Below are 72,089 nucleotides of genomic sequence, written 5' to 3' on the forward strand. Positions count from 1 at the left end.
GTTACAAGTGGAGTAACACAGGGTTCAATCCTGGGACCTCCCCTGTTTGGTATCTACTTCTATGAAGTACAGGCTAACACAGAAGGCCTTTGGCTAATGAAGTTCGCAGATAACTGCAAACTAGGAGCCATAGTTGAATCCGCAAATGATGTGGACAACCTACAGAAGGGCCTCACTGAGACAGATGCCTGATGTCAGAGTCATGGCCTCAAGCTCAATGCCAAAAAGTGCATCGTCATCACCTTTGGTAAAAACTCTGTACCCATGAACTACCACATAGGCAGCAGTCTACTTAATGCTGAATGTGTGATAAGAGACCTGGGGACCCAGGTGGACAGTAGTCTCTCCTTTGATAATCACATCATCACAGTAGTCAGGAAATCCTTCTATGTGGCACACCTCATCACAAAAGGTTTCTCATCTAGGAAAAAAGAGGTCATTGTTCCCCTCTACTCGACACTCATTAGACCCATTATAGAGTGCAACGTCCCTTTTGGAATGTACCTCACAAGACATCTGCAGCAGCTGGGAAGGCCACAGAAGTACCTCACAAAGAGGATTACTGGCCTCAAACAGATGCTCTACACTGACCATCTCAAAAAACTCCAGCTTTACTCCGTAGCATATCGCCTACTCTGAGGTGATCTCTGCCTAACATATAAAGCTATGTCAAACCCAGAGCTGTTGGACATGCTACACCTAAAGAAATCTCAATTCCTCTGAGCTACACAATCTGGGGACCTAAACCTTGTCACCACAATAAACAGAACATACTGGAGGGATAGATTCCTGTCCCAGAGCCTTCCTATACTCTGGAACAAGCTATCCATCTATGTCAAGCAAAGTTCCTCATTAGCACTCTTCAAGAAAAATCCTGATAAGTGGATTGGAAATAGGAAATACACCCCGGAGATCACTTCTGTGGCTCTGCTCAACAGGGGCACAGGAAAATAACTTTCTTGGGTGGCGTAAGCCAGGGAACCTTGTTGGCTAGGCTTACTTAGGCCCTTGGGCTGATAGCCTAGTACCTACCTATGAATCTATGATGCAGCAATATAGAAGGAGAGTTCATGGAGGTTTGCTTTCCAATATGGTGAAATAACAGAGGGGGTCATACCAGGTAAAGTGGAACAAGCCACACATACAAATGTACACAGACTAAACAGTAATGTTCACATAGTGTTGCTATACAACAGCAGCACAGGTCATGAATAATGGAAATAAACCATTTGTTGTCCATATTGAATATCATACACAACAGAAGCATGTGATATAGATGTAAGAACATATACATATACTTAGCAAAGAACATCTCTATATGTATACAGAGGAGACATCACCACAGGAAGTCTCTCTGCATGGTACATCACTAAAGAGGACCACACAGGCAAATGGGTGCCATGCAGTAGGTGTGCGCAACAGAAGGTGTTGTACAGGTAGGATAGCCTCATACTGATAACCAGCATGGGAATGTAGCCATAAAATAGCCAGTACCATGAAAAATATAGGCCCATGCAGTGTATGGGAATGTACCAGCACAAACATAACCTAAAAACAGGGGCCGTACACTAACACCAATGACTCACACATAGCATTGTGTGATGTTTAACGGTGTAGTACAACACAGTAAACAGCATATATCAGCATGAGCAATAACAAACATCTCAAGGTCCATCCAAAAACTAAAAAACACAAACAATCCTCACATCCCTCGTTTGACATGGAAAGTTATACACAAGGCATTGCTTCAATGCACGGTTATTGCTGCAACATGACTCGGTTGTAGGTAATAGTATGTTCAAACATGCAGAGCATCAGTGAGAGTAACTATACAACATACGTGGAACATGCATCAATGTTTGAGATTCAGAAACATAGGTATATCTGTCTATATATATATATATATATATATATATATATATATATATATATATATATATATGTGTGTGTGTGTGTGTGTGTGTGCGTGTGTGTGTGTGTGTGTGTGTGTGTGTGTGTGTGTGTGTGTGTGTGTGTGTGTGTGTGCGTGAAATCAGGGAGATGATCTTCATGTAACACATACAGCTGGTGTGATACATGTTTGATACCCTGGGCATGTGCAGACAGATTAGAGCCATGACATTGCTGTGAACATTCATGTGCCTAGTAATAGTAAAAGGACACCCTCTGACACACACCCATGTACATCAGCTACTCTCCCACATGTAGTCAAATAGACAGTATTGGTCAGCTGTGAGGAAGAGTCACTATCAATATCAGACACTACCTCAGACAGCAGGTCACAATAATCATCATTTCCATCATCTGATGTCCCCAAATCAGAATGGCTGGGCACATAATTATCCCTGTTGGAGGCTACACCATGAGCCCGTGTCTGTCCTTTTTCAGGCCAGACAGTGAAACCAATTCTGTAGCCCATGTGCCATGTGCCATATCACAGTGAAACATATCACATCTCACATCAGGATCAGTGATTGGCCTACTGGAGGAGACAGGCTGTAGAAGTGCTACAAAAAAAGTCACAGATGGCACATGTCACATACCGTCACAGAAATCAAATAATGCAGTGCAGTACTGAAATCTGGGAGAACCATATAACTTCAATGATATTGATGATATGGACTTACCAGGTTGTCATGGCTGTGAGTGTTTCACAGACCCTATATAACAAGAGATATACCATATAATGTACATATCAAGCAAATATGACTGATAACATCAGTGCAACTATTAAAACTTACCTGACATGTCCTCCTTTGACTCCACTAATGGTGGTGAGGGTTGAAATGCCACTGTCATGTAAAAAGAAAAACGTACCTAACTCAGTAGTAAGCACATACAAGACATCATGTAACATTCCACCTGATGTGTAACACACAGCAAATAAGATATTCACATACCAGATGAACAATAATAACATTCAAATTGCAGGTGTCCTGTCCAGGTAAATAAGACCACATTAGTCATGAAAGGTACAGGTGTAATATCAATACTGAAATGTAGCAATCATATCGACTGCCTTACCAGTTATGTCCTCCCTGATTGGGGAATGTATCATCTGATGTTAAAAAGTGGAACCTGTATTATAACATGGCACACCAGCAACTTGTGAGTATACTCCATAGTCCTAACAGGAGGCAGGGGCACACAACAAATATAGATCACACTAACAGGATATGGAGACTTTTATATGACAAATGGTGCACACATCATGGAGATATGCCTGTGTAGAGAACAAGCCAACATTAATGTCATAGATCACAGGTGTGCTAAATGGTGATGCACTATAGCAACAACAGGAACAACTTTACCAGGGCTGTCTGTGCCCAATGCGTCATGACCCCATGACTCACGATGATGTAGCTGTACATTAAAATGGCACACAAACATCAACATGTGAGAATACTCCACAGTTATAACAGTAGACAGAGACACACAGCAGCTATGGATCACACTAACAGGATATGAAGACAGCTATGGGAAATGTGTTACCTCAGCTCTGATATACATGAGGCTATGCAACTGCAAAACACAACATAACACATGTTGCTCACAGTGTAGGTAAGATAATGTGTTATAACATGGAATTTGTGCATCCACATCAGGTGTTTTGTCATGGTCATGGCCTAATTCTGCTGCTTTAACACAGATATAATATTATGGTAAGAACTGTGAATTAATGTCCTTCAGTGAGTACTGGTGTATGATGCAGTGTTTGTGAATGTTGGCCATAACTGCACATCCTGGAACACCTGCCTAAATACCTCTCTGGGTGTCCAATAATCCTGGCAAGTATTAGGATAGGAGACTAGGAACACCGTTATCACATCTGGGAGGCAATGGTGGCCCACCTAAAGTGGCATTCCTTGCCCTCTCATAGCAGCAGAATGTTGTGGCTACATGGAGGATCACGTCAGATCAATCTCTTCAACAAGCCTCCCTGGATCTACTGTGTCCACCAGTGGCATTTATCAAGTGTGGACGATCAGTCCAGACTTGATTTCTCCACACATTATTGCCTGTCTGTCCAAGCAGGTTGCAGCCATGCTGGTGCAGAACCTCTGTTATTACTTCTTTTTATCTGTGTGAGGAATTGTTTCTCCTATTGTACTTTGACATCAGGAAGACAGGATGATATGCATATCTTATTGTTTATATAGGGGCTCACATATTGACATAACAGTATTAAAAGCATATATCCGCCACATAACCCACACACTCAGGTCACTCCACAACAAGTACAAATATGACTCTGTCATTGTCCAAGTTGGTATGAATGACCTGAGACGTACCTCCCTGGACTACATGAAAATAGACATGGAAGAGCTCTCAGATCTTGTAGCCTAGGCAGGTATGACCCTAGCCCTGAGTAGCATTCTGCCATCACCCAGAATGATACCGCAGTACAAGGAAAAAATTATTGACTTCAGCAATTGGCTAAGCTCCTGGTGTCATTCTAAGGGGAACCAGTATCTGTCTGCCTGGGATGACATTGTCGACAGACCACAATGCTTTGCCAGAGATGACCTACACCTGTCACCCCTGGGATTCCGGATACTAGCTAAGGTTCTTGCCACCCCTATAGTGCCTTTTTTAGGCAAGGTTCAAATGACAAATTCACCACCATAACAGGAACAGGCAAGCAAAAACTGAGGGTGATGCTACTCAATGCGAGAAGTCTAAATCTCAAAATGCACTCACTCGAGGCACTCCTTAAAATGGAGAACATCAATATCTGTGCAGTGACTGAGACCTGGTTCAAGTCTCCAGAGACCACCCTTGCACTACCAGGCTATAACTCATACCACACTTTTCAGCCATGTAACCTGGACCGGAACACCAAAGGTGGAGGTGTGTCCATATTCATTAAGGATATCCACACCTCCAGGTTAGTTGCTCAGCATAATGCAGCCAAGGTTATCCTCTACCCTGGGATCACTTCAGGAGCCCTGTTGACAGAGGCCCAGGTTACTAATCTAATGGGGAGGCGAAAGCCATCACTCTGTGACTAGGCTTATAAATGCTCATGGGCAGATAGCCTAGTACTTACCTATGAACCTATGAAGTGAAACTAACTCTGGGCAAAACTGCAATCCAAATTGTAGCTTGCTACAGATGCCCCACCATGCCCCAGGATTCCCACTCCTCTTTTCTTGATGTACTGGAAAATATTAGGGTTCAACCTAACACTCTAATAATGGGTGATTTCAACTACCCCACCATTAACTGGGAAAACTACTCATGTACCAACTCCTTTGCTCAATGTTTTCTGGAATTCATAAACTCCAGTGCCCTGGATCAACTTATCCACACACCCCTCAGGGGCAACAATATCCTAGATCTAGTCATTACCAACATGAGTGACCGGTGTTCCACACCTGAAGTCAACACCTCATTGGTCCGATCCGACCATAAGCTAATTACCCTAGATATCCGCATCCTGCCCCCACCCCCTATTAAGGAAACCATGGTAAAAAATTTCTCCAAAGTCAACTTCATGCTTCTTAAGACAGAAGTGGTGAACTTCATGACACCCATGCAGGTGGACAATACAGTCATGACTACTGAATCCTACACAATTGCACTTTATAAGCACTTACACGAGTGCATGAATCGTGCTATCCCAAACAGAACCAAGATGCTATCCTCCAAAAAAGGAAGCCAGTCTGGTGGTCCCCTGCCATAAACAAACTGTACAACAGAAGAAAGAAACTGTTGCAAAAGAGAGTAAAATCCCATGAGTGCAGGAGCTCCTGGTCAGCCTCAGTAAGAAGCTGTGATCCCTGATAAAATCCTCCAAAGCTAGTTACGAAAACAAAATTGCCACTGATTCTAAAGACAACCACAAAGCATTCTATAGCTATGTCAAGAATATCAATGGCAACACTCAGATGTGCTCTGAGTTACAGCTCAATGGCACTAAATATACAGACCCAACTGATATTGCCAACATCCTGGCAGATAGGTTCAATGCTAACTTTAGCCCCCTCTCACCCCCTAAAGAGCCCATCTCTGTACCAGAAGAATGCAAAGTTCCTGTAATCACGGCTGCACATAATCACGGCTGCACAGGTAAAAACCACACTCTCAAAAGCCAAGAACACAGCATCCATGGAACCAGACAACATACCAGGCTGCATTCTACATGAACTACAGAACAAACTGGCACCCCACCTAAGTACCATGTTCAATCATAGCCTCACCTCAGACTTTGTGCTCGCTGAATGGCGCACAGTGACAGTTATCCCACTCCACAAGGGGGGAGCCACCACAGACCCCGGTAACTACTGCCCCATTAGCCTGATGAGCCTGGTCTGCAAGGCTATGGAACATATCATAATGGAACTTATAAACAAAGACATTGTTAATCTCCAAACTCTGGACCCCACCCAGTTCAGGTTTGTAAAAGACAGATCATGTCTCCTAAACCTGATAGACTTCTTTGAAGCAGTCACCAAAGCCGTAGACGAGGGTAAGGTGGTTCACACAGCCTATCTAGATCTTACCAAGGCTTTTGACACCATCCCTGACTCTGTAATTATAGATAAACTCACTAAACTAGGTATAAATCCCCCATGTCACAAGATGGGTTGCCAACTATCTCACTGGCAGAACCCACACTGTGAAAGTAGCAGACTCCAAATCCGACTTCAGACCAGTGACAAGTGGAGTGCCACAGGGTTCAGTCCTGGGTCCTCTCCTGTTTGGAATCTACTTCTCTGAAGTACAGGCTAACACAGAAGGTCTATGGCTAATGAAGTTCACAGATGACTGCAAACTAAGAGCCATAATCGAAACTCCTAACAATGTGGACATCCTACAAAAGGGCCTCACTGACAGATGCCTGGTGTCAAAGCCATGGCCTCAAGCTCAATGTCAAAAAGTGCATTATCATCCCCTTTGGTAAAAATTCTGCACCCATGAACTACAACATAGGCGGTTTGTATCCTTAACACTGAAAGTGTGATAAGAGACCTTGGGACACAGGTGGACAGTAGTCTCTCCTTTGATAATCACATCGCCACAGTAGTCAGAAAATCCTTCTATGTGGCACACCTCATCACAAAAGGTTTCTCATCCAGGAAAAAGAGGTAATTGTTCCCCTCTACTCATCACTCATTAGACCCATTATAGAGTACAACACCCCTTTTGGTATGTACCTCACAAGACATCTACAACAACTGGAAAGGCTGCAGAAATACCTCACAAAGAGGATTACTGGCCTCAAACAGATGCCCTACACAGACCGTCTCAAAAAACTCCAGCTTTTCTCCGTCGCGTATCGCCTTCTCAGAGGTGATCTCTACCTAACAAACAAAGCTATGTCAAACCCAGAGCTGTTGGACATGCTCCACTTAAAGAAGTCCAAATCCCTCTGAGCTACATGCTCTAGGGACCTAAACCTTGTCACCACAATAAACAGAACATGCCGGAGGGATAGATTCCTGTCCCAGAGACTTCCCATACTCTGGAATAAACTACCTATCTATATCAAACAAAGCTCCTCATTAGTACTCTTCAAGAAAAATCTTGATGATTGGAAGTGAAACAGGAAATTCACCCTGGGGATCACTTCTGTGGCTCTGCTCGACAGTGGCACAGGAAAATAATTTTCTTGGGTGGCGTAAGCCAGGGTACCTTGTTGGCTGGGCTTGCTTAGGTCCTTGGGCTGATAGCCTAGTACCTACCTATGAACCTATGATGCAGCAATATAGAAGGAGAGTTCATGGAGGTTTGCTTTCCAATATGGTGAAATAACAGAGGGGGTCATACCAGGTAAAGTGGAACAAGCCACACATACAAATGTACACAGACTAAACAGTAATGTTGTTGCTATACAACAGCAGCACAGGTCATGAATAATGGAAATAAACCATTAGTTGTCCACATTGAATATCATACACAACAGAAGCATGTGATATAGATGTAAGAACATATACATATACTTAGCAAAGGACATCTCTATATGTATACAGAGGAGACATCACCACAGGAAGTCTCTCTGCATGGTACATCACTAAAGAGGACCACACAGGCAAATGGGTGTCATGCAGTAGGTGTGCGCAACAGAAGGTGTTGTACAGGTAGGATAGCCTCATACTGATAACCAGCATGGGAATGTAGCCATAAAATAGCCAGTACCACGAGAAATATAGGCCCATGCAGTGTATGGGAATGTACCAGCACAAACATAACCTAAAAACAGGGGCCGTACACTAACACTGATGACTCGCACATAGCATTGTGTGATGTTTAACGGTGTAGTACAACACAGTAAACAGCATACATCAGCATGAGCAATAACAAACATCTCAAGGTCCATCCAAAAACTAAAAAACACAAACAATCCTCACATCCCTCGTTTGACATGGAAAGTTATACACAAGGCATTGCTGCAATGCATGGTTATTGCTGCAACATGACTCGGTTGTAGGTAATAGTATGTTCAAACATGCAGAGCATCAGTGAGAGTAACTATACAACATACGTGAAACATGCATCAATGTTTGAGATTCAGAAACATAGGTATATTTGTATATATAAATATATATATATATAGATATATGTGTGTGTGTGTGTGTGTGCGTGCGTGTGTGTGTGTGTGTGTGTGTGTGTGTGTGTGTGTGTGTGTGTGTGTGTGTGTGTGTGCGTGAAATCAGGGAGATGATCTTCATGTAACACATACAGCTGGTGTGATACATGTTTGATACCCTGGGCATGTGCAGACAGATTAGAACCATGACATTGCTGTGAACATTCATGTGCCTAGTAATAGTAAAAGGACACCCTCTGACACACACCCATGTACATCAGCTACTCTCCCACATGTAGTCAAATAGACAGTATTGGTCAGCTGTGAGGAAGAGTCACTATCAATATCAGACACTACCTCAGACAGCAGGTCACAATAATCATCATTTCCATCATCTGATGTCCCCAAATCAGAATGGCTGGGCACATAATTATCCCTGTTGGAGGCTACACCATGAGCCTGTGTCTGTCCTTTTTCAGGCCAGACAGTGAAACCAATTCTGTAGCCCATGTGCCATGTGCCATATCACAGTGAAACATATCACATCTCACATCAGGATCAGTGATTGGCCTACTGGAGGAGACAGGCTGTAGAAGTGCTACAAAAAAAGTCACAGATGGCACATGTCACATACCATCACAGAAATCAAATAATGCAGTGCAGTACTGAAATCTGGGAGAACCATATAACTTCAATGATATTGATGATATGGACTTACCAGGTTGTCATGGCTGTGAGTGTTTCACAGACCCTATATAACAAGAGATATACCATATAATGTACATATCAAGCAAATATGACTGATAACATCAGTGCAACTATTAAAACTTACCTGACATGTCCTCCTTTGACTCCACTAATGGTGGTGAGGGTTGAAATGCCACTGTCATGTAAAAAGAAAAACGTACCTAACTCAGTAGTAAGCACATACAAGACATCATGTAACATTCCACCTGATGTGTAACACACAGCAAATAAGATATTCACATACCAGATGAACAATAATAACATTCAAATTGCAGGTGTCCTGTCCAGGTAAATAAGACCACATTAGTCATGAAAGGTACAGGTGTAATATCAATACTGAAATGTAGCAATCATATCGACTGCCTTACCAGTTATGTCCTCCCTGATTGGGGAATGTATCATCTGATGTTAAAAAGTGGAACCTGTATTATAACATGGCACACCAGCAACTTGTGAGTATACTCCATAGTCCTAACAGGAGGCAGGGGCACACAACAAATATAGATCACACTAACAGGATATGGAGACTTTTATATGACAAATGGTGCACACATCATGGAGATATGCCTGTGTAGAGAACAAGCCAACATTAATGTCATAGATCACAGGTGTGCTAAATGGTGATGCACTATAGCAACAACAGGAACAACTTTACCAGGGCTGTCTGTGCCCAATGCGTCATGACCCCATGACTCACGATGATGTAGCTGTACACTAAAATGGCACACAAACATCAACATGTGAGAATACTCCACAGTTATAACAGTAGACAGAGACACACAGCAGCTATGGATCACACTAACAGGATATGAAGACAGCTATGGGAAATGTGTTACCTCAGCTCTGATATACATGAGGCTATGCAACTGCAAAACACAACATAACACATGTTGCTCACAGTGTAGGTAAGATAATGTGTTATAACATGGAATTTGTGCATCCACATCAGGTGTTTTGTCATGGTCATGGCCTAATTCTGCTGCTTTAACACAGATATAATATTATGGTAAGAACTGTGAATTAATGTCCTTCAGTGAGTACTGGTGTATGATGCAGTGTTTGTGAATGTTGGCCATAACTGCACATCCTGGAACACCTGCCTAAATACCTCTCTGGGTGTCCAATAATCCTGGCAGGTATTAGGATAGGAGACTAGGAACACCGTTATCACATCTGGGGAGGCAATGGTGGCCCACCTAAAGTGGCATTCCTTGCCCTCTCATAGCAGCAGAATGTTGTGGCTACATGGAGGATCACGTCAGATCAATCTCTTCAACAAGCCTCCCTGGATCTACTGTGTCCACCAGTGGCATTTATCAAGTGTGGACGATCAGTCCAGACTTGATTTCTCCACACATTATTGCCTGTCTGTCCAAGCAGGTTGCAGCCATGCTGGTGCAGAACCTCTGTTATTACTTCTTTTTATCTGTGTGAGGAATTGTTTCTCCTATTGTACTTTGACATCAGGAAGACAGGATGATATGCATATCTTATTGTTTATATAGGGGCTCACATATTGACATAACAGTATTAAAAGCATATATCCGCCACATAACCCACACACTCAGGTCACTCCACAACAAGTACAAATATGACTCTGTCATTGTCCAAGTTGGTATGAATGACCTGAGACGTACCTCCCTGGACTACATGAAAATAGACATGGAAGAGCTCTCAGATCTTGTAGCCTAGGCAGGTATGACCCTAGCCCTGAGTAGCATTCTGCCATCACCCAGAATGATACCGCAGTACAAGGAAAAAATTATTGACTTCAGCAATTGGCTAAGCTCCTGGTGTCATTCTAAGGGGAACCAGTATCTGTCTGCCTGGGATGACATTGTCGACAGACCACAATGCTTTGCCAGAGATGACCTACACCTGTCACCCCTGGGATTCCGGATACTAGCTAAGGTTCTTGCCACCCCTATAGTGCCTTTTTTAGGCAAGGTTCAAATGACAAATTCACCACCATAACAGGAACAGGCAAGCAAAAACTGAGGGTGATGCTACTCAATGCGAGAAGTCTAAATCTCAAAATGCACTCACTCGAGGCACTCCTTAAAATGGAGAACATCAATATCTGTGCAGTGACTGAGACCTGGTTCAAGTCTCCAGAGACCACCCTTGCACTACCAGGCTATAACTCATACCACACTTTTCTGCCATGTAACCTGGACCGGAACACCAAAGGTGGAGGTGTGTCCATATTCATTAAGGATATCCACACCTCCAGGTTAGTTGCTCAGCATAATGCAGCCAAGGTTATCCTCTACCCTGGGATCACTTCAGGAGCCCTGTTGACAGAGGCCCAGGTTACTAATCTAATGGGGAGGCGAAAGCCATCACTCTGTGACTAGGCTTATAAATGCTCATGGGCAGATAGCCTAGTACTTACCTATGAACCTATGAAGTGAAACTAACTCTGGGCAAAACTGCAATCCAAATTGTAGCTTGCTACAGATGCCCCACCATGCCCCAGGATTCCCACTCCTCTTTTCTTGATGTACTGGAAAATATTAGGGTTCAACCTAACACTCTAATAATGGGTGATTTCAACTACCCCACCATTAACTGGGAAAACTACTCATGTACCAACTCCTTTGCTCAATGTTTTCTGGAATTCATAAACTCCAGTGCCCTGGATCAACTTATCCACACCCTCAGGGGCAACAATATCCTAGATCTAGTCATTACCAACATGAGGTGTTCCACACCTGAAGTCAACACCTCATTGGTCCGATCCGACCATAAGCTAATTACCCTAGATATCCACATCCTGCCCCCACCCCCTATTAAGGAAACCATGGTAAAAAATTTCTCCAAAGTCAACTTCATGCTTCTTAAGACAGAAGTGGTGAACTTCATGACACCCATGCAGGTGGACAATACAGTCATGACTACTGAATCCTACACAATTGCACTTTATAAGCACTTACACGAGTGCATGAATCGTGCTATCCCAAACAGAACCAAGATGCTATCCTCCAAAAAAGGAAGCCAGTCTGGTGGTCCCCTGCCATAAACAAACTGTACAACAGAAGAAAGAAACTGTTGCAAAAGAGAGTAAAATCCCATGAGTGCAGGAGCTCCTGGTCAGCCTCAGTAAGAAGCTGTGATCCCTGATAAAATCCTCCAAAGCTAGTTACGAAAACAAAATTGCCACTGATTCTAAAGACAACCACAAAGCATTCTATAGCTATGTCAAGAATATCAATGGCAACAATCAGATCTGCTCTGAGTTACAGCACAATGGCACCTAATATACAGACCCAACTGATATTGCCAACATCCTGGCAGATAGGTTCAATGCTAACTTTAGCCCCCTCTCACCCCCTAAAGAGCCCATCTCTGTACCAGAAGAATGCAAAGTTCCTGTAATCACGGCTGCACATAATCACGGCTGCACAGGTAAAAACCACACTCTCAAAAGCCAAGAACACAGCATCCATGGAACCAGACAACATACCAGGCTGCATTCTACATGAACTACAGAACAAACTGGCACCCCACCTAAGTACCATGTTCAATCATAGCCTCACCTCAGACTTTGTGCTCGCTGAATGGCGCACAGTGACAGTTATCCCACTCCACAAGGGGGGAGCCACCACAGACCCCAGTAACTACTGCCCCATTAGCCTGATGAGCCTGGTCTGCAAGGCTATGGAACATATCATAATGGAACTTATAAACAAAGACATTGTTAATCTCCAAACTCTGGACCCCACCCAGTTCAGGTTTGTAAAAGACAGATCATGTCTCCTAAACCTGATAGACTTCTTTGAAGCAGTCACCAAAGCCGTAGACGAGGGTAAGGTGGTTCACACAGCCTATCTAGATCTTGCCAAGGCTTTTGACACCATCCCTGACTCTGTAATTATAGATAAACTCACTAAACTAGGTATAAATCCCCCATGTCACAAGATGGGTTGCCAACTATCTCACTGGCAGAACCCACACTGTGAAAGTAGCAGACTCCAAATCCGACTTCAGACCAGTGACAAGTGGAGTGCCACAGGGTTCAGTCCTGGGTCCTCTCCTGTTTGGAATCTACTTCTCTGAAGTACAGGCTAGCACAAAAGGTCTTTGGCTAATGAAGTTCGCAGATGACTGCAAACTAGGAGCCATAATCGAAACTCCTAATGATGTGGACATCCTACAAAAGGGCCTCACTGACAGATGCCTGGTGTCAAAGCCATGGCCTCAAGCTCAATGTCAAAAAGTGCATTATTATCCCCTTTGGTAAAAATTCTGCACCCATGAACTACAACATAGGCGGTTTGTATCCTTAACACTGAAAGTGTGATAAGAGACCTTGGGACACAGGTGGACAGTAGTCTCTCCTTTGATAATCACATCGCCACAGTAGTCAGAAAATCCTTCTATATGGCACACCTCATCACAAAAGGTTTCTCATCCAGAAAAAAAAGAGGTAATTGTTCCCCTCTACTCATCACTCATTAGACCCATTATAGAGTACAACACCCCTTTTGGTATGTACCTCACAAGACATCTACAACAACTGGAAAGGCTGCAGAAATACCTCACAAAGAGGATTACTGGCCTCAAACAGATGCCCTACACAGACCGTCTCAAAACACTCCAGCTTTTCTCCGTCGCGTATCGCCTTCTCAGAGGTGATCTCTACCTAACAAACAAAGCTATGTCAAACCCAGAGCTGTTGGACATGCTCCACTTAAAGAAGTCCAAATCCCTCTGAGCTACATGCTCTAGGGACCTAAACCTTGTCGCCACAATAAACAGAACATGCCAGAGGGATAGATTCCTGTCCCAGAGACTTCCCATACTCTGGAATAAACTACCTATCTATATCAAACAAAGCTCCTCATTAGTACTCTTCAAGAAAAATCTTGATGATTGGAAGTGAAACAGGAAATTCACCCCGGGGATCACTTCTGTGGCTCTGCTCGACAGTGGCACAGGAAAATAATTTTCTTGGGTGGCAAAAGCCAGGGTACCTTTTTGGCTGGGCTTGCATAGGTCCTAGGGCCGATAGCCTAGTACCTACCTATGAATCTATGAACCTATAATGTGAACACTGGGCATAGGTATGTGACAACAGCACTGTCTTCCACCACAGCAATGCAAGCAGGTGAGACCTTACCTTTGGAAGCTAGCTCTCCTTCAGCTATATCCCAGAGTGAGATTAGCAACACACACAGACAGCTTTTAAGTGCCATTTACACCATGGATAATTAATGAGGTTGATTAGCATTCAGTGTTTTAGAATCCATTTAGCTAATATCTGGGTAAGTTCTTGAATCTCAGCACATTAGCCAATAGCTTGGCATATATGTACAGTGCTCAGCACAACTGCCCGATAGGTATCAATAAACAGGAATATCTGTAATACATGCCTGATGCTTTTCAATAATCTGCTGCCATCCTACATGCGCCTATTTTCAAATGTAATATTGATACATATTCCTATCATTGCTGCCTGTGAACTGAGTGGTACCTCAGTTAGCATTTTTTGGAAGGTGTTTAAAAGAAGACTTTGAGAACCATACTGTGGATGCTGAGAGGAGGCTTCAGTGAGTCCGGGGAGTGAACTGGACGGAGGAGGAAAAGATGATGCAAATGCTCACTCTCTACACTGGACATAAGCAGAGGATGTGAGCACACCCCAGGAACTTTGCAATGATTGATCTCTGGAACCAGATTGAGAGGAAGCACCATGTACAACTGGGATCTACTGGACTGGAATGCAAGTCCACCACTGCTATGATGACACACACTGGAGGGATGCAGAAGATCTTCACAGGAGAGTTGCAAAAGTCCGATGTCAGCCACCTGACGCCTACAGGAAGTTTCAAACTCCACACCTTATCACCTACAGTATTATATGTATGAAGTAAGCATATGTGTTGAGTCTGTATTATGTGATCGAACTTTTAAAAGTTCGAACATCATATTGTTGACACCATATAATCGAACTTTTAAAAGTTAGAATATTTCAACAGAGATCTCCGTACAGTGCGGAATGGGAAGATTTCCCTTTCCCGCACTGTAGTGCAATCTCGGAGTTGGCATACCTGCTTAAAATGTTCAGGTAGGTTTTTTTTCTATGGTTTATTTTTTTTAATTAGATTTTCAAAATTTTAAAAGTTCAATCATATGGTGTTGACCATATGACATTCAAACTTTTAAAAGTTTGACCATCTAATATAGACACTATGTCTTTAAGTGATGCTTTGAGTTTCAAGTATATTCCATGATTACCTGTATTAATACTAGTAATTTACATGGATGAGTAATGTGTTCTAATCATTAAAGTTAACAATCATGTGTCGAAACATTCTGAAATTATCCGCAACTATACTTGGCCAGTGTAAACATTATGCAGGACTGCCTGTTATACCTGTATATTAATATAGCCACCAAACATACTATTATTACTGCTATTCCATATCTGCTTTTAAAACATATAGTAACCTGGGACTTTTGATATCCCTTACTGTAGCTGGTTTGGAAGTTTGACAAAGTTACTGTTGCTTGCCTATGTATGGGTTCAAATTCCAGAATATTCAGTTTTTGAAAAAGTATTGGCAATAATTGTGGAAGGCTACAATGCCTCCCACACTTTCAGACCACAAAATGAATGTGTAAGAACCAAAGGAGGAGGACTATCTATCTTCATCAAAGATAAATACTCTGCTAGACTGGTTAGACAGAAAAATTTCATGGAGTTAATCAAAGTTCAACTAACTGTGGGTAAGACTCCCATTCAATTCATCATTAGCTATAGACCCCCTTCAATGAACCAAGATACCCATGCTATTTATTTGGACCTACTTGAGTCAATCAGATTACAACCAAACACTCTAGTCATGGGCAATTTTGATTATTCCTCCATTGACTGGGAAACTTATACAAGTACCAACATGTCCGCACACAGGTTCCTGGACTTTGTTAACACTAATGCCCTGGAACAAATAGTATGCAACCCACAAGGGGCTCAAATATTCTTGACCTGGTCCTCACCAACATGGGTGACTGTCGTACCACCACAAGTATAGGACCCTCGCTGGTTAAATCTGATCACAAATCAGTCACATTTGAAGTAGCTATAACACCTGAACCCTTCTTAGGTGAAATCAGGTTAAAAAATTTCACCTAAGCTAATTATATCCTCCTAAGGGATGGCATAAATAATTTCCAAGCCCATGTTCCCACAGGTGGCATTCACAGCTATACTAGGGTATATACAAATGCCCTGTACAAATGTTTATACAAATGTATCGACACAGCTGTACCTGATAGGATCAAAACAAGATCATCAAGGTAAAAAAAAGCCTTTCTGGTGAACATCTAGCACTAATAAGTTATACAACAAGAAGAAAATGTTGCTATCTAATAAAAAAGAGAGGTCCCAGCACTGGAAGAACACTCTCCTCTGCTTGAGCAAACAAATAAGACAACTTATAAAATCCTCTAAGGGCAACTTTGAAAAGAATTTAGCAACCATTGCTAAGGATAACCATAAGGCATTCTTCAGCCATATCCATAACCTAAGGTACGACCCAGACGTGTGCTGAACTAGCACTGGATGGCATCACACACACACTGATCCTGTGAAAATAACTAACCTATTAGCTAACAGTTTTGGTGAAAATTTCATCCCCCCCGTCCCCGTCCCCACCAAACGTTCCACAAAGCATTCCCTCTACATCTCCCCCCCACCTTGCATCTCCAAAGAGAAAGTCATTAATGCTCTCTCCAAGGCCAAAAACATAGCCTCTATGGGACCGGATGACATCCCAGGTTAAATGGGTCTTTACTTCAACCAGCAGATCTGTTACCAGTGGAGTTCCACAGGGGTCAGTGCTGGGCCCCCTATTGTTTGGATTATACTTCTCAGAAGTTCAGGCCAAAACAGAGAGGCTGTGGATAACTAAATTTGCTGACAACTATAAATTAGGTACAATTACTGAATCCCCAAACAGTGTCAATATACTTCAAGAGAGACTTACACAAACCAGTGATTGGTGCCAAAGCCATGGACTCAAACAGTGCAAAAAAATACATTATCATCCCTTTTGGTAAAAACAATATCCCTGCAGACAATCATATAAATAATAATACCCTAAGTAACAATGCAAGTTGACTGTAGCCTAAATTTTGACCACCATGTTTCTACTGTAATAAGGAAGGTATTCTAAATTGCACACCTCATTAGCAAAGCATTGCCTCAAGAGCAAAAGAGGTCACCCATGTACTCAACCCTCATCAGGGCAATAATTGAGTATAGTTCTCCCTTTGGTATGTACCTTACCAGGCACCTGCAGCAACTTGAGAGACCTCAGAGATTTCTAACCAAGAAAATTTGGGGTCTCCAGCACATGTCATACATTGACATACTGAAGTCACTGTCAGTGTACTCAGTAGCATACCAACTACTTAGAAGAAAGTTGTGCCTAACCTACTGCGCAATCTCACATGCAAGTCAAATGGAACAAGGGTCACCCACTCCAGGGACCTTAACCAGGCCTGTGACATAAAATAGGACCTGGTGGAGAGACAGCTATGTTTATCAGAGCTTGTCACTTCTCTGGAATAGGCTACCAGTTCACATCAAACAAAGACCCTCTATGACCCTGTTTAAGAATAGCCCAGATGATTGGATGGAAAACAATAAATTCCTCCCAGGGATTTCCCCTATGACCCTGCTAGATATGGGCAGTCAATCCTAAATAAGATCTCACGCTTAGGCGAGATCCTTTATATTGGGTTTCTCTAGTATTATATTGGGTACACATGGCTAGGATTATAAAGGCCTTCATGTCAATAGCCCAGTAAACACCTATGAACCTATTTAATGTTGCACATCATATATGGAAGATCTTTATTTGTTTGTTAACTTATACAGTACAGATTTTTACACATCTAGTATGGTCATGGTGCATTGACTCCTATAGCGCTTAGGTCCCAAATAACTACGCATTTTTCCATTATCTGCAAAGCTTCCAGAAACATCATACAGTGTACTTCCACATCTGTGAATACTGAGTAATACATACATTAGCAAACTCTAAAGTTTAAAATTCATAACAGTCTTTTCTAATCCATTTCTTCTTTCATCAGTTTAATGAATGTAAGATCAATAAAGGATAATGAATGTAAGATCAATACAGGACATCCCGGTTGACATATGTTTTAGTCTTGTAAACACAATTCAAGTACAAGAAGTGTGGGTCTGTAATCTTTATACTATTCTATAGCTGTAGGTTTAGCACTGTACGTGGAGACATTGACCGCCTTCTTACCTAATTTACATGTGAAGGGTTCAATCCCACTGTTGTACACTAATTCCTTTAATGACTATCAATTTGTTCCAAGTACATATAAATGTTTTTTTGTAAACTATGAAAGTTAAACTCAGGTTGCTGACACATTAGTTTTATAACACTGATAAATGTGTTTCATCTTTATACAGACTTTTACAACATCCAAAAAATGTGATGTTCATAAGCCCAAATGGTTAAGCAATAGGCCCATGTAAATGCTGTTTGCCTATAAGTGGGTTCAAATATCTGTGTAGCCTATTTTGGATGAAATCTTCTCAGTTATTTATTTGCTATTGCACATCACATATGGGAAAATTATAGCTGCTTGATAAGTTAAATGTTAAGCGATTTTATACACCTAGGATGGCCGTGGTACATTGACGCATACAGCAGTTAAGCAGTGCATAACTACACATATAGGTTCATAGGTTCATAGGTTCATAGGTTTATACTAGGCTATCTGCCCTAAGGCATTTATAAGCCTAGCCCAAAGTTTTGTGGCTTACGCCACCCCTTATGTTAAAAAATATTGTGCCCATTAGTTTGTTGTGCCTCTGTCCAGCAGTGACACAGAGATGATTCCCGGGGTAAACCTACGATCTCCCATCCACCGGTCAAGATTTCTCTTGAACAGAGCCAGCGAGGTGCTCTGCCTCACATGGACCGGGATTTTATTCCACAGCATAGGGAGTCTCTGAGTGACAAATCTATCCCTCCAGCATGTCTTATTTATATCCGTGCTAAGGTTTAAGTTGCTTGCTCTAGTGGATCTGGTAGATATGGATTTTTTGAGGTGGAGCATGTCCATTAATTGCGGGTTGGACATGGCCTTGTATGTCAGGCACAGGTCACCTCTGAGCAGATGGTATGCAACTGAATAGAGCTGGAGTTTCTTCAGTCTGGCAGCATATGACAGATTTTGGAATCCCTTTATCCTTTTGGTGAGGAACTTTTGGGGTCTCTCCAATTGCTGCAGGTGTCGGGTGAGATACATCCCGAATGGGGCATTGTACTCGATCATTGGTCTGATAAGTGAAGAGTACAGGGGAACAATGACCTCACTTGATCTGGATGTGAATCCCTTGATGATCAGGTGGGCAATGTAGAAGGTCTTTCTAACCACTTTAGCAATGTGAGTGTCAAAAGAAAGGCCACTGTCAACCTGGGTCCCCAGGTCCCTGATAACCTCTTCTGTGCTTATTGGATTGCCACCTATATGGTAGCTTGGGGTTACCTTGTTTTTCCCGAAGGGTATGACTATACATTTTTTGGCATTTAACTTCAGGCCATTGCTCTGGCACCAGCTATCAGTTTCCGTGAGACCCCTCTGAAGGATATCTGTGTCCGATGTACTTTCTACTATGGCGCCCAGTTTGCAGTCATCTGCAAACTTTGTCAGCCATAGTCCTCCTATGTTTGCCTGTACTTCTGAGAAGTAGATGCCGAACAACAGGGGGCCAAGGACTGAGACCTGTGGGACACCACTTGTGACCGGCTTGGAGTCTGACATGGTGCCAGCAACTCTAACCCTGTGGGTTCTGTCCTTTAGCCAGTTTGCAACCCATCTTGTGACATATGGGTTTACATTTAAGCTGGTAAGTTTCTCTATAATACCTGAGTGGGGTATTGTGTTGAAAGCTTTTGCAAGGTCAAGGTAGGCTGTATGGACTGCCTTTCCCTCATCAATGGCCTTGGTGACTGTTTTGAAGAAGTCGACCAAGTTCAAAAGGCATGATCTGCCCTTGACAAAGCCAAACTGGGTCGGGTCCAATGTCTGCAAGTCCCCTATGTCTTTGTTTATGAGTTCCATTATGATCCTCTCCATAGCTTTGCAGACCAGGCTTGTTAAGCTTATGGGGTGGTAATTACCAGGGTCCGTAGAGGCACTGCCTTTGTGGAGTGGGACCACAGTTGCCGTACGCCACTCCTTGGGCACGTATCCTGTGGTAAGGCTAAGATTAAACAGCTGCCTTATGTGCGGGTTTAGTTCCTCATTGAGTTCGTGTAGCACACAGCCGGGGACACCATCCGGTCCCATTGATGCTGTGTTTTTAGCTTTAGAGAGAGCAGCTTTTACCTGCGCATTTGAGATGTCTGGGAGGCTACACTCCTCTGGGATAGTTATCTCTCCTTTTGGGGGGGAGGGGGGAAGTTTGCACTGAACCTGTCTGCCAGTATGTTGGCAATGTCTGTGGGATCAGTGATTTTGTATCATTTTGGACTAATTCTGAGCATATCTGGGAGATTCCACCCAGGTTTCTAACATAGCTGAAGAAGGCCTTATGATTGTCTTTTGAATCTATGGCAATTTTTCTCTCAAAGTTGGCCTTGGATGATTTTATGAGTGCTCGTATTTTTTACTAATAATGATCAAGGGTGTCTTCTCTTTTATGGATTTTGCTCTATCATGTAACAGCTTTCTCTTCTTATTGTAAAGTTTGTTTATGGTTGGGGTCCACCAGACTGGACGTTTGCCCTTGGTGGAAAGAGTCTTGGTTTTATTAGGGATTGCCTGATCCATGCAGTCCTGGAGGTGTTCGTAGAAGGCATTTGTAAGGGCTTCCGCAGCTTGGGTTGTGGTTTCCACTGGCTCAGGGGCCTTGAAGGATACCACACCAGTCTTGAGTAGTGTGAAGTTTGCTTTAGAGAAGTTCTTCACTGTGGTCTTTTTTGTTTGGGGTGGGGGCGGGATGTGGATTTCCAGAGAGATTAGTTTATGATCTGATCTCACCAATGAGGGATATACTTCCGGTGTGGAGCATTTTGTCCCCATGTTTGTGATGATGAGATCTAGTATATTTTCTCCTCTTGTGGGAACGGTGACTAGTTGTTCCATGGCATTTGAATTTATGAACTCCAGAAACCTTTGGGCTAAAAAGTTGGGGCTTGAGTAATGTTCCCAGTCTATATTCGGGTAGTTGAAGTCACCCAATATAATGGTGTTTGGAGATACATTTATACCCTCCAGTGTCTTCAGGAAGGCTGTGTGGGGTTCCTGAGTTTGAGAGGGTGGCCTGTAGCATGCTACAAATTGTAGAGCAGTTTTGCCTATGGTTAATTGCACCTGGATGGTTTCCGATGCTTCGTGTGTTGCCACCAACCTGGAGGTGTGGGTATCCTTGATGAATATGGATACACCCCCTCCTTTTGTGGTGTGGTCCGGGTTTTGGGGCCGGAACGCATGATATGAGGTAAAACCTGATAGTGCCGGGGTGCTCTCAGGAGTCTTGAACCAGGTTTCAGTTACAGCACAGACATCGATGTTCTCCATACTGAGAAGGGCCTCGAGTGCGTGCATTTTGAGATTTAGACTTCTGGCATTGAGCAGCATTACCCTTAGTTTCTTCCCATTTTTGTTTTCTAGGGTGGTAGGTTTAGAATTTGAGCCTTGCCTAAAAAGGCACTATGGGGTGGCAAGAGCCTTAGCCAATATCCGGAATCCCAGGGTGACAGGTGCAAGCCGTCCCTTGCGAAGCAGCGTGGCTTGTCAAGCATGTCATCCCAGGCAGACAGACACTGGATCCCCTTTGAATGACACCAGAAATTAAGCCAATTGTTAAAGCTGATCATCTTGTCTCTATGTTGTGGCATCATTCTTGGTGAAGGAAGGATACTGCTCAGGGTCAGGGTCATACCTGCCTGGGCTACATAATCAGAGAGCTCCTCTATGTCTCTTTTCATGTAGCCCAGGGAGGTACGTCTCAGGTCGTTCACACCAGCATGGACAATGACTGTGTCATATTTGTACTTGCTGTGGAGTGACCCGAGTGCTTGTGTTATGTGGCGGATTCTAGCGCCCGATAGGCAGCTTACTGTGACCCTCTCCTTATTCAGCCTGGTGAGTGGGACGTCAGTGTGTCTGACTATGGAGTCACCTATGACAAGTATGTTTGGTGTTGTATTTGGCGTTAAGGGCTGTGACTGCTTTGCACACTGATTTTGTGGTTTATGTGTTGCCTGTGGTGTGTCATGAGGTGGCAGTTGCTTGGGTGTCTGCTTTGGAGGCCTCTGCTGTTTAGGTAAATTTTTGCTCAGAGCCTCCGAGTATGTCTTTGTGTGTTTATGTGTTTGATTCATTGTTGTGATAGCTTTATGTGAGACTGGTTTTGTGGTGTGTGTATATATCAGTTATCTGCAAAGCTTATAGAAACATCATACAGTTTACTTCTGTTAATGATGTATGTGTGAAATTTAGGTAATGCGTATATTTTTTACTTCTAAAATTTAAATTTCCCAGCATTGCTTCTTTTCATTGATTGCTCTTGTATCTGCTTTACATGTACAGGGTTGAATCCTACAGCTGAACAGTAATTCTTTTAATGGCTATTTGTTTGTCAAGCACAGACAAAAGTTCACTTGCAAACTATGAGGGGTGGAAACCTGACCTGTTATAGCTCAGGGATATCACTATAAGGAAAGTTTTGACATGCAGTCATGACTGCATTGATTTGTTGTTCGAATCCCATGGCAGATATTACATACATCATTGGCCAGCTTGAATATTCATATACAGGCATGCCTGATTTGAAGGAAATGTGTTATGAGCAGTACCACTTTTGTTCCATCTATTAGTCATTGAAGTTACAGATCTCAACAGTTCATGTCACGACACATTTTAGATATTAAATACAATGTATGTTAAATGTGTATAGCAGCTTATGTACTGCACAAGGCAGCGCTGTAATTTTCTTTTACTTTTCATATAACACATTCACACAAATTCACATTTGTCTAAAATATGTATGTACCTGTCCATAAAAAATGAAGAATACATGCACACCTAGGATCATAGAATCATAGGATCATAGGAAGTTACTAGGCTAATGGTCCTGAGGCCCTTACAAGAAAAGCCAAGAATTTTGCCCATGTTCCAACAAGTCAGCAGTTGATGCCCTGTCCAGCAGGGACACAGGTGGAATCCCAGGGGTGTATTTACTGTTCCCCATCCAGTTATCCAGGTTGCGCTTAAAAAGGGTTAATGAGGTACTCTGCTTGACACAGAAGGGGAGTCTATTCCACAGAAGGGGGAGTCTCTGGACACAAATCTGTCCTCCCCAGCAAGTCCTATTTATGTCGCAGATCAGGTTGAGGTCACGTGTGCGGGTTACTTGAGTGGACCTTGACTTGTAGATATGCAGCAGTCCCATCAAGGCGGGTCTGAAATTGCTTTGGATGCCAGACAGAGGTCATCTTTGAGGAGTATGTTTGCTTACTGCTATATAATTCTCTTCCCTTGCTAAATATACCATAAGCTTGTTTTTCTCTCATTTCATATTGCAATTCCTGTTTGTACTATACTGACATCTATAATTTCTCTGCAAATTGTCTAACATTTCTCTAAATATTAAATGATTGCCTTTTAACTTGTATCAATTCTTAACCCAATGTTTTTATATTATGTCTAATAATAAACTGCAGGTGTTTTTACTTTTGCAGATTGTAAAATCATTGTTCTTAAAATGTTTGATAATAATTTGGATCTTTTCTCCCCGGGTCTCTGCTGAAAATGGGCTTCTACCCAGTCAAACTTTCCTGATAATCAAATGTCAGTAAATAAATTAAAAAAAAAATTATCACACGTGCACAATAGTAAGAGTGAAACATCAATGTCTAAATATGATATTTTAAGATAATGCTTTTTGTTGTACATAGCAGTCATTATGTAATGATCTTAAAAAAATCCTTCTATTGCTGTAATACAGCATACCTTTTTCTGTTTGCAGCTTCTGAAAATTGGACCAAGAATAAAGCCTTGTGTTATTATTGTATGAGAAATTTCTCAAAGAAAGAGGATGTAGAACAGAGTGTGTGTTGTAACTTTAAGAAGCATTTCCAAGTGATGCACGTGCATATAAATTTTGAGCACATGCAGGCAGCAGTGCCATTTTGAGAGAACAGCCAGGCTGTGAGCATGTATGAGTGTGGCAGTCAGTCTGTTTATAAGTTAATTTAAGTTACAAAGCCTCAATCCTGATGTGTTTGTGTGTAATAATGCTGCTTGAAGAGAATCCATGACTGTTTGTCTGTTTTATCCTGACCAGATGAGCGACACTCAATAAACTTAAAGATTCCAACCCTCCTCACTAGACCTAAGTTCCCAATCTCTCTCTAGACCTAAATTCCCTTTCCACTCACTTAAAACTCCCCTCCTGTTCCCTAAACATAAATACCCATCCCGGTCGCTGTCCTAATCTAAGCTCCTCCCCCTCCCACTCCTTCCCTACCACTGTCATACTTAGCTTGCTCAAACCCAAATAGTGTGTTCAGGTAAGGTGCAGCTGCTGCTTGCCTGAACCCATATTTGAGTATGAATGTGAGTGTCAGCCTATATGAACTACAAGACATGACAGCCCCTGGCTTCAGGCCAGTGGTCTTTGAGTACTTGGGATTTTAATGATTGTAATCCGCTCACCCCCTTTTCGACAATGTAGGCCATGCACACATAGTACTGCATTGTTGTTCTTTTTCTTTTTTGAATGTTTCTGTAAAGTCAGGCAACAAGTTGAACGGCTGTAAACTAATGAAGAACTAGAGTGTTTAATTGGATTAGACAACAAACTCCACAAGACTTCAACTTGAGATATACAGGAAAATGAGTTGTTATCCAGGAAGAAAATCAAAGTGAGTTTGCCTTCATTACTCTCACAGCAATCAGTTTCATGCCACGAGAAGACTGGCTTGTTACTTTGTAGGCTCAAACTGTGTGCTAATGGATCACCTTGGAATGTGCAGTATCCACTCAGGTTTCTTTATTATTTATTTGCCAATTTTCTATGTAATTTGCCTGAATATATATCATACTGGTAATATTAATAAATCTCTAACACCAAAATATTGTTTTAATGATTTCTTTCAGTTTTCTTACTTTAGTGTTCTTTCTCATCCTTTTCTTATATATAATTCTTTTGACCCTATTGTGGGTCTTTGAGATCTGCCATGTATTGTAGTCCTCCTTAGCTATCCACTTTGCCTTCCCTGACATCTGTGCAATTCATCTCTTTCGACTAGAGCCTGTGACAGAGGCAATCCTTAGTGTAAGCAGTCAGGAGAAGTGTGCGGACAGGAAGTCTGGGTGTTCTGGCATGGCATTACTCTGGCATCTGCATAGGGCTTTGTGGAATGGCCTACCTACTGTCCTACTTAATTCCCTGCATATATCGCATGTGTGCATACCTTTAGACTAGCATCATTGCTATCCTTTAATTACTGCTACCCTGTGGCTGCAAATCCTATTCCTTTCCCAAGATAGGTGAGCTAGCAAATGTGCTCCACTTCCCTATTCCCTCCCAGCTGATTGCATACCTTTAGACTAGCATCATTGCTATCCTTTATTTACTGCTACCCTGTGGCTGCAAATCCTATCCCTTTCCCAGGATAGGTGAGCTAGCAAATGTGCTCCACTTCCCTATTCCCTCCCAGCTGATTCCCAGGTGTCAGGTTCACTAAATAAACCCAAGCCACCAGTATTTCATCGAGGGATCCATTCCTCTATTCCCCCTGCCAAATTATTTTCCAAGACTAACTGGACAATAATGATCTATTTCTACTACCAAATAAGCAAAAACTAAATTGCTGCTATCTAATCATGTGTGCATTTATGTGCCCACTCATAATAACTCTTCCTGGTCTTCCTGCATATTTTACTTACTTGATGATTAGGGATATTGTCCCATTTTAGTGATAATACTTGCTTAATATCCTTTTTTCTTTATCTTGTTTTTCTAAACATTTGTATTGTCATCATGTTTTAGCTTTAGTTTTTTTCTTTGCATGTTATATTCTAACTTAATTACTCTTTTTTTACCATTTATTCTGTATTATATTGCACATTAACTTATATTATGCATTTTTTTCACTGATTCTTCTGGCCTGAGTCATGGCAGAAGAGACTAATGACAAGTCTGCTTACCCAAAAAAAAAAAAAAAAAAAAAAACTTAAACAGGTGCACCATAGATTCTAATTTTTATTTCTTCTGGGGTTACTTTTTTCTTTACACTATACATGATTCTTCCTTGGTTGATTTCTCTCAGCCTTGAATTAAAACAACATTATAACACTTGTATAGTCCCATTTCAGTGGCACAGTGGTGCAGCAATTAGTGCTGCTGCCTCACAGCAAGAGGTTCTCAGGTTTGATTCTTGGCTGGGGTGCCTTCTGTGCAGAGTCTGCACACCCTCCCTATGTTCACACGGCTTTCCTCCCACATTCCAAAGACATGCAGTAGGTAGAATGGACACTCTAAATTGGTCCTAGGTGTGAGTGTGTGTGCATGTGTATGGTCACCCTCTGGTGAGGAGAGTCAGGTGCCAGATGAGCAACCTAACCCTGTAAAAACTGTAACTGGAGCCAAAACAATGAGTGTTGGGAAGTGGAATAGAGGAAGATTGAGATGGTGCCATTTAGTAAATGGTAGCAAAGTCCTACCAAAAGGAAATATAAAATACAGTCACAGGGATTCATAAATGAAGCTTAGATGATTAAGGCCATGCCAAGTCTGTTCATATTCATAGCACAATAAGCAGCAATGCTTGTCAAATATGTGTGCCGACAGACTTAGGGTACATGATGAGGAGTCTCATCCCATCTGCAGCACAGACTCAAGGCTAGATTGTGGTGCGCCCCCTTGTGGCCACATCAGAGGTCAACAATGAAGATGTACAACCACCACGAGTTTGGGGTAACAGTGTCAGTGTCGGTACTGGCACAGTTTCCTATTGTTGATGTAAACAATATCAACAAAAGCATCTGGAAAGGAATGTACCCCAAATGCTGAGGCCGGTTAGAGGTTATACTATAAATGATGAAATCCACAAAGATCGACAACATATAAGTGCCAATGAAGATTTGGAGAAAAACAAACCATGGAAAATCAAAGCAAAGGTGATATGCAATATGACAGTGTCAGAGTATCAGCAGTGGAGCTGTATTATATTTGATAGCCATTACAAAATTAATTGCATATCTTACCCTAAGAACAGTTATTGTAGTGATTCAGTTCACATGCCAGTGCATTAGCAAGGTGAGACAATGCAAAAGTTAGTGTGAAAGAAGTTACGTAACATATACCTAGGAAATGTAGTACATGTGCAGAAGGATTGATAAAGACGAAAGTGGAAACAGCCCTCAGGGGAACTGAACCCAGGGCTCCCACATTTAAATGCATTCATGTCACTGCATTAACAAGAGGACCCATTGCAACACTCGTGATTACAGATTACTCAAATGTTTCTGGGAATTGTAGGACATGTGGCAGTGTGCAAACACAAGAGTTATGGTAATACATACAAGTCATGGGGTATTTGAAATCCCAAGATACTTATAATGACATAGTACAAATCATTATATTAGTACACGGTTCCATCAAACAACTTTGAATAATGGCATTAGCTCTGCTTTATTCAAAACTGGAGTGTGCATTGAAGTGGTATTTAAAGATAAACAGGGAGTAGAAAGTGTACATGACATTAAACATTGAAGCGATTAGACAGCAGTGTTAGTGGTGTAATAGGTAGCTCACTCCCCTTTGGTGCAGAAGGCTGTGGATTCTATTCTCACACCAATTGGATGGGTTGCTGACAGTATAGGGGCATCAGTACTGTACTCCTGAGGGTGTCATACTTTTGATGAGATGTTAAACCAAGGTCCCGCCTGCTTGAGTAGGTGGTAGCTGGAGTGGATGCAAAAACTCCCACAGCAACTATCAAAAAGAGTAGGCAAAGTTTCCTGATGCCCTGACCACATTTCCTCTAGTAATATTAAATTACCTCAGGTCTCCCCTGAAAAAAGCCAATAGCCTCATGGGACTAACTTGGCAACAAAAGTTAAATAAGGCATGCATCTTGAAACAGATTTGCATGAGCATGCATATCTTATTTCATTCTGGCAGTCTAGAACAAATAAATCAAGAAACAAATACACACACACACACACACACACACACACACACACACACAAAAAAACATCAAGTTCCAACACTTGTTGTTGTTGTGTCTTTCGGCTTTTCCTGGTTAGGGGTCACCACAGCAGAACTCCGGTCCGCTAATGATTGGCAGTAGATTTTTACATGCTGACTTGCCGGGGTTGACACACAACCTTCAACGAAGGAACGCCCATTCACACATGTCGCCACACAGAAGATGCTCTAACTGAGAATCAAACGGCACAATGTCTTACTGTGAGGCGACAACGCCACAGCAGCACTACCACCGCAGTACAAGTTCCAACACTAGTATAGTAATAAAACACAGGAGCCTAAGTTGAAGAAACAACCACCAGGATACAGTTTATTTGTTAAGTGCTTTCATCCGCATGTAAAAAGACTTCATCAGAACCCACAAGTCCTTTTACATGCGGATGAAAGCGCTTAACAAATAAGCTGTATCCTGGTGGTTGTTTCTTCGACGTAGGCTCCTGTGCTTTATCAGTTTTGTTTTGGATTTTACTAATGTACTAGTATAGTAACTAAAATCCATGTGTGTGTGTGCATGTGGATGGAGTGTTACTCGCTAAAAAGGGCTGTGTTATTTTAGTTAAAATGACCTACTCATTTCTACTTTCTGCATTATAATGTAGTGAAAGCTGACACAGTAAATAAGCAGAAATGAAAAAAAAAACACAAGTCCAGACACAGACTTTCAGTATATCAATAAAAGCGCTATGTTTACATTAGTCTTGAGGTGTGGTACCACTCAGATGTGACAGTGTGCAATGTATTGTGCAGGCATAACTCATCAGTAGAAGCATGTTTAAAGAATATGAATTAAACCAACATGCAAGCACTGACAAAACAATTCTAACGGTAGAGATCTTTTACACGCAACACTTTTTAAACAAAGATTAGCCCAAAACTTTTCTTTGTAAACATTCTGCACAGAAAAGATGTCATCCCTGTTAACAATCAGTGTGTTCTTTGGTTTAAGCATTCTTCACTTGTTTTCCTCTATGCTTTGCTAAACAGTTTGGTATTACCATGATTTTATTATAAGGTTAAACGTTGATTTTGATCAGCAGCTAATATATGACTTTTTCTGTAGAAGGAAAATACAGTTTCAAAGATCAATATTTACCTTTTGTTGTTGAAACCTCTCCATGAATAAAAGGTATGGGTCTCACAGTAATTCTACACAGATCCTGACAATACCCGAGGCTCATTCAGAACCTCCTTATGCCTTGCAGGGTATTTGTATTAAAGAAGCCGGATGCATTTAGAGGTTGGCTGTTTTACAGTGACTCAAAGTGAAACTCAGTAGATCTTAAAACACAGTAATAGAACATGTAAGATCTGGCTGAGTGTATGATAGATGATTAAATATGTGCCAATATAAATTACAAACTTCTTCTTCCTTTAAAGACTACACAGGTAGTGTTATTAATTCTCAACCTTTGTTTTCTAAAGTCAGTGAAACAGCTAGTGGGGGTCTGCCTTTATTGGCTTGAGTGCCTTAACAAAGATTTATAAAAAAAGTATATGGCTATGAGGTGTGGCCTTATTGGTCTAAGCACCTAAAAATTAAAAAGGAAAAAGTCAGTGGGTTACAGATGCCATGTAGCAGGAAGCATACCTCTTAACCTCTTAGAGCAAGAAATGTGGACAAAACTATAAATAAAAGTGGGACAAAGGCCCAAAAATAGGGACAATTTTTTTAAATAATGCTCTTACAAATTTAGAAAGTTGATAGAATAACAGGTTTTTCATTAGCATGAATTTTCTGAAAGATATGAAGTCTGAAACTAAACTGTCATTATTTTCTAACTTCAGTCGTTAATGATTTACTACTAATTTGACAGAAAACCACAATTTTATGAAAAATGGACTAAAAATATGAAGTCAAAATTTGGACATTCTAAGAAAATCTGTACAGTTGAGAGGTATGGCAGGAAGACTTGTTTGTCATTAAGGAGTCATTTGCATTATCATAGGCCTTCTTCAACAAAGGTTTAAGACATTGTACAGTGAAGACTGGTGTGGCAGGATCTTTTCGACATTTTTGAGTATGTGTCTTTTCTGTGTGACCTTTTTACTTGTTGTTTTGAACTTTTATATTAACAGTACTTATCAAGGATACAACCAGGAATACTGCAAGTACACCATGCTGAATGATGTTTAGGTTTTATTTATTTTGGGGGCTGCTTGAAGCCATGAGTACACTATGAGTGCACTTATGTGGACTTCACAGTGTGAAGAGGTAATGTGCCTCTGAGTGCCACCTCCTCCAGTAAGCTCTTGTAATGGAAGAATTTCACCTTTATAGGGTGACAGCGAAGAGTAACATGCAGGTCTGAAAGTATGCATAAGCCAAACATTGCATAACATTTACCTCTGCAAACTGCACCATACACTTCACCAATGCCCACTCAGCTAGCATCCAGATATGTATCAGCCATTTGTGAAGAAAATCACCCAAATGCTTTATGAATTTATATTGTTTTGTAATGAACTAGACAATATGAGTAGTGCTATACTTCTACAGCAAATGTAAATAACAAATCCTTAGAGCTGGGTGTAACTTGTTTACCATATACCATACCAATGTATGCGGTCCTGGATGCAAAGTATTAATTTTACATTTTATTATGTTAATAAGTACAGCTCTCGAGTTTTTTAGAGCTGATATCTCCTGCCATGAAGTAAATTTGTAATTGTTCATAAAAATTCAGAAATATAGTCTGAGAATAACCGGTATGGGCCTACTGGAGAAAAGAGGTGTGGCCTGAGAAACGGCACTGGTAAGGCATGAATGGTCATAAAACTTAGTGACCTTGGAATATATATCACTCTATGACTTCATGAAAGACTGAACCCACAAACCCTCACTACCTACATTTTTATATAGGCTACTATAGTTACCTACTAACTGCAGCAATAAGAGAGCCTTATGTGTTAGCAAGGCAAGTTTAAGTTATGTCTTGCAGGTGAAAATTAACACGTGATTACATAGAATTGGAACCACGATGGAGGTAGGAAGTTGTTCTTCTAAGAAGTAAGATGTTTTCACTTACCTAGATTCCCTTACATGTCTATGTAAATAATTGCCTGCTATCTACCATGAAATCATTTTGTGGATTTTTCTGGTAGATAAAAGCTGAGTAAACAATGAAACTAACGCATCAAAAACATGCTGTAATCTTCATTTTTCAACCACTCTGCTTTCTCATCAGAAATACAACTGGAACTGTAACTAACTGTAAAATGATGTATTAGAAGAGCAGCAAAAGACACATTAAAGATTAGACTTGCTGTGTTAAAGCCTTAATTTCTCATTTAGGTAACAAATCTTTGAGCACAATGTACTGTATGCAGATTACATATACTACAGACAGTTTACCCTGCTTTCATTGTAACTTTTATTTTACCCAACATATCTGCTTTAACACCAGTCCAGATTAAATAATAGGCAAAATAATAGCTCTGTATAGTCTTACACTGCAAGTCAACTGATTCATTTATATAAAAATCTTATGTTAGCAGCCATGCCTTCCTACTGAAAGCCAAAAGCATCAAACATAAAGACAGAGCCAGCTAAGTATCACCTAATTACAATACTGAGCAGACAGCAAACTAAATTCTCAACATTCAAACTCAGGTTATATACTGTTACACATACTGTGGCATTATTCATTTCTATGCCTATAATAAATATTAAGGCTTAAGCAAAGCAACGGTAAACCCCATGTCACCCTCTGGCCCACTTTGGCAGGAAAATAAATAAAATGAACAATTTTCACAAATAACAAAAGTCACCATGCATCCCCACCAATGAATCTTTTTTTTTTTTTTCCTACTTGAGGTATGATGATTTTAAGGTACTTAGGTAGAACCAGAAGACTAGAAAACGTTAGTGGCTCCTAAAACTGGTGCTGATTTCTGAATTGGTAACATGCTATATTCACCAGGTAATATCATTTTTTTCTCAGTAATCAATGCTGCACTTGGACTACAGAAAATAAAAGGCCCAATTCACAATTAAATCAATGAATCCTTTATTTGCTGTCCCTCAACCTGTGCTCTGTATAAATAACTAACCTTGTTGTCTGACAGGCCTTAATTTCTAAATTCTCAATCATTCATTTACATGCAACTCATAAATCCTGGCATGTAGGCTGGACATTTCAGACTGTACACAGAGGAGCCCTTCTGCATGTCTTCCCCCATCTTTGCTAAGGTAGACATCATACTACACACAGTACCTCTGTGGAATGAAAGAGTTCCTCTTCTTGAACACCGATGTGCTTTGGTTGATTTATGTTGTGTCTTGGCCACAATACACCACATATACTTGCTTTTATTTACTGTGCTGCACTGCAAGTCTCCGTATGACAAAGTCATCAGACTTGGTTTGTAATGCAGCACTGTAACAAGCCCCCTTACATTATGGTATCCATTCCCACAAGGGTCCATTCAGACCAGTATCAGCGTTCAGCACCGCTGAGCCTCTGTGTCACATCATGGCAGCTAGTATCCCAGACATCTATTCAAACTAGTACAATATTCGTTCTCTGCACTAATCCAAGATGACCTAGCACAAACATGTACCTTTTCTTACTCTGTGTATTAATAATGTATGCTTGTAAAGCCAGCATGGTCTGGTAGAGAGTCACTGCCTTTTGGGCCCTGACCCATTGTTACATAAAGGATCATTATACGTACTATAACAGTGTAGAAAACTTTACTGAAAGCAATCCTTTGTTCAGATGCCAGAAACAGTTTTCTTCCTAAATGAAAGAAGTACAATTGTTCAACATGAAGTGGGGGAATAAATATTTAGTGATAAACTGCTGGGAGTTTTACTTGTTCCGTAACAAATTCTGAAATGTGCTGAATTCTTACCTCCATGCACTGCATTCCACAAGAATCCATTATGAGTTTATTTCTCTGCAAAGCATTGCTTGAAAAACAAACTTTGTAATAAAAAAATTGCCATACATCATACATTTTGTATCAATAAAATTATTTTGTTTAAGCTGCATTCTCAGTAAGCACAAAAGTAGGTATCTGTTATATTAATAATATGACCTTTTGCATCTTAAGTGGTTGTGTACCCATCGCGAATAACAGCTGATCAACCATATTGCTTCTGGAATAAGTTGATCGAATTTTATCAGCTACTTTTCAAAAATCTAGAGGTGTTCTACACACAAATCATGAATGACAATATAGATAAAACAAAACAAGTGAATAAAATTATAAAATATAAAAAGAAAAATGGAACACAATACACTAAACCAAAACTCTAGATTATGGCAGGTTAAAAGACTGAACTAAGATGTATATAAATGAAATTTTAAGGCCACAATGGGCAGCAAGGTCCTTTGACCACTGAGGCAGAGAGTTCCACAAGAGGGTCTACAGCTAAAAATATCTTTAGCCTAACAGATATCAGCAAACATTATGGATCATAGAAGTTTCTGACTGTCAGAGTGAATGTATCTAGTCAGGTGGCAGCACCTTCTCAGATCCTTAAGCTAACCGGGGAAGGTTTGATTAGGCACTGTATATATGGAACAATGCCATATTTGTAACTCAGTGCATGACTTGACTGTGGTACATAGACAATGATTAAATGTTAATATTGGTAGTATCAGAGTTATAATAAGTAATAATAAGAAATAAATATAGTATTTTGCTATCCACAGACAGCCCCATGGAAAAGACATTACAACAGTGTATCTTGGAGCACAGCAGCATATGGACAAACATAATGAAATTATAACTGAGAATGAAATGTTTTATCTTTAATGTATTTCTTTAATGATAGCGTGTTACAGCAGATGGGACTTGATCCCTGAATGCCACCAGTTCATCCAGAGCTGTCCCAAGATTCTTCACCCTACAGACAATTCCTCACTACCCAGCATAATGGATGGTTTAGCTTAACGCTAACAACTCACAAGCAATTGCTTACAACCATGTTAGGTAAATCTAAACCTCTAAATGAAATATCGGAGACCATTAAAGAAAGACATCACACAGAGTCAAAATGAAATATTGTTTCCATTTAGTTTTAATCATGGTACCCATAAAATAAAAAAGTACTGTGTTGTATTTGCACTCATTTGTCTGTAACCCACAAAAAGTGTTTAAATGAAGATATATGGGAGAGTTAGACTGATGTACATAACTTCCTGTCTAGCATGGCTGAGATCTCTCTGAAGAAGCCATGTGACATGTGTTCATGCATTATCCTTATAGTATACCTAAAGCAGTACTGAACATCCCTCTTTTCAAATAATTAATTTCACAATTCTTAGTATTCTTGCTTCAGCTATGAATATCACATGAGATACATATAAATCCTCCATTCTTAAGAAACACTTTATTAGTCAGTAATAGTGTCTTTATTAAATCCAGCTTTGTGGGTGTGTAGCATGCTTTACAGTCATGTCTTCTGTTGGGAACTTTAACAATCCTGTATCAGGTTGTTCTAGTGTTTCCTGAAACAGAGGTAGTTATCCTGATGAGTCGTGTTAGCAAGTAATAAACATCAGTCTCTTGTAAGTTCTGATGAAAGTATTTGGGACATATTTCTCTCAGATTTGTCTTGAAGTAGTGGCGCATACAGTATTCTCTTTAACACATGCCCTCCTTTGTATCTAATACTGTTTCCAAATATTTTTTTCTTATTCAGTTTAGTATTCTTTCTTCAATTTTCTAGTAGCTTTTTTTATCTCTCATTGTGTTCCAGTTTAGTTTTACTGAAAAATAGTATACCATTAATAATGTTCACAACAACTTCCAAACTATAATCTGTTAGACGTCTCTCTGAAAGACCTCAGGCATGGCAGGCTCAAATATTTGTATCTTCTTAATGGTGTTTGTACATAGTTTTGAACTTTTCTGACCAAGATCATCAAGTAAATATATATATATATATATATATATATATATATATATATATATATGGGTCTATCTGAAAACGGCGAAAGTCCACAATGCCGACAACGAGAACACCGACACTGGAAGATCGACAATGGAGATGATCGAAAGTTGAGAATCCCGACACTGAGAACACTGACATGTTAAGGTAAGTGTGCGATAGAGTCAGGGTGGGGGTAAAGTAAGTGTGTGATAGTGACGGACTTTAGGGTAGGGTGCGGGTCAGGTAAGTGTGCAATAGTGATGGACTTTAGGTTTAGGGGCGGGTTAAGTGAATTAGAGTTAGGGTGTGGGTAAGGTAAGTGTGCCATAGTGACGAACGTGAGGGTTAGGGGTGGATTAAGTGAGTTAGGGTTAGGGTGCGGGTAAGGTAAGTGTGTGATAGTGACAGACTTAAGGGTTAAGGGCGGATTAAGTGAGTTAGGGTTAGGGTGCGGGTAAGGTAAGTGTGCGATAGTGACGGACCTTAGGGTTAGGGTTTGGGTTAAGGTTAGTGCATAGATAGTTGTGTATATAAGGTTTAGTGTAGGTTTGTAAGGTTTTTGGTGTGCTTGTGTTTTGTGTGTGTTTTTCGGGAAAGGTATTTGTTTTGTTGATTGTCGGGATTGTGGTTTGCCAGGCATGTGAAGTTTCGTGTTTTTGAACTTTCGGTTTCTTTCGGTTTTGTCGTGTCGGTTATTTCGTTATCAGCTACAACGTCTTCTTTTTCTCCTTTCGGATGCTCTCATTAGGGTCGCCACAGTAGATCATCTGTTTCCATTTCTTCCTGCCCTCTGCATCTTGCACTGTCACACCATCCCCACCTGCATGTCCTCTCTCACCACAGCCATAAACCTCATCTTAGGCATTCCGCTTTTCCAGTTACCTGGCGGCTTCATCCTTAGCATCTATTTCACAATATACTCTGCATCTCTCCTCAGCACATAATCCTGCCTATCTGGCTTGGTCTACTAACCTTCAAACCTGGGCTGACCCTCTAATATACTTCCTAATCCTGTCCACCCTCATCACACCCAGTGCAAATGTTAACATAAATTGATTAAGGGTAGAACTACAACAGATCCTGGAAACTCTCACCCTATAAGCCAGACAAATGTTATCTGAAAGGCTACGGAGCATAGCATTATGGAACTCGTTAACAGAGACATTATGAACATGCAAACACTGCACCATACCCATTTAGGTTCTCTAAAGGCCAGATCATGGCTACTACACCTAGTAGATTTCAACCCAGTTAACAAGGCTATAGGTGAGGGAGGGGAGGTCCACACAGCCAAGCTATAGCTCACCAGCAATTTATACCCATCCCACATTCTGGTATTATACATAACCTCAACAGACTGACCATAAACGATTGTTAGATGATGGATTGACAACTGATGCACAGATGTAGGACACACAGTAACATTTGTAGCCTCCATGTACAATTATATGCCAGTAACAAGTGGTATTCACCTGCACTCAGTCCTGGGACCACTCCTGTTTGGCATATAGCTTTCTTAGGTCCAAGCAAACACAGTAGGGATATGTCTGGCCATGTTTGATGAAAATGCATACTGTGGGCTATACTTTATTCTCCAGATGACACACACATCCTCCAAAAGGGTATCATAGAGACAGATACCTGGTGTCAAACTCATGCTGTAAAGTTATAAGCCAAAGAAAGCATAGTTATCCACTTTTAGAAAACAAAGTATCCCCAGAGTACCACATAGGTAGTAGTCCCCAAAATGTGGAACAGGTACTAATGTATACATAGAGCCATGTGTTTAGTCATCTCTCCTTTGATAATCACATTACCAAAGGGTTTTGGAAATCCCTCTGGGGAGCACATAAGCAATAAAGGGCTTGCATGCAGATCCACAGAGGTTGTTGCACACCTATAATGATTAGTCATCTTTGCCAAACTTTGTTTGCTTTGGAACAGGATTCAAATATACCTCAAGCATAAACTCTCACTCACACTCTTCAAAAGAAACAGTGATGAGTAGATGTGAAACAGAAGACGTAGCCCAGGGATCACTGCAGTGGCTAAGCTTGTCACGAGCATACAGAAGTGACCTAAGGTCTGGAAAGTGCCAGCATGCTCTGGCAAAGATAACAGATGCTTTCATGGAGAAAGCAGAGTACCCACCTATGAAATAATTTATGCCACATGTATGTATATGGCTTTTCCCCACAGCTACCTTACATGTGTAATGCACATACAGTTGTCATTGTGATATGTCATACACTAGAAAAATAAAAACCCACTCCACATTGATACATACTTGTACACAGTCAGCAAGTGCGAGATTCAAACTCCTTCCTAACTATATTATGATAATACAGCAGTACGCATTTACACAATGCACTACACACATTACTGGGATTTTATCTTTCCACAGGTATATTTGTTGGATGTTAACATCATCAGACTTGACAAAGATGAGTATACCACTTTTAAGGGGTGAGAGTAGTCTCCAAAATGTTGCTCTTCCCCAGGGAGACATACACACTTGGCAAGTGCAAGAATCAAACCGCTACCTAACGATACTATAGCAGTATGCATTTACACAACACGCTATACACATTACTAGGATTTCATTGTTCCACAGGTACATTTGCAGGATGGTGACATCATCAGACTTGACAAAGATGAGTAAACCACTTTTAAGGGGTGTGAGTAGTCTCCAAAAAGCTGCTTCACCCCAGGGATACACACACAGTTGGCAAGTGCAGGATTCAACCCCCTATCTAATTACATTATGATACTACAGCAGTACGCATTTACACAACACACTATAACAATTACTGGGACTTCACTGTTCCACAGGTATATTTGTAGGATGGTGACTTCATCAGACTTGACAAAGATGAGTATACCACTTTTAAGGGGAGGGAGTAGTTTCCAAAAAGGTTGCTCCTCTCCAAAGAGACACACACACACACACAGTTGGCAAATGCAAAATTCTGATACTACAGCAGTACACATTTACACGATGTGCCATACACATTACTTGAATTTCATCTTTCCACAGGTATATTTGTAGGATGGTGACATCATCAGACTTGACAAAGATGAGTATACCACTTTTAAGGGGTGTGAGTAGTCTCCAAAAAGGTTGCTCTCTCCCCAGGGAGAGAAAGACACACACACACACACACACACACACACACACACACACACACACACACACAGTTGGCAAGTGCGGGGTTCTTAATCCAAACTAAGTACGTCTTTACACTTCAGCAAGGAATATGGAGTTACAGGGTGCAATACAGACATTACTTGCTGACAGTTTGCCCAAAGGTTTTTTTCACATTCGCTAACCTCAGCAGGCTTATCATACTAGGTGTACTGTGAGTGTATTGTATGCATAGGCCATGACCATATCATATATGGGTTGATACACCACATGCTGGTGCACACAGGGTCAAACCGGTGGCTAAGCTCTGTCAACCCAATACTGGACAATACAGTCAAGAGGAGTAGTGTCATACAACCACAACACCAACAGTCTCACACAGACCTACAATATAAGCACCAGCAAAACACACATATAAATACACATTACCATACTTGGAGAATACAAATATTAATCTGAAAAAGAGAGAGTGTCCTCCTAAGCAGACAAGCAAGCAACATGCACCTCCAAGCACACACCAGAAAACATATAATACACCAAAGCAGTGTGCCTCACAACAGGCCCTAAGGAAAAACAACATACCCAACGCACTAGTAACAGGTGACTCCATAGTCAGGCACACAGATGTTCCACTCACTCGGCTGGACAAGGGGAAGGTTACTGTCAGTTGTCTGTCAGGTGCTATGATCCGCCACATAACACAAGCACTTACATCACTCCAAAACAGGTGCATATATGACATGTTCTTTGTACATGTCAGTGTGAATGATTTGAGACATACCTCCCAGGACAACATGACAAGAGATATATAGTAGCTCTATGATCATGTAGCCCATGCTGGTATGACCCTGACCTTGAGTAGCATCTTACCTTCACCTACATGATACTGCAATATAACAGAAAGACGATAAACTTCAACAATTGGCTGAGCTTCTGGTGTCATTCAAAGGGGATCCAGTCTCTGTCTGCCTGTGATGACATGATAGACATGCCTCATTGCTTCGCTACAGATGGTTTGCACCTGTCACCCCTATGCTTCTGAATACTGGCCAAGGCTCTTGCTGTCCCCATATTACCTTTTTTAGGCAAGGCTCAAAGGTTCATAGGTTTATAGGTTCATAGGTTCATAGGTAGGTACTAGGCTATCGGCTCTGGGGCCTATACAAGCCCAGCCAAAAAGGTACCCTGGCTTTTGCCACCCAAGAAATTTATTTTCCTGTGCCACTGTCGAGCAGAGACACAGAAGTGATCCCCGAGGTGAATTTCCTATTTCCCATCCGATCATCAAGATTTTTCTTGAAGAGTGCTAATGAGGAGCTTTGTTTAATATAGATAGGTAGTTTATTCCTGAGTATGGGAAGTCTCTGGGACAGGAATCTATCCCTCCGGCATGTTCTGTTTATTGTGGTGACAAGGTTTAGGTCGCTAGAGCGTGTAGCTCGGAGGGATTGGGATTTCTTTAAGTGGAGCATGTCTAACAGCTCTGGGTTTTACATAGCTTTGTATGATAGGCAGAGATCACCTCTGAGTAGGCGATATGTGACAGAGTAAAGCTGGAGTTTTTGAGACAGTCTGTGTAGGGCATGTGTTTGAGGCTGGTAATCCTCTTTGTGAGGTATTTCTGCGGCCTTTCCAGTTGTTGTAGATGTCTTGTGAGGTACATACCAAAAGGGGCATTGTACTCTATAATGGATCTAAGAGTGATGAGTAGAGGGGAACAATGACCTCTTTTTTTTCTGCATGAGAAACCTTTTGTGATGAGGTGTGTCATGTAGAAGGATTTCCTGACTGCTGTGGCGATGTGATTATCAAAGGAGAGACTACTGTCAACCTGTTTCCCAAGGTCTCTTATCACACTTTCGGTGTTAAGTATACTACTGCCTATGTTGTAGTTCATGGGTACAGAGGTTTTACCAAAGGGGATGACAACACACTTTTTGACATTGAGCTTGAGATCATGGCTTTGACACCAGGCATCTGTCTCAGTGAGGCCCTTTTGTAGGATGTCCACATCATTAGTAGTTTTGATTATGGTTCCTAGTTTGCAGTCATCTGTGAACTTCATTAGCCAAAGACCTTCTGTGTTAGCCTGTACTTCAGGGAAGTAGATACCAAACAGGACAGGACACAGCACTGAACCCTCTGGTACTCCACTTGACACTGGTCTGAAGTCGGATTTGGAGTCTGCTACTTTCACAGTGTGGGTTCTGTCAGTGAGCCAGTTGGCAAACCATCTTATGACATAGGGATGTATACCTAGTTTAGTGAGTTTATCTATAATTCCAGAGTGGGGGATGGTGTCAAAAGCCTTGGCAAGATCTAGATAGGCTGTGTGAACCACCTTACCCTTGTCTACGGCTTTGGTGACTGCTTCAAAGAAGTCTATCAGGTTTAGGAGACATGATCTGCCTTTTACAAACCTGAACTGGTTGGGGTCCAGAGTTTGGAGATTACCAATGTCTTTGTTTATAAGTTCCATGATGATACGTTCAATGGCCTTGCAGACCAAGCTCATCAGGCAAATGGGGTGCTAGTTCCCAGGGTCCCTGGTGGCTCCCCCCTTGTGTAGTGGGATAACCGTCGGTGTGCACCATTCAGCAGGCACAAGGTCTGAGGTGAGGCTATGATTGAACATGGTACTTAGGTGTGGTGCCAGTTCGTTCTGTAGTGCATGTAGAACACAGCCTGGGATGTTGTCTGGTCCCATGGATGCTGTGTTCCTGGCTTTGAAGAGTGTGGTTTTTACCTGTGCAGTCGTGATTACAGGAACTTTGCATTCTTCCGATATAGAGATGGGCTCTTTCATGGGTGAGAGGGGGGTAAAGTTAACACTGAACCTATCTGCCAGGATGTTGGCAATATCAGTTGGGTCTGTATATTTAGTGCCATTGTGCTGTAATTCAGAGCAGATCTGAGTGTTGCAGTTGAGATTCTTGACATAGCTATAGAATGCTTTGTGGTTGTCTTTAGAATCAGTAGCGATTTTGTTTTCAAAACTAGCTTTGGTGGATTTTATCAGGGATCACAGTTTCTTACTGAGGCTGACCAGAGAGCTCCTCCACTCATGGGATTTTACTCTCTTTTGCAACAGTTTCTTCCTCCTGTTGTACAGTTTGTTTATGGCAAGGGACCACCAGATTGGCTTCCTTTTTTTGGAGGATACCGTCTTGGTTCTGTTTGGGATAGCACGATCCATGCACTCATGTAAGTGCTTATAAAGTGCAATTGTGTAGGATTCAGTAGTCGTAACTGTATTGTCCATCTGCATGGGTGTCATGAAGTTCACCACTTCTGTCTTAAGAAGCATGAAGTTGGCTTTGGAGAATTTTTTAACATGGTTTCCTTAATGGGGGGTGGGGGCAGAATGTGGATATGTAGGGTAATTAGCTTATGGTCGGATTGGACCAATGAGGTGTTGACTTCAGGTGTGGAACACTGGTCACTCAGGACAAACCAAACCCTGTAACCAACACAAATAACCACAAAGTGAGCTAAATGCTATTCATTGCCAGAAATCTCAGCCTCCAAATGCATACACTTGAGGCACTTCTCAGTATGGAGAATATTGATATCTGTGCAGTAACAGAAACCTAGTTCAAGGCTCCAGAGAGCACACCAGCACTACCAGGATACTACTCATTCCATACCTTCCAGCATCAGGACCTGGATCATAGCACATAGGGTGGGGATGTATCCATATTCATCAAGGATACCTACACCTCTCTCTATATCCTCTCTACAGGATATGTACCCATAGAATGTTGCACAGCAACATTCTTCCCACTCCACAGGGGTGGGGCCACAAAAGGCCCTTGGCATTCATGGTCTATGAGCCTGATGAGTCTGATCTGCAAGGCAATGGAGTCAATCATAATGGAAGTCAACAATAAAGACATTGGGAACCTTCACACAGTTGAGCACACCCAGTTTGGCTTCGTCAAATGCAGATCATGCCTCCTGAACTGGGTGGATTTCTTTGAGACAGTTACCCAGGCTACAGATGATTGAAAGGAGCTCCACACAGCCTACCTATACCTCGCTAAGTCCTTTGACACCATTCCCCAGTCAGGTATCATAAATGAACTCACCAACCTGAGCGTAAATCCATACATCACAAGATGCATTGCAAACTGGCTCACAGATAGATCCCACAAATTAAGAGTTGCTGGCTACATGTCAGTCTCTAAACCGGTAGCAACTGGTGTCCCACAGGGTTCAGTCCTGGGGCCCCTCCTGTTTGGTATAGACTTCTCAAAAGTACATGCCAACACAGGAGGGTTGTGGTTGACTAAGTTCACTGGGAACTGTAAAGTGTTTGCCATAATAGATTCTCCGGATGACACAAATATTCTCCAGAAGGGACTCTAAGAGACAGATGTGTGATGTCAGAATCATGGCCTCAAGCTCAATGTGAAAGAATGCATAGTAATCCCCTTTGGGGAAAACAAAGTACCCACAAACTACCACATAGGTGTTACCACCTAAAAACTGACAAGGTAATAAGGGATCTGGGGACACAAGTATATAGTCATCTTTCCTTTGACAACCATGTTGCCAAAGTGATTAGGAAATCCTATGTGTCCCACCTTATCAACAAAGGGTTTGCATCAGGATCAAAAGAGGTAGTGGTGACCCTCTACTCTTAAGTCATCAGACCCATCATTGAGTACAATGCACCATTTTGGATGTACTCGACTAAGCATATCCAGCATCTGGAGAGACAACAGAGGTACCTCACCAAGAGGATTACTGGCCTCAAACAGTTGTGTTATGCAACACAACTGGTAAAACTAAATCTGTTCTCCGTTGTGTACCGCCTACTCAGGGGCCCACTCTGCCTAACATACAGAGCCATGTCCAACACATAACTGTTGAACATGCTCCATCTACAGATAACAAAACTGAGTCACACTACACACTCCAGGGATATGAACCTCATCACAACAATGAATACAACATGCTGGTGGGATAGAGTACCATCCCAGACACTTGCCTTACTATGGAACAGAGTCCCAATGTACATCAGATAGAGCCCCTCACTGACACTCTTCAATATGAACCTTGATGAATGGATGGTAAACAGACAATTCACACCAGGCATTACATCAGCAGCCCCACAAGAAAGGGGCTTAGGGTGCTAACTATTAGAACTAGGGCTTAGGAGACTACCCAATGGGGTGGTGAAAGCTGCACAACTTGCCTAGGCTAATATATGCCTTCATGAAGATAGTCTACTACATACCTATGAACCTATGTGACAGGTACATGTCTACAGATAGTAGATGTGTACTTCATTGTACAGTCATGTTGTACAGCAGGCACATGCACCACATACACTGTAATGCTTACAGATACTGGTGGCTATTATGTACAGTGGGTGAGATGTGCACCTCATGTCTTTTGTGCCATTGGGATGTGAGCTGGGTGGGACAGTCATGGATGGCTCCCTGTCATGATCACCCCCTTGCACACATCTCTGCCCATCCATATTTGGCTTATTATACTGTGTTTCCCTACATATATATAGGTACATAGGTAGGTAATAGGCTATCTGCCTGAAGGCATATATTAGTATGGCCAGAGTGTGCAGCTATCACCACACATGGGGTTAGTTCCCTATGCCTCTGTGTAGTAGAGCTGATGAAGTGATCCATGGTGTGACAGTTCAGTTTCACATACACTCATAAAGGCTCCTCTGGAAGAGTGTCAGTGAGGGACTCAGCTTAATGTAGGTTGGGAGCCTGTTCCAAAGCAAGGGAAGTCTGTGAGTTAGTAATGTATCCCTCCAACATGTTCTATTTATTATTGTGATGATTATATCCCTAGAGCATGTGGCACAGTGAGCTTGGGTTTACTTCAGATAGAGCATGTACATCAGTTCTGCACTGGACATGGACCTGTCTGTTGGGCAGAGATCACCTGAGTAGACAGTATGCAACAGAGTACAGATTGAGTTAACTTCAGTCTTGTTGCATGGGGCAACTGTTTGAGGCCAGTAATCCTCTTGTTGAGGTACTTCAGTAGTCTTTCCAGCTGCTGAAGGTGCCTAGTCAGATTCATCGCAAGTGTGCCGTGATACTCTTTGATGGGTTTGATGACTGATGAGTAGAGGGAACCTCCTTTGACCTACATACAAAGACCTTGGCAATTTGTGGGAATGCATAGCATGATTTTCTAACCACTTTGTAAATGTGTTTCTGGAAGTAGAGATGACTATCCACATGTGTCCATAGATCCCTTATTATTACCTCCATATTTAGGGTGTTGGCACCTATGTGGTATTTGTATGACTGTAGCTCGAGGCCATAATTTTGACACCCCATCTGTCTGACTGAGACCTTTTTTAAGGATGGCTCTGTTGTCCCAAACATCGATTATGACAACCTTTTTGCAGTCATCCACAAACTTTGCTAACCATAGCCCTTGTGTGTTTGACTGTATTTCTGAAAAGTATACACCAGACAGGAGGGGTCCCAAGACTGAGCCATGGTGGACAGCAGTTGTTACCAGCTTACAGTCCAACAGGGAGACTACAATTCTTACCTTGTGGGATCTATCTGTGCCCCAGTTGGCAATCCATCAGATGACATATGTGTTTATGCACAGGTTGTTGATTTTGTGGATACGACATGTGTGTGGGATGTTGGAAAAGGGCTTTTCAAGGTCTATGTAGGCCGTGTGGAGCTCATTTCATTGATGTATGTCCTGCGTAACTGCCTTGAAAACTGTCTAGCAGGTTTAGTGACCATGATCTGCCCCTGACCAAACCAAAATGGGTAGGGTTGGGTGTTTGTAGGCTCCCAATAGCTCTGTTTATGAGTTCCATAATGATGGACTCCATGGCCTTGCAGATCAGGCTTATTAGGCTTATAAGACAATAGTTCCCATGGTCTGTTGTGCACCAGCACTTGTGGAGTGTGCCAAATGTCGCTGTAACCCATTCAACAGTTTCATATCTTGTACAGAGGGTGAGTCTTAACAGACTGTTCAGGTGCAGGGTCTGTTTGTTTTGGAGTTCACATATGACACAGCCAGGGACGCCATGTCATCCCATAGACACCATGTTTTTAGGTTTGGATAGAGCTGTTTAACCATTGTATATGTGATTTCTGGCTTTTCACAATCTCCAGGTATAGTAATGGGCCCTTTTGTCAATTAGAGGGGGATAAATATGTATGAACCTGTCTGACAAAATTTTGGCAATGTCAGTCATGTACATGTATTCATTTACACTTTGCACTGACTCAGAACATATATGAGTTTACATTGACAGCATTTGTTGGTGTTTGTGTTTGTCTACAATTGTTCTGCTGGTTGTGACGGTTAGGTATGTGACCCCCCCCCCAACTGGTATGTGTGAGTGACTTAAGTTGCGTCTATGTCAGTGAAATGCTGTCATGGCTTAGTGGTTCAGTACTCTGACTATAGTGCACAATATCCTGAGTTCGAGCCCTGCCACTGCTTTTTATTTTCCTGCTGGGCAGACCTGACTGGTTAAGGAACAGTAAGGCAGGTGTGAGTGTGTTTACCCGACTTTGCTCAACTTTGCCCGACTTTGTCCAACATTGCCCAACATTGCCCAACATGATGTTGCCCGATGTTACGAGACATTGCACTGGTTAGCACGGTGCGCAGCTATGTGCAATTGTATTTAAATATGCTCAATACTGGTAAAATGTGCTTAGCAGTGCTTTATATTGCTTAAAATAGGGCAATCATGCCTCAGGTGGTGCTGCAGGGCTGCCTATGTTGCATGCACATAGTACACTCCCTATACATGTTTGAAAACAGGTAGTGTCAAGTTAGGCATTCCTTTTACTGTATGTGTGAGTCAGAGAGAGGTGTCATTTCCAGGGTTCTTACTGAGTCAGTGTATGTGCTATGCGTTGCCTCTTTGCCAAGGCCAGGGCATATTGGGCACACTTCCTTCTGCCTACTGGGGCAGGCTCAGGTTGTTCCTCATCTGAGTTATGCTGTGCCTGTGCAGGTCTTGGCAATGGTGGGGGGGCTGGTTGGCCTTGCCCCATGCTGTTCCTGCTGCAGCTATTTCCGCAGGATCATATTGTGTAGCATGGCACATACCATAACAATTTGGGTACATGTAGTTGGTGAGTACTGCAAGGCTCCACCAGATGTGTCCAGGCACTGGAACCATGACTTGAGCATCCCAAACACATGCTCAATTATGTTTCTTGTTTGTGCGTGTGTCTCATTATGGAGTTCTTGTTCAGGTGTGTGTGCATTTCTGATGGGTGTCATCAGCCACAGCTCCAGTGTGTATCCAGCATCCCCCACTAGGTGACGATCAGGGATGTTCCCATTGGCAAATCTCTGGTACAGCTGTGTCAGATGCCAGATGTAGGAATCATGACAGCTTCCAGGGCAGCTAGCACACATATTTATTATTATGCCCTGGGCATCGCACATGACCTGGCAGTTGATGGAGGGGAAGCCCTTGTGGTTGATGTAGACCCTACCCCGCTCACCGGGTGGTGCTTTGATGCATATGTGCATGCAGTCTATTGCTCCCACTACCTCAGGGTATTCTGCTATTTGGTGGAAAAGATGCATATTGCTGGCCAATGCCTCACGGGAATTGGGGTAATATACGTGGTCACCGACATGTGCTGACATGGCATCCAGGAACTGGTGGAGTACCCTGGATGCTGATGCCTGTGAAATCCCCATCATATCACCAGTTGGTCTTTGGAAGGTATCGGTAGCTAGTATTCTTAGGCCAACACATACCTTGGTATCCACTGGGATGGGTTCCCCTCTGTTGGTTTTGTGTGTGAGGCATGGCCGGCACAGCTCAACAATTTGCTGTAGAAGGTCTCTGTCCACCCTATAGTGCTCCACTATCTCCAGCTCATGTAGCCCCTGGTAGGTTACCCTGGGTCTGTACACTCTTCTCTGTCTCTTCACTGTGGGTTGCTCAGCAGCATTCACAACATCACCACCCTCAGCACCTTGCACATGTTGGTTTATGATAGCAAGAGCGGCCCCTAACATTTTGTCTGACTTAAGCTTTTTAAGCTTTCCCTCTTTGTATACTGCAGTGTTGCAGAGTTATTGGGAAAAACAGGGGGGAATGCTGTTTGCAGAGTTTAAAGTGCTGGGCTGGGCTAGTCTGCTGCCTGTGTAATTGGCTGATTCTGATATATTTCACCTGGCAGCTCTGCTAGTTATCCTTGGTTAACTTCCTACTACTTCTTTTCCTTCCTTTTGCCTTTCTGTTTCTGCCCGGGGAGAAGCGCCGCTCAAACAAGTGCAAACGCACGCACACTCATGCACACATGCGCACACACTGTGTGCATGTTTGCAAGGAGTTGTGCACCTTTGGTTTGAGGTTTTCAAATAGGACAACTGTAGGCACGTCTCTTGAAATCCTGAGCAACTCAAGGCAAGCATAAACCACTGTGCTCCAATTAGCTTACAGCCTGTCTGACACACCTCCTCATGATGTCACCTATATTCTACTCTACTACTCACCTACTCCTACTCTTACACTCTTGGGACATGGCTCACATGCTGGGGAAAATTGGGATTCACTATCCTTATCCTCATTTGCATAGGATTGCCTACTAATGCATGGTTACGTCTCTGACACTGAGCTTCCCCCTTAGCAAAGACTAATCAGTGGCCATGTTGTCTTCAGCCTGCCATTCACCTGCATGGCAGAATAAGCTTTTTAGTGAAAATGCCTATTTTTGGCCTTTTTTTAATTATTTTCTTGTTTTTATAAGCGCCGTATGTTTGCTTGGTGCTGCGCTATGCTTAAACATCGGAGATTGGGGAAAAAAGTTAGATTTTTATATTTTTAAACATTTATAAATTCCAATGGCCTTATATTTGGCCATTGGCATGCTTCCTCAACTGTATGCATCCTTTATTTGGAGCTGTCATAGCTCCGTTTAGCTATTTGCAGAACGGTACTCCGTTAATAGGTACTCATTAATAGCTGTATGTACAGATGATGTAGTAGTAATTATAAAAATATAATGTGGATGATAGAGGTTATTAAATTATTTAACAGTTATTTGATGGTGTAGGTTTGAACATTAATAAAGAAAAATGCAGAAGATCTGTCAAAATAGTGAGGAAAGTTGGTATTTATTTTAATATACAAATATAGAGATTTTAGGTATTCACTTTGCAAGTTAACAAACTATGAAATTTCAATGGTTAGAGACACTGGAAGAAATAAAAAAGACAATATTTTTATGGAAATATTTTAATTTAAGGCTTAAAAAGAAAGTGTATTCATTGAATGTTTTAGGGAAATTGAGATATTTAGGTTCTGTAATAATATGCCCAGAAGAAACAGATAGAGATAACAATGTAGTTCTTTTTTTATGAAGTTCAATTCTGAATCCAATAAAGAAAGCAGTAATATATAGTAATGTGAAAGATGGGGAGATGGGTTTAAAAAAATCTTGATGCATTTTTGGCCTATTTAGTGTTATATCAGTTGTTGAAAGAAAGAGTATAGAAAGGAGTTGTGGAGAGATTGGTAGATGGAAAGTATAAATGTTTGTGGGAGGAATTAAAAGGAAACAAGAAAAAAATAAGTATATTAAAATGGGAAGGAACTGAAACGAGGAAAATTTAATAGAGTAGAAAATAGATATAAAGGATATGGATGAGAGTGGAGAGAGCACTGGTATTAGAATATTGTGAAAGATACATTTTATGTGTACCCTTGGGAAAATTTAAAGAAGGAAGTGAAAGAAGCAATTAAACAGAAAAAAAGATTTAAAAACTGAGAAGTTAAGCAGGATTTTCTATGGAGGTTACTGATTAAGAAGTAACCAGTGAAAGCACAGACAAAACATATAAGGTGACAAAGTATAGAAAATGTTTAGAATGTAAGGAGTTAGAATTTATTGAACATGTTGTTTTAGGGTATAGAAGAATTGAGAGATTATTGGAAAAAATGAAAACGCGAAGGACGGGAGTGAATTAAAAAATATTAAAATAGAAAACATTTGTTATGAATGGTTTGGGAAGGAATATAGGTTAGAGCAGGGGTGTCCAACCCCTTTTCAGTTGCAAGGGCCGCATTGGGTTAACAAAAATAAATGGTCTGGGCAGGACGGGGACCAAAAAAAAAAAAAAAATTAACTGAAGAGCAAAAAAAAAAAAAAAAAAAAAAAAAAAAAAAAAAAAAAAACTCGAAAAATGTGGAAGAGCAAAAGTACACTAATCTGGAACAATAATAAATTTATAAATAAATAAATTAAATAAATAATATAATAAAATTATAATTAATCACCCTAAATATTATTTCTTTCACTTTTTAAATAAAACTTTAATCTCACATTCTAATTAACATAAAAATTATTAAATCAATAAAAGTATCTTAGTTAGTCAAGTATACAGTCCTTCTTTAGTCCACACTGGACAGCCATTTGCTTCCTTTACTCCCAGCGCTTGCCCTCCTCTTTCTGCTGACATGCTTGCTGCTGACCCTCACAAGCTAAAAAAATAAATAATATATAATATACAATAAATGTATTATGATCTGATGTTATGTGTGATACTGGCTGGCTGGAAAACCACCTGGTCAGTCCAGTACAAACACTTTATCCTTTATCATCCCCATAACCTCAAACACAATGAAGGTGTGTACAGACTTAAAATGAAAGAAATCTGGACAAAACAAAACAAAATCTGGACAAAAGACAAAAAAATAAGGAGTAAAGAGAAAATTTAACAGATTTATTTGACAGATACATTAGCTTTTGTGTTAACATACATTTCTGAATGGATTTGTTCTGAATAACTCAGTGTAGTGAATTCACAGATTGACTTCAATCCTCATTTGCATCAAACCAGTAGAAAGAAAGAAACAAAACTGCCAAGAAAAAGGAAAAAACAAAAAAGGGGCACAAAAAAAAAGGACGGTTGAGGGATGATATGTGAGAGATATGGTATTTTTAAGGCCATCTTTTAAGCCTTTATGCATAACAATTTGGGCTAAAAAACAATAAGTGAAAAATGTGAAAAATTTTAAATAATTACCACCTGTCACATACAATGTCATTGTTTAACTACTAACATATTCTTCAGACCACAGCAAAAAATAGGTTTAATTTACCTCCCGATCTGTGCAAATGGTAAATGCATATGTCTTATTTTAGTTAATAGGGACAACGTGCAACAATCATTTAAAGTCCAGAAAATTTTATTTATATAATTTTTTATATAATACCACACCAATGCCACAAATAGTTCATGCAGGACTGCATTCCAGTGCCATTCCTTATCCAGTAATGCCTATCCTTCTCAGGAGCATCAAGCATGCCATGCTGCCCATCAAATACAGCAGCTGGGTTCACATATAAATGGGGGAATCATTTTCACATATTCTGTAGTACTCAATCTGTCACTTAATCACCTCACAATCTGATACACCCAGGATACGAGTCTGCAGACTTACCTTTGTGTTACTTTAGTAGTTACTTTGTTGTAGTGTAGTAGTCGGTTGTTACACATCAGTAAAATAACAATACCAACTAAATGCTCGCCTCCGGCAATCAATTTCGGGGCAAGCCAACAGAGCGATACAAAACAAGAAGACTTGGCATGGGGGAAAACGCCTGGAAAGGAAGTTGCGGAAAAGAGCAAAAAAGAAAAAAGAAAAAAAAAAAGGAAATTTAAAATTAAAAAAGGGAAAAAGGAAAAAAAAAAATTAGCTCTAATTTTAAATTTAAGAGTAATTCTAATGACACTGGACAAGGTGGGTTAGAGCATAAAAAGATAAAATAGTAACGGAATGTATATATCAAATATGTCAGGCTAGAATAAAAGAAACATTATTTAATAAAAATTGGAATGACAAGAAATTTTTAGATAGATACATTTTTTTTAAGATATAACGGATGAAACATTTAAAATGTTGATTTTAATAGGGGATTTATTTATTTGTAGGTTGTCTAACAAAGAGGCTAAGAGAAGAGTTGCAATAGCAAAAACAAGGCATCAGAGGCACTCTACCATCTTCTGGAAAGTGACCCTGTAGATGATACAAATAAATTCTTATTAGGTTGCAAGGCAAAGACAGAAAGATAAAGAAGATGGTCAAACACCCTTTATAAGGGATGCCAGCAGAAACCTGCTCACCAGTCTACAGGACATCAAAGGCAGATAGAAGGAGTGCTTTCAGTGATTTCTGAATGAAGAAAATTCCCCGAAGATGTACTGCCCCAAACATAGCCTACAATTAAAGAGGAGGAGTCCATCGTAGAAAACATAGCATTGCTAAGGAAAATGAAATAAGTGAAAGCAGCAAACTCACATGAAGGCAAAGCAAATACTATAAAGATGTATAGTGAGACAGGGCAGAAATGGATCCTGAGGGCACTCATAACATTATGGAGAGAAAGGTACAGTATATCCCAGATGACTGGAGAATAAGCATACTACTATCTGTGTTCAAGAACAAAGTCTCCAGTCCAACTGTGGGCAGTATAGAGGTATCAAACTCTTGTCACACTACATGACAGTTCTACAGAGGATGATTGATAAAAGAATACAACGAGTAATAGAAAGTAAGATGGGAGAAGAGCAGTTCAGATTCAGATCAGGCTCTAACATGACCCAGTGTTTGCATTATGGCAGATGGTTGAGAAAAAGCTAGAAAGGGGGAAACAGTCTGACTGGGCATTCCTTCACTTGAGAGAAAGCGTATGACTAGGTCTCAAGAAAGCTGCGGTGGTTCAAAGTCCCAGAAACATTGGTAGAATGTGTGCAGACTATGTACAAGAACCCAATGACTGAAGTACGAACAGTGTTTGGTCTCACAGAAGGTTTCCTAGTGGGAGTGAGGGTGCATCATGGTTCGGCTCTGAGTCTATTGCTGTTCATACTGGTGATGGACTACATTAGTAAACAAGTTAGAGGGGGCAGATCAACAAAGTTGCTGTATGCAGATGATGTGGCATTACACGCAGATTCTGGCCAAGGAGTTCAGCATCGATAGGGGAATGGAATGCAAAAGTGAAGGCACAAGGAATGAAGCTGAGTACAGATGAGACACTTGTAATGGCAACAAATGGAGGAAATCTGAAGAAGCTGAGAACTGAGATAGAAGGGATAATAGTGGAACAGGTTAACAGCTTCAAGTATCTGAGAGGGGTTGTTGAGGAGAAAGGAAGTCTGACTGAGGAGGTCAAAGCTAGAATCAGTGGTAGTGTATGACAAATGAATGCCAAATAAGCTGAAAAGTAAGGTGTACTAAACAATGCAGCAACTAGTAGTACTGTATGATATAGAAACAGTACAGGCAGTAAAGGCAGATCAGTTGAGGAAGCCAGAGGTGATGGAGATGAAGTGCCTGAGATGGTTGGTAGGATGCACACTGTGGGACAGATGATGAAATGAGAACATAAGATCAGAAGCCAAAGTAGCTCCAATTGCAGGAAAATGTCAAAGAGAACAGATTACTGTGGTTTGAGCACATGTGCAGAAAAGACGAAGACAATCTGGATAATATGATTTGGAACAGACAGGAAGAAAGCAAGAGGAAATAAGGGCATCCAGCAAAGAGGTGGCTAGATTGTATGAGAGAAGACCTGTGACAGTCAGGCATGAATGTTGAAGAAGGTAGGAGAGTGGCATTGAATTGACAGAGATGGCAACAGTTAACAAGACACCCCAATCCCTTGTAGAAAATGGGAAAAGGGCTGATGATGATAGTTTATTTATTTGTATGTATTGAATTATTTACTGAGTATGTATTTATGATGGAATGTTTATGTTTAGATTTTCTTGTATATGTAGAAGAAAAGACTGTGGAAATGATTGTATAAGGACACCTTCTATTTCTGATAGGTGCCATGGGATCTCTTACATCCACTTAAACCAGCACCAACGTAAGCAGGTGGGAGCTTGGTTTAACATTGCATCTGAAGTATGACACAGTAGACTGTATTGTTCATACTTTATATATCATATTAACTTGGTGTTGTAATTATCCAAATATAACTTAATTTCACCCAAATTTTGTCGATGCCTATATATCATACAACCACTTATGTTTACAAAAATATAATTTGCTATACCTCTCATCATATTCTCCCAGGCCGGGTTTATTTACACATTTATCACTTATGGATTTGTTAACAATATTAAAAATACAAAGTAAGTTTATATAAAGGCTAGTAATGAAAACATTTCATATCACAACATTTGTACACACATTCCGATGACAAAGATTCAAATGTACTATAAAATCAACAGATTATGAGCTGACCTGCTTAAATACATCCAGTTTCCAAGTCCCAGAAGTAAGCTAACTATATAAAGTATCTACTGAATGTTAGCAGGGGTATTTTCTTTGTTTCAAAGTTTGGTAGGTAAGTAAATTCTAAGGGTGCATGCTGCTTTCACAGTAAAAGGTCCATAATGAAAAATGACCCCTGTTATGGTGCCTTTTTAGGTGATCATTGCATGAAATTCAATAGTTTTCTCTCTGACTATTCATTTGTTTGTCTGCCTTCTGGTAGGTGGACTGAGTAATGATGACTGACTTTCAGTGACAGCCTGAGTAAGATGAACAGAGACAAGTAAACATACAAATAAAAAGCTGAGGTATAAAAAAATTACAAGCTTATGACAGTAATGTAGTGGAGCAGAAGTTGTAAAAAATTATAATGGCCAGTAATTTTATATAGTGCAGAATAAAGCATTCTGTTTTATATAACATGTATTTATACAAACCACTGCATTTTTATGCCAAATATGCCCATGAAATTGGGGTTAGGAATAATACAGCTCGCTGTTTTACGGATTTTCAGCAGTATCGTATTTCAACTTGACATATGCCGATAGCAAGTAATACATTAAAGTGATGGGGAGAGGTAAAAGCAGATCAGCCTAAACATATAATCAAGCACTGTGCGGCAGTTAATGCAGAGGACTAAGACACTGAACTGTTAATGAACTGCTTCAAGGAGCCTTCTGTACTGAGTTTGATTCCTTCCACTCCCAATTTGTTTGCAGTGGGACTGAGAAAGTTACTTAAGTACACAGTGCTCCTAGATTGCCTCTAAAAAGGGACATTTCTCCCTAGCAGACTTACCCAGTTAAGGAATGTACTAAAAATAATAAGTCCTGTGTATCACCATTTTTGTACAGAGTTAAGATTTGTAGATGGAGCCTCAGATGTAAACACCAAAACCACTTTAGGCATCAAAGGATTTATTCTCAAAAAGAAACTCTGTCATTATGAAAAATGAGGTAGGGTTAGCTCACCATAAGAACTTGTAACTCAGATACCTTTCTTAAAGAAACTACAGCAAAGAGTAAAACATTCTTCCATGTTAAGAGCCTCAAATCAGTCTGATCAGCTGATTCAAATGGAAGAAGAGTTATCATTTCAAGCACAAAAATTAAGATCCTAAAGAGGAGCCATTTGTTTTCTAGGTGGACAGATATGTAAAACCCCTTTCAAAACTGCTTGATTTAAAGACAGGTAGAAAGGAGGATCCAAGGGCAGACAAGCAGAAATGGCCAAAAAATTAACCTTGATAGAGGAGTAAGAAAGGCCAGAGGACAACAATTCACACAAATAATCTAGAACCAGAGGCAACCAGACTGTAGAACAGTCAGGTTCTTGGGGTGACACTAACTAGAACATCTTTCCCCTTATATATATGATTTCGTAGTAGCAGGTTTTTAGCCTCCTGCCCTCTTTCAGCACCTGCTGCAGTTCCTCAGGGAAGAAATGCCTAAGAGGTAACAAAATTATATTATTCAGGCAGTCAGTGAAAAGAATTTAGGTTGGGGTGTGTCAAAAACCCGTCTTGAGTGAGTCAATCCATTCTATGGGAAAAATTTTAGTAATTGCCCTTGGCTAATTCCAAATGGAGGGAGAACTACTGTTGCCTGGGGCAAAAAAGAGTCACCACCACCATACCTCTCAACCTCTTAGAACAAGAAATCTGGACAAAGTCATATATAAAAGTTGGACAAAGGACCAAAATGCATACAATTTTTAAATATTGCCCTTACAAACTTAGAAAGTTGATAGAATAAAAGATTTTGCATTAACATGACTTTTCTGAAGGTTATGAAGTCTAAAACTCAAACGTCTGTCATTATTTTCTAAATTCAATCTTTAATGATTTGCCAGAAAACCACAACTTTATGAAAAACAGACCAAAAATATGAGGCAAAAATCTGGGCATTCTGCAAAAATATGTACAGTTGGGAGGTGTGACCACCACACTCTTTGGAGAGTCCATCTGGATCTGCAGAAGAACCCTGTAAATCAGTGGAGATTGTAAAAAAACATGACGGAGCATTCCCATCCATGGGAAGGAGAAAGCACCTGTCTTCCAGGTCTGTTTGCAAGGAATCCCGGAGCAAATTTCTCTTTCTGTTTTGAAAGGAGACAAACAGATCTGAGGTGTTGCCCACAATTGAATCAATTCCTGGAAGACTCCCAGGTGCAGCTTCCATACGTTTTGGTCTGTCCTGGTCCTGCTTAGCTTGTCTGCAACAGTGTTTTGTTCTGACTGAATATATTAAATCTGAGGAGTTAGAATGAGCGGAGATGCTACCTCCCAGCCTATCACAGCAAGTCTGCAAAGGGGGAAAGATCTGGTGCCATCCTGTTTGTTCATCTACCACATCATTGTGGTGTTGTTTATATTAACTTGCAGAGGTCCTGAAGACAAGAGATTATTCAGTGGTTTTAAAACATTTATTACTGCCATCTCTTTGACATTTAAGTATTTTTGTCTGTCCTGTTTATTCCACAGACCTTGCACTTTCACTCTTTTTGATACAGACCCCTGTGGAAAATCTGAAACATTGCTTGTGACAGCCTGAAGAGGAGGCTGAAGGGAGAAGAGGTGACCCATATTTCAAGAGAACTGGTCTACCCACCACAGAACCTCCATTTTTACAAACCACAGAACTGGAATCTAAAAACATGAAGGGTATTGATGCTGAGACCAGCTAGGCCTGAGGCGCCACTGAATTTTCCTTAAGTAAAGGCTGGCCAAGGGAATTGTGAGAATCATAGAAATCAAAACCCTAAGAAATTCCTTTGCAGATATCAGGGATTGAATGGAAAAATGTAGGAAGATCTTTAGTACATCTCTACTTTTTCTGGAGGAAGAAAATTTCTTCATGGGCAGAAGCTGGCAGACATTCCAGGAAAACTATTCTGTGAGAAGAGATAAAAGAAGAATTTTATAAGTTTATTTGAAACACCACACTGAGTATGAGTTTCTGAATACTTATCAAGGACTGCTGACAAATGGAAAAAGAGCCAACAAATATAAGACATTCTTCCAACTATGGGAAAATGTGAATGCATTGAAGTCTGCTATAAGCAATTACTGGAGCTAGACTCTTGTAAATACTCTTGGAGCAGTAGAAAGTCCAAAGAGTAAGACAGAGACCTGCTAATGTAAGCCAGGTACAGAAAATGTTAAGAAATGACCAAAATGCTTGCCAATAGGAATGTGATGGTAGGCACCTTTTATGTCTAACTTTATCATGAAAGTTAGTCAGTCAGTAGCATTGCCAGGATGGGGCGAGAGGTGCAACTGCACAGAATGCAAATTGTTGGGGTACGATCGGATAATCCCAATCGCTCTTTAATGCATACCAACTTTTAAAAGTTGGTATTGCTTTTGCTGTCAAACCTGGGTGCTGTAGCACTCTGTGTGTGGCCTAAACTGTAGCAAATAGTTTGCTAAAGTTTAAAAGTAAAAAAGAAAAAAATCTTTTTTTGATGCAAAACCTGAGTGCTGTAGTGCTCCGTACAGGGTATAAACTATAGCAACTGCTTGATCTTTCTTTTTGTAACTAAAATGTGAGCCCCATGTACCTGATCACAGAATTTTTTGCTCTTCCATTGAAGAGATAGAACAGGAGGGATGCGGTATGTATCTGTCTATCTTGCCTGCCAGTACATGGAACGGACCTTTTTTTTTTTTTTTTGAGGTGGGAAGGAGGGGTGTGTATATGATCACCAGCTTGGTATGCCAATAGAAGAAAGAGTGTCTTTTTTTAGTACTAAAATGTGAGGGTGGAGGGTCAGGGACAGGGAGCAGCAATTCTACCTGAATGACTCCCATATTTTCAGTAGCCCAGGTACTAGATTGCAGACCTACTTTTTTTGCTCTGGAGCAACATGGATTGGGTACTGTACTCATCCAATTGGCATTCCTGCAGTTTTGAGAAGTCCTTCTGTGGAGGAGGGGTTCTAGTTTGTCAGACTGCAGAGAGAGCTGGTTGAGCCAGTTCTACATCTAAAGTTGGTAACGGAATAAACAGTAACAGGGTTTGAGGGAATAACATTTTAAACACTGGGACCTTGACAAAAAGATTGAAAAAGGAGATATCTAGCACTGGTCTTCAAGTTTTGTCTTTCATTTACACCAGAAAAATCCATGAATAAACCCTTCACCCATCTGGGTGGAAGACACTGGTTCTATGACAACCTGAGATAACATTTGTTCCAGTACAGGAGGAAACCAGTATATTTGGTTTAGTAGGCAAGGAGGAATCCATTGAAAAGGAGGTCGGGAGTGTAATTACCGTTAGTCTGAAATACGTTGGAGCTACAGAGGAAGATGTAAACTGAGAGAGAGAGTGAAAGTTATTGGAAAACCCCAGGCCTAGGTACAGTACCTAACTGCTGGTTAAAAGTATTAAAAAATCTTTGCATGAACATTTAGCCATGAGTAAGAACTTTTTATATGTGCACTCCGAACAGACATCAGCCTGGATAACAACAGGAAAAACAATGTTCCTACTTAAGAGTGAACCTGCAAGCTACCCTAAAAACTATAGACCAATGACTTGCCTTCTGACAACATATAAACTATACACTGGAACTGATGCCGACAGAGTTTATAGATATTTAGAAGAAAACTGAATTATGGCAATAGATTAAAGGACAAAAAAGAAAGTCATATGGAACAAAGGATCATTTGTTGTCAAATAAAGTCATAATGAAAAACTGTAATAGGGATATAATCTAAGTATGGCATGGATAGACTACAAAAAAGCATTTGACAGTATCCCACATTCATAGATAAAAGAGTACTTACAAATGTGTAAGATACACCCTACACTGATAAACTACATCACAGCAACCATGAAACATTGGCAAACCACTTTGCAGTTAAGCCATGATAAAGGATAAATTATTATTCCAGGGATAAAAATCCAAAGGGGGATATTTCAGGGTGACTGTCTCTCACTGCTGCTCTTTTGCCTTGCCCTTAACCCATTAAGCTGTCTGCTTAAAAAATTAGGTCACAGCTATAACTTGACTCTCAGAAAGTATGATTTTCCTTGAAATGGATTACATGCATAGATCTGCAATCATGGGACTGCATACATATCTGCTGACCTCAAAGACCCAAACATAGTGAAAGTTTTGAAAAATTAGGAGACTAAATCTAAGATGACTTTCCTGCTTAGTCTAGCAGAAGCATAGCGGCGTCGAGTGGAAATGGAAATTAAATGAGAAGTAGATAAAAATCAGGCAGCAACTGAATGTGTCAAAAACAAAAGAAAGAAAGAATATAAGGTGGAGGATCAGATGAGAAGACATGAAATGTTGAAAAATGCATAAATATAGTTCCAAGTATAGAAAACTCCTGGAACAATCTCATGTTGATCAGGATCGAATGTAGAAACTGTTAAGAGGTGAATTCAAACCAAAAGATGAAAGATTAATATTGGCGGCCCAAGATAGTGGACAACATACACATTGATTTGCAAAGTACATTGAACATGTGAGAGAAACAGATAAATGTAGTTTTTTAAAACAGAATTGGAAACAGTTGCATTGCTTTTTGCTGGATGTGACATACTAATAGCAGAAGGACTGTATACTGAAAGGCATAATAATGTGGTAAGACTCTTGAACTGGGGATTGTGCAAATATTATAGTACTGAAGTAGCTAAAAAAACACTGCAAACATGACCCACAAAGCATCACAGAAAATGATGTCTACATCACATAGCATCACCCATTACCAACAGCTCAAAAGACAGAATGCGAGAAAACCAGATATAGTGGTCCATGAAAAAAAGACAAAAGTAGCATTGATCATTGAAACCGCTACACCCAGTGACTACAGTGTGTTGCGTACAGAGAGAAAAAAAGACATAAAATACCAGGATTTGCAGGCAGAAATGAGAGCAATGTGGAAGAAAGATATCCAGACAGTTCCAAATACTAGTAGGAGCAACAGGTCTTATAAAAAATAATCTACAATTCTATTTAGATATGTTAGAGAGACCAGATGGCTTAATGGTTAAGGTCTTCACCACCCATGCACAAGGTACAAGGTTCGATTCTGACCTTCGACTAATGCCTATTTGGAGTTTGCTTGTTCTCGCTGTTTTTCTGTGGGGTTTCTCCCATGTCTGAAAAACATGCTGAGTGTTTCCATCTCAAACTCACCAATGAATGGAGCTGTGGGCAGCAGCACAGACTCTACATGGTGCCCTATAGGGAGAAGAGTTGTACAGACCAACTGCTTTGGGCATCTACTGTGGTGCTCAGTATCCTCAAGATAGGAGAACACAGATCACAGACTGCACACCATGGCAGGGCTAGCCACTCAACAGTGTAAAATATGGCTCTAGGTGATTTGGTCATGTTGACTAATGTCGCCAAAAATGGGCATGGGTAGTTACCGTTGATAAGTGAGTTGAGGACCCAGCCTACTCTCAACCACGCCAGGGACCCTTGTTAATGGTGGGAGGGGTATATGTGCCCCTATTAGCCAGTGTGTGCCTGCAGCCCTGGGCCAATAAGCTACTGGCTGGCCAGTGTCTAGTTGCCCAGTCTCGGTTACCTGGGATAGCTCTGTTGAGCAAAAGCTGGACATAAAACCAACCTGCCAAGCATGAACTGAATGTAGGTTCACTGACAGCATGCAGCTTGGAATTTGATGACATGATGATACGGAGGAGACTGGACATCCTATGTATCCAAGAGACAAGATGGAAGGGCAGTGCAGCAAAGTCACTTGGCTTGGGATCCAGACTCTACTACTCAGGTGGGGGACAGGCTAGAAATGGTGTAGGAATTGTGGTGAGAGTGAGGCTTCAGAAGGCGGTGAGGGATATCATCAGAATTAATGACGTAATCATGGCAATCAGACTCCAGTGTAATGACAGGGCAGTATTCATAATCTCAGCATATGCCCCACAGCAGGGTTGTGATAGTGAGGAAAAAAGTGCATTCAGACAGCAATTGCGGGACCTACTAGATAAAGCAGGCCAACATTAAGTGGTGTTGATAATGGGTGACTTAAATGCACATATTGGGACAGACAGAACTGGATATGAGGACTGCCTGGGTCCACATGGGTGGGATAACAGGAATAAAGAAGGAAAAGTCATTCTAGACTTCTGTCTGGCAAATGGCTTGATAGCAGTCAACACATGGTTCAGAAAGAGAGACAGTCACAAAAAGAGAGACAGTCACAAGATCACATACAAGAGTAGCCAACATTCAACTCAGGTAGACTTCATCCTAGTACAGAAAAGGCACTGGGGTCGAATCCATGATTGCAAAGTCATCCCCAGTAAAACAGTTGGCCCACAGCATAAACCATTAGTTACCACAATCAGCTGTAAGTGGTGGTCAGAGAAGGCTCTAAGGTCAACAGAGACCAGGCTAATGACCTGGAAGTTGACTGGAGAGAAAGTACAGCAGTTCAAGGAATTACTCAGGGCTCTAGCACCCCAAGAAGAGGAAAAAATAGGTGGAGAGATAAAGAAGAGTGGCAGTGCCTAAAAACAGCATGTGTTAGGACTACAGAAAAGATATGTGGCTGAGCCAGGTATGGAATTAAGGTACTTAAGGAAAGCTGGTGGTGGAATGCAGAAGTCCAGGAAGTCACCAAAAGAAAGAAGGAGTGCAGGAAGAAGTAAGATGCAGAAAAGACTGACCGGGCTAGGAAGGACTACTGGTTGGCTAACAAAGAAGCTAAGAAAGAAGTTGCAATAGCAAACAATAGGGCATCGGAGGCACTCTACCACCTTCTGGAAAGTGACTCAGTAAGGGGCACAAAGAAACTATATGAGGTTGCAAGACAAAGACAGAAAGATAAAGAAGATAGTCAGACACCCTTCATAAGGAATGCCAGCAATAACCTGCTCACCAGTCCACAGGGCATCAAAGGCAGATGGAAGGAGTATTTCCAGCAGCATCTGAATGAAGAAAACCTCACAGAAGCTGTACTGCCCCAGAAATTGCCTACAATGAGAGAAGAAGAGGAGCCCACCTTAGAAGAAGTAAGAACAGCACTAAGGAAGAAGTCAGGGAAAGCAGCAGGCTCAGAAGAGGTCACAGCAGATATGATAAAGATGCTGGGTGAGATAGGGGAGAAATGGCTCCTAAGGGTACTAATAGCAGTGTGGAGAGAAATGCATATCTCAGATGACTGGAGAATAAGCATACTTGTGCCAGTTTACAAGAACAAAGGGGACATCCACAACTGTGGGCAGTACAAAGGGATCAAACTCCTACCACATTGCATGAATGTTCTGGAGAGGGTGATTGATAAATTGATACGCAGAGTAGTAGAATCTAAGATGGGAGATGAGCAGTTTGGATTCAGATCAGGATGCAGCACAATTGACCTGATGTTTGCATTGAGATGGATACTTGAGAAGAAGCTAGAGATGAGGAGAGAATCCAACTGGGCATTCCTAGACTTGGAGAAAGTCCCAAGAAAGTTAATCTGGGCAGTACTGCGGTGGTTGGAAACCCCGGAAACATTGGTAGAAGTAGTGCAGGTTGTGTACAAGGACCCAGTGACTCAAGTACAACCAGTGTTCGGCTTCACAGAGGGGTTCCCAGTGGGTGTACATCAGGGTTCAGCTCTGAGCCCACTGCTGTTCATACTGGTGATGGACTACATTAGTAAACAGGTTGGAGGGGACAGATCAACAAAGCTGCTGTATGCAGATAATGTTGCAATACAGGCAGACTCTGTGCTAGAACTTCAGCAAAGGATAGGAGAATGGAATGCAAATCTGAAGGCACATGGGATGAAACTAAGCACAGATAAGACAGTGGTAATGGCAGCAGATTGGGGAAATCAGAAGAAGCTAAGAATAGAGATAGAAGGGAAGATAGTGGAACAGGTAAACAGCTTCAAGTATCTGGGAGGGGTGGTTGAGGAGAAGCGAAGTCTGAATGAAGAGGTCAAAGCTAGAATCAGAGGGGCTGCAGCCAACTGTCACAGAGTATCAGGTGTAGTGTATGACAGAAGAATGCCAAAGAAGCTGAAAAGTAAGGTGTACAAGACAGTGGTGTGACCACTACTACTGTATTGTACAGAAACCTGGGCAGTAAAGGCAGAGCAGATGAAGAAGTTAGTGGTGATGAAAATGTAGTGCCTGAGAAAGGTGGTAGGATGCACACTGTGGGACAGATGAAGAAATGAGGACAGAAGAACAGAAGTCAAAGTAGCTCCCATTGCAGAAAAGGTCAAAGAGAACAGATTATGGTGGTTTGGACTCGTACAGAAAAGCAGAAGACAATCTGGTGAGGAAGATTTGGGACAGACAGGAAGAAGGTAAGAGGAAGTGAGGACATCCAGCAAAGAGGTGGATAGATTGTGTGAAAGAAGATCTACGACAATCAGGCATGAGTGTTGAAGAAGGCAGGAGTGTGGCACTGAATCAAGAGAGTTGGCGACAGTTAACACGATACCCCGACCCCATGAAGAAAAAATGGGAAAAAGGGGCTGCTGCTGCTGCTGCTGATGATGATTTAGATATGTTACCGATACATGTAACTCCATAAAAATTGCAGGAGTCACTACTGAGCACATTGCGGATGCTGAAAAGCACTTCTGGCTGACATCAGAGGTTGAAACAATACTAATTTCATGAACTTTAATCATACTCTGACTTAGGAATGGGGTCCATTCCCATCATAGTATTAGAAACTCAAAATATTTGCAGAAATTAAAAAACGAGAGACAGAGAACTGGTCAAGCTGGAGGTGCGGAAGTGGGGGGGGGTATGAATGAAAAGGCATGTAGTCATTCTGAACGTTTGGACTGTCCTCAATTTTGAGAGGATTTCTCTTTCTTTTTGGTATTGTCCTTGCCACTGATTTTAAAAATTGTGTTTGCTGGCACCCTGCTACCTAAATTGCATTTTAAAAATGTGAGTAGAAGTAGAAGAAAAGTTTTTACATGCTTTAAGAAAGGGAGGCTGGAAGATTTGGGCCATCCTTTGAATCTACATTCCCCTCTCATCAGATTTCTTAGAGATCATCTGTAATCAGCAGGCTTACTACTAAAACAATGAATTGCATTCTGGTGGTGATGCGGTATTCCATACCCTGACATTCCTGGTAGTTCTGCTCATCAAACAAATTGGTTAAACAAAAAAAAAAATTAAAATAAGCTAAAACACAGTATGCTCATGTAAAGGCTGGCTAATACTTCAGCTTTGCAGGTGAAGGGAAATGTCAATTTTTCATGACGTTAATGGATGCACAAACCTCATTTCTTAGCGTGCAAGATGGATTGCATGCTATTGACAACAGAAACCTACAAAGTGGGCACAATAAGGAATAAATTCTTTGTTTCCCTCCTCTGCTTATGATTTATTTTTGCATCACAGTCTGCTAATTACAGGTTAAAATGCATTTTTAATATCATCTGTCAATATCATCTCTAGCATGCCAGAACTGACATTTTATTTCCTTATGAATTTTGTATAAAGCTAAAAATAATGCTGGTCCAAGACAAAAGTAAGGGGCAGTTTTCAAATATAGGTCATATAAACTTACAAAGTTAATCGAATAATGTGTATCATACCTCTTTTCCATCTGTTAGTGCAATAATGCTGTACCAAGCCCAAAAATAAAAGTGGGGCATACCTATCAATAGCTTAGTGTAGGAATTCTGGACAGAGAAAGTTAAATGGACTTCTAGGACAAACAACCAATATCAGGAACAGATTTTAAATATTGCTCTTATAAACTTGAATAAGGGGATTTATGTTATCATTAATTTTCAGAAGGATATAAAGTCTGAAGCTCAAATGTTTGCCATCAGTCCTGAGTGATTTGCTAAAAAAACATAGATTTTTATGAGGAATTGACCAAAAATATAACACAAAAATCTGGGCTTTCTTTGAAAATGTGGGGAATTGGGAGTTATGAACACATAGTACATTAAAAAATGAAAGAAATATTTTTTTTTTCTGATGTGCTACCCATAACCCTAGCATACATTCAAACATGAAAGTTGCTAGAACAGGTTTTGCATTATCATGCATTTTCTGAAATATATGCAGTCTGAAACTCATTTTTTTCACTGTTTCTTTACTGGCATCACTCTTCAATGAGCTGCCTGACAATGCCATGAAAGTTAGGAATTACAGACAGAAAATATTTTGCAAATATTGGGACATTATGTGGAGTTCTTTACAGCTGAGGAGTATGATGGTGTGACAAATGCCCATACCTCTCAACCTCTTAGAGCAAGAAATCTGGACAAAGCCATTAATAAAAGTGGGACAAAGGCCCCAAAATAGGGTCAATTTTTAAATATTACACTTATAAACTTAGAAAGTTGATTGAATAACTAACCGGTTTTGCATTATTATGAATTTTTCTGAAGGGTATAAAGTCTGAAACTCAAACATCTGTCATTATTTTCTAACTTCAATCTTAAATGATTTGCCACTAATTTGCTAAAAAAGAAAAAAAAAACTATTTTAAGAAAAATGAACCAAGAATGTGATGTAAAAATCTGGACATTCTGAGAAAAAATGCTCCAAATCAGGGTATTTTAAATATTGCTTTTAAAAAGTTGGAGAGTTGCTAGACTAACAGGTTGTGCATTACCATGGCTTTTCTGAAGTGTATGAACTCAAAAACAAGAATGTTTTCCAGCATTTGTTTAATGAAATGAATCCTCAATAATTTACCAGACAAATCATACATTTTATAAGGAACAGACAGAATGTGTGAAGCAAATATCTGGACATTCTGGACATCTGGGGGCTATGACAGGTAGTTCAGTCAACACAAATCAGGGACAGATTTTAAATATTGCTCTTAGAAAGTTGCTAAAATAAAGGATGCACATTACCCTGCATTTGCTGATGTAGATGAATCCTGAAACTCAAATGTCATTCAATATTTATTCCCTCTCATCAATCATGAACGATTTGCCAGTCAAACCATAACAATTATCAGAAAATGACATAATATGAGTCAAGAATATGGCTATTCTACAAATTTCTGCACATCTGAGGCATATTATGGGGGTACAACAAACCCAAATCAGGAAAATATTTTAAATATTGCTGTTAAACACATATGGAGTTACTAGAATAACATGTTGTATATTGCCAAACATTTCTTAAGGATATGAAGTGTGAAACTTAAATGTTGTTCAGTATTTATTGACATCAGTCTTCAATAATTTGCTAGGCAAACCATAACCTTAATGAGGAATTGATATGAGGGGGAAAATGTGGTCAGTCTGTAAAACTATGGACTGCAAAGGGGTATGATCGTAAGACAAATGGCCAAAATCAGGTACACATTGAAAGTTAATACAATAACTTTTTTTTACATTAGCATGATAAGTCTCCAAACCTGTGAAGAAACCTGTCCTGTGCCATAGTTCCACTCAACAACTGCACATAAAACCTTCCCCCACCATCTAAAGCCTAGTCATACCCCCATCATATGCCTCATATGTGCATAAATTTGTAGAATACAGCAGCAAAACAATGTTGTGCAGGGGTTATCACAACGCATGATGATACAGGGGCAATTTTTACCATTTCCCACAGAACAAGGATCAACATCATCAGTTGACATTAGTCGTAAGAAGTGCAGGGTGGGAGCCCAATTGTCACACTGATGTCTGTGAACTCAGAAACAAGAATGTTTTCCAGCATTTATTTAGTGAAATGAATCCTCAGTAATTTACCAGACAAACAATGCATTTTATAAGAACAGACAGAAGTATGAAGCAAATATCTGGACATCTGGGGGGTATGACAGGCAGTTCAGTCAGCACAAATCAGGCACAGATTTTAAATATTGCTCTTAGAAAGTTGCTAGAATAAAGGATGTGCATTCCAATGCATTTGCTGATGTTTACAGCTGATCAGTCTGCCATTCCACAGGATTTGATCCGGTCTACATGCTTTATCCCCGCACTAATGTGTGTACTAGGAGTCAGTTCCATAACTACCCTGTGTATTCTGTGACAGGTGCTGCATGATGCTGGGTTATTAACAGAACATGAGGGGTGCAGAACCAGAGTAAAGGGCAACAGTGGTGCAGATGCAATTAGTGATGATACAGTCTATGTCCAGGTAGTGCTTACATGTATTTTCTACTCTGGAGTGTGGTACTCCAACCTTGACCTCAATTACTGCAGCCAGAAGATAAATCTTCACTATCCAAAATGTATAGATTCCTGCACACAGACAACTACTGCAGTAAGTGTGACAACTGCATACTGTTTCAACGGCCAAGCACTTGTTTACTCTGCAGTGACATATTGTGCTACTCCTATCTGTTGCTCTCTTTTTATGTCCTTGCAATCACAGACAGACAGTCACACTGGAATGATTTGCCAGCATTCGCAGAACATCCAAACATATTTTTCAAGAGTTCAGTGTGGCATGCAAGTTAACCTCAATGCTGATGTCACTGCCAAGAAAAGTATTAACATACAAACTGAAAATGGATTACAGCAAGACATATCGACATGCAAGCCGATGAACCGACCCTGCATGATGAGGCAACAAATACATTCAGGAACTCAGCAGAAAGTGATGATGATGTGAATAATTTTGATTGATCCAAAGATCCTGGTGCTCAAAGTTTACATTTCACCATTGCCAAATGATGAAAGGTATACTGACACTTTTATGTTATGCATGGTATTGTAGTTGTTTTTTCATAACTGTTGTAACACTGCTTGTTTGTTTGTTTTAGATGCAAAAACTGAGGCGTGACATTACATCTCAACATCAAAGGACCTTATGGTGTTTAACAGTGCACTTCTGTACATGCTGTCAATATACCATGGCACCTGTCAAATGTACCTGTCTTATCTGTTACGGCCATTTGCTGTTCATATTCAGGTTTGCAAGAAGGAACAGCAATGTGTGCTACAGACACAACCCCATCTTAGAACAGTGGGACCAGAGAACCTGTTGATGGCATGTGGAATTTATTTCTGTGGTGCCTGCATCACTCACATGTTGTCTATATTCCACACAATGAACATGGGTACAATCTGCCAAGGAATTACCACTTGCTGTAGATAAAACTTGATATAATTTTGCTACCTCATTCCTATGCTGCCTCATTCCTATGATGAGAGGTGTACAGCAGCAATATCAACAGAAGTTCCTGCAGTCCAATCACCATCTCACATTGAACTTAGATCGTGCTGCAACAGGCTGTTCTCCTGGTCACGCTGCAAAGTACAGACTATATTGCATCACTGAGCTTCTTTGTTTACAGGCTTATTCTTGCAACACTGCACTACAATGAAAATTCAAACCACAACCAGCACCAAACAACCAACACAGAACTATGGTGGTCAAGGACAGATCTCAGAAATAGGTGTGGCAAGCCTGTGCTGAAACCATTCAAGATACCTGAAAATGACAGTAGGTATTTATATTCAAGCGTCATCAATAGCTCACATTTTTATAATACTGTGATGCATCAAGCATATCCTAATGTCTGACTAAATGACTTTAACTCAGCAGATGTTCTAACATTTTGCATTGCAGCATAACATCAAACATCAAAGCAGACACCTGCAAAGGTGCATTGTTTTATTTCAATTATAAAAATCCAGAAAAGCAGATAAAAAGTTATGCGCACACCATGTAAGAAATGTTTAACGGTCATCTTAATCCATGCAGTACAAAGGTGATGCACCCATGCACAGTATGTGCAGATAAAAAAATCAACAGTAGGACACTAATTATTAGCACATTATAGGTTTATAGGTTCATAGGTTCATACTAGGCTATCTGCCCTGGGGCAATTATAAGTCTAGCCCGATTCTGTATGGCTTACGCCAACCCTTGATTTGAGTATACTGTGCCCTTTTTAAGGTTTAGTTTACTGTGCCTCTGTCTAATAGTGACATGGGAGTAATCCCTGGGACAAACCTACGATCCCCCATCCACCTATCGAGATTCTTCTTGAAGAGATTCAGTGAGGTGCTCTGCCTCACATGAACTGGAATTCTATTCCAGAGCGTAGGGAGCCTCTGGGTTATGAACCTGTCCCTCCAGCAAGTTCTATTTATTTCTGTGCTGAGGTTCAAGTCCCTCGAGCGTGTGGCTCTAAGGGATTTAGATTTACTGAGGTGGAGCATGTCCATTAATTCTGGATTTGACATAGCTTTGTATGTCAGGCATAGATCGCCTCAAGTAGGCGGTATGCAACTGAGTAGAGCTGGAGTTTTTAACCGAGCAGCATATGGCATCTGTTTGAGACCCTTGATCCTCTTGGTGAGATACTTTTGGGGTCTTTCTAATTGCTGCAGGTGTCGGGTAAGGTACATCCCAAAGGGGCATTGTATTCTATGATGGGGCTGATGAGGGATGAATAAAGGGCATGATTACCTCTCTTGATCTAGATGTGAAACCCTTCGTGATGAGGTGGGCTATGTAGAAGGTCTTTCTAACCACTTTGGCAATGTGGTTTTCAAAGGAGAGATTGCTATCAACTTGGGTCCCCAGGTCCCTAATAACTTTCTCTGTACTTAATGGGTTTCCGCCTATGTGTTAATTTGTGGGCACATTGTTTTTGCCAAAGGGTATGACTATACATTTTTTGGCATTTAGCTTTAAACCATGGCACTGGCACCAGTTATCTGTCTCTGTGAGACCTTTTTGAAGGATGTTTGTGTCAGCTGGAGAGTCGATTATGGCGCCCAGTTTGCAGTCATCTGCGAAGTTGGTGAGCCATAGTCCTCCCACGTTTGCCTGTACCTCGGAAAAGTATATACTGAACAAGAGGGGTCCCAGGACAGAACCCTGTGGCACACCACTTGTGACCGGTTTTGAGTCTGACATGGCTCCAGCAACTCTCACTCTGTGGGTTCTGTCTTTGAGCCAGTTTGCGACCCATCTTGTGACATAGGGGTTTATATTTAAGCTGGATAGCTTATCTATGATGCCCGAGTGGGGTATTGTGTCAAATGCCTTTGCAAAGTCCAGATAGGCTGTGTGGACTACCTTCCCTTCATCTATGGCTTTGGTGACTGTTTCAAAGAAGTCAACCAGGTTCAAAAGGCAGGATCTGCCCTTGACAAAGCCGAACTGGGTAGGCTCTAGTGTCTGTAGGTCCCCAATGTCTTTGTTTATGAGCTCCATGATGATCCTCTCCATAGCCTTGCAGACTAAGCTAGTCAGGCTTATGGGCGATAGTTTCCAGGGTCCGTAGAGGCTCCACCTTTGTGGAGTGGGACCACTGTTGCTGTACGCCATTCTGTGGGCACATATCCTGTAGTGAGGCTGAGATTGTATAGCTGTTTTATTTGAGGGATTAGGTCCTCTTGGAGTTCATGTAGGACGCAACCTGGGACGCCATCTGGTCCCATGGAAGCAGTGTTTTTGCTTTGGAGAGGGCAGCCTTCACCTGAGCATCAGAGATGTTTGGGAGGCAGCCCTCTGCCAGGATAGATACTTGCTCTTTTGGGGGAGAAGTTTGCACTGAACCTGTCTGCCAGGATATTGGCAATGTCTGTGGGTTCAGTGTATTTTTGTCATTTAGAATCAACTCAGAACAAGTCTGGGAGTTGCATCCCAGGTTCCTAACATAACTGAAAAAAGCCTTATGATTGTCTTTGGTGTCCTGTGCAATTTTTCTCTCGAAGCTGGCCTTGGAGGATTTTATGAGGGATCGTAATTTTTTGCTAGTACTGATCAGAGATGCCTTCCCTATTAGGGATTTTGCTCTATCATGTAGTAGCTTCCTCCTTCTGTTGTACAGTTTATTTATGGCAGGGGTCCACCAGACTGGACGCCTGCCTTTGGATGATTGGGTCTTGGTTTTGTTTGGGATAGCATGATCCATGCATTCCTGGAGATGTCCATAGAATGCATTTATATAAGATTCTGCAGTTTGGGCCGTAGTTTCCACTAGCCCTGGGGCCTTGAAGGATTCCACTTCGGTTTTGAGAAGTGAGAAGTTCGCTTTTGAGAAGTTTTTCACTGTGGTTTTCTGGGCTGGGGGTAGGGTCGGGATGTGGACATCCAGTGAAATTAATTTATGGTCTGATCTTACCAATGAGGGATATACTTCTGGTGTGGAGCATAGAGTCCCCATGTTGGTAATGATCAGGTCTAGTATGTTGTCCCCTCTTGTGGGAGTGGTGACTAGTTGTTCCATATCATTTGAGTTTATAATTTCCAGGAACCTTTGGGCTAAGATGCTGGGGCTTGAGTAGTGCTCCCAGTCAATGTTTGGGTAGTTGAAGTCGCCCAATATAATGGTGTTCGGAGAGATCTTCATGTTCTCCAATGTTTTCAGGAAAGCCGAGTGGGATTCCTGACTTTGAGAGGGTGGTCTGTAGGATGCTATAAACTGAAAAGCAGTCTTGCCCACTGTTAGTTGCACATGGATGGTCTCCGATACTTCGTGCAATGCCACTAACCTGGAGGTGTGGATATCCTTGATAAATATGGAAACTCCCCCTCCTTTTGTGGTTCGGTCCGGGTTTTGGGGCCGAAAAGCATGATATGAGGTATAGACTGGTAGTGCTGGGGTGCTCTCTGGAGCCTTGAACCAGGTTTCTGTCACTGCACAGATATCGATGTTCTCCATACTGAGGAGAGCTTCGAGTGTGTGCTTCTTGAGGTTAAGACTTCTGGCGTTAAGCAGCATTACCCTTAGTTTCTTGTTCCTTGTGGTGTCTATGGGGGTGGGTTTGACTTTTGAGCCTTGCCTAAAAAAGGCACTATGGGGGTGGCAAGAGCCTTTGCCAATATCCGAAAGCCCAGTGGTGATAGGTGCAAGCTGTCCCTAGCGAAGCAACGTGGCTTGTCGAGCATGTCATCCCAGGCTGACAGACACTGGATCCCCTTTGAATGACACCAAAATTTTAGCCAATTGTTAAAATCGATCATTTTGTCTTTGTACTGTGGCATCATTCTAGGTGAGGGTAAGATGCTGCTCAAGGTCAGTGTCATACCAGCCTGGGCTACATGATCAGAGAGCTCCTCTATGTCGGTTTTCATGTAGTTCAGGGAGGTACATCTCAGGTCATTCACACCAGCATGTACAATGACTGAGTCATATTTGTATTTGCTTTGGAGTGACCTGAGTGCTTGCGTTATGTGGCGGATCCTAGCACCTGATAGGCAGCTCACCGTGACCTTCTCTTTATTCAGCATGGTGAGCGGGACATCAGTGTGTCTGACAATAGAGTCACCTATTACAAGAGTATCAGGTGTGTTACACTTTTTATTTCCTGTAGAATGA

This window comes from Protopterus annectens, chromosome 10.part0 (genome assembly GCF_019279795.1).
Source record: "Protopterus annectens isolate FY-2018-M chromosome 10.part0, PAN1.0, whole genome shotgun sequence".
Taxonomy (NCBI): domain Eukaryota; kingdom Metazoa; phylum Chordata; order Ceratodontiformes; family Protopteridae; genus Protopterus; species Protopterus annectens.